General features: G+C 32.7%; 8 protein-coding genes, 1 long non-coding RNA gene and 1 other non-coding gene across 13 annotated transcripts in view; 6 read left to right on the top strand and 4 right to left on the bottom strand.

The window, feature by feature from the left end:
* Positions 1-20,227: 20,227 nt before the first annotated feature.
* On the bottom strand, positions 20,228-24,812 carry LOC108468053 (uncharacterized). Its single transcript, XM_053018122.1, has one exon. It carries the CDS (start codon positions 24,060-24,062, stop codon positions 21,723-21,725), a length of 2,340 nt encoding a protein of 779 aa, XP_052874082.1. The 5' UTR covers positions 24,063-24,812; the 3' UTR covers positions 20,228-21,722.
* A 4,437-nt stretch (positions 24,813-29,249) lies between these two features.
* Positions 29,250-30,042, top strand: LOC128296313 (uncharacterized). The gene is made up of 2 exons (XR_008286876.1): positions 29,250-29,374; positions 29,820-30,042. It is a non-coding gene; the product is annotated as an uncharacterized LOC128296313 (long non-coding RNA).
* A 20,092-nt stretch (positions 30,043-50,134) lies between these two features.
* LOC108468960 (methylsterol monooxygenase 1-1-like) lies at positions 50,135-52,691 on the bottom strand. 2 transcript variants are annotated; one of them, XM_053018326.1, is made up of 5 exons: positions 52,232-52,691; positions 51,797-52,119; positions 51,534-51,681; positions 51,419-51,451; positions 50,135-50,711 (listed from the first exon to the last, which is right to left on the bottom strand). In XM_053018326.1, the coding sequence occupies exons 1-5, from the start codon at positions 52,559-52,561 to the stop codon at positions 50,688-50,690; spliced, it is 858 nt and encodes a 285-aa protein (XP_052874286.1). In that variant the 5' UTR covers positions 52,562-52,691; the 3' UTR covers positions 50,135-50,687. The 2 variants fall into 2 exon arrangements, with proteins under 2 accessions (XP_052874286.1, XP_017625319.1); XM_017769830.2 differs by lacking the exon at positions 50,135-50,711 and adding an exon at positions 50,757-51,209.
* On the bottom strand, positions 50,192-50,264 carry TRNAK-CUU (transfer RNA lysine (anticodon CUU)). The gene has a single exon. It is a non-coding gene; the product is annotated as a tRNA-Lys (tRNA).
* Positions 52,692-54,581: 1,890 nt separating the features above from the next.
* Positions 54,582-55,991, top strand: LOC108469229 (uncharacterized protein At4g22758-like). 2 transcript variants are annotated; one of them, XM_017770125.2, is made up of 3 exons: positions 54,582-54,963; positions 55,063-55,184; positions 55,325-55,991. In XM_017770125.2, exons 1-3 carry the CDS (start codon positions 54,658-54,660, stop codon positions 55,326-55,328), a joined length of 432 nt encoding a protein of 143 aa, XP_017625614.1. In that variant the 5' UTR covers positions 54,582-54,657; the 3' UTR covers positions 55,329-55,991. The 2 variants fall into 2 exon arrangements, with proteins under 2 accessions (XP_017625614.1, XP_017625612.1); XM_017770123.2 differs by having other exon boundaries at positions 55,063-55,264; positions 55,366-55,991.
* Positions 55,992-59,505: 3,514 nt separating this feature from the next.
* LOC108468895 (protein cornichon homolog 4-like) lies at positions 59,506-61,747 on the top strand. The gene is made up of 4 exons (XM_017769763.2): positions 59,506-60,117; positions 60,407-60,588; positions 61,275-61,397; positions 61,497-61,747. Exons 1-4 carry the CDS (start codon positions 60,046-60,048, stop codon positions 61,525-61,527), a joined length of 408 nt encoding a protein of 135 aa, XP_017625252.1. The 5' UTR covers positions 59,506-60,045; the 3' UTR covers positions 61,528-61,747.
* Positions 61,748-62,999: 1,252 nt separating this feature from the next.
* LOC108468143 (pentatricopeptide repeat-containing protein At4g22760) lies at positions 63,000-65,596 on the top strand. The gene has a single exon (XM_017769008.2). The coding sequence runs from the start codon at positions 63,389-63,391 to the stop codon at positions 65,117-65,119; it is 1,731 nt and encodes a 576-aa protein (XP_017624497.1). The 5' UTR covers positions 63,000-63,388; the 3' UTR covers positions 65,120-65,596.
* Positions 65,597-66,063: 467 nt separating this feature from the next.
* On the top strand, positions 66,064-69,123 carry LOC108470066 (ATP-dependent Clp protease proteolytic subunit-related protein 2, chloroplastic-like). 2 transcript variants are annotated; one of them, XM_053018066.1, is made up of 7 exons: positions 66,064-66,292; positions 66,378-66,421; positions 66,493-66,565; positions 67,048-67,168; positions 67,375-67,511; positions 67,625-67,741; positions 68,398-69,123. In XM_053018066.1, the coding sequence occupies exons 1-5, from the start codon at positions 66,249-66,251 to the stop codon at positions 67,492-67,494; spliced, it is 402 nt and encodes a 133-aa protein (XP_052874026.1). In that variant the 5' UTR covers positions 66,064-66,248; the 3' UTR covers positions 67,495-67,511; positions 67,625-67,741; positions 68,398-69,123. The 2 variants fall into 2 exon arrangements, with proteins under 2 accessions (XP_052874026.1, XP_052874024.1); XM_053018064.1 differs by lacking the exon at positions 68,398-69,123 and having other exon boundaries at positions 66,064-66,421; positions 67,625-67,961.
* Positions 67,655-68,535, top strand: LOC128279351 (ATP-dependent Clp protease proteolytic subunit-related protein 2, chloroplastic-like). The gene is made up of 4 exons (XM_053032012.1): positions 67,655-67,746; positions 67,975-68,059; positions 68,123-68,218; positions 68,398-68,535. Exons 1-4 carry the CDS (start codon positions 67,655-67,657, stop codon positions 68,533-68,535), a joined length of 411 nt encoding a protein of 136 aa, XP_052887972.1.
* The window catches only part of LOC108470065 (AT-hook motif nuclear-localized protein 1-like), a 4,168-nt gene continuing 2,265 nt past the window's right edge, over positions 68,717-70,619 (bottom strand). Inside the window, exons 2-5 of the mRNA XM_017771256.2 lie at positions 70,600-70,619; positions 70,286-70,417; positions 69,360-69,521; positions 68,717-69,273 (exon numbers count right to left, since the gene is read on the bottom strand). The exon at positions 70,600-70,619 is cut by the window's right edge and continues 48 nt beyond it. Of these exons, the coding sequence (XP_017626745.1) occupies positions 69,049-69,273; positions 69,360-69,521; positions 70,286-70,417; positions 70,600-70,619 (539 nt within the window). The 3' untranslated portion in view covers positions 68,717-69,048. The remainder of the gene's footprint in view (positions 69,274-69,359; positions 69,522-70,285; positions 70,418-70,599) is intronic.

Here is a 70,619-nt window from a genome sequence, read left to right as displayed (position 1 = left end):
ATTCAATTTTTTCAGTTAATTTCATATTTTTTCATATTAATTAGAAGTAGTCTCAATATCTGGGTCATTTAAAATTTTTCATATTTTATTTAAATTTTTTCTCAATTTAAACATCATTCCATTATAAAATTTTAAATTTCATTTAAATTAAAAAAATTCTCATTTCCAATTTTTGGTGTTTTTTTTTGGGGGTTTTTTAAGCCTCAAATGTTGGGTCAAATCGCAGGCACTAGGCTTGCTAGTGCCGGCCACTGATATTCCAGTTCCCAGGCCTGGCCTAACATGTCCCTTTTTTTTGTTTTCATTTCATTTCATTTTATTTGTATTTCCATTTCATTTCATTTAAATTATCTTTTTTTCATTTAAATTTAATTTTTTAATTATTTTAAATTATCTTTCTTCCCATTTTAATTTAATTTTTTCTCATTTCAGTTAAATTATTTTTTCCATTTAAATTTAATTTTTTCTCATTTCATTTAAATTATCTTTCTTCCCATTTTAATTTAATTTTTTCTCATTTCAGTTAAATTATTTTTTCCATTTAAATTTAATTTTTTCTCATTTCATTTAAATTATCTTTCTTCCCATTTTAATTTAATTTTTTCTCATTTCATTTAAATTATCTTTTTTCCATTTCAATTTAATTTAATTCTCATTTCATTTAAATTATCTTTTTCCATTTTAATTTATTTTATTCTCATTTCATTTAAATTTAATTTTTTCTCATTTCATTTAAATTTAATTTTTTTCTCTTTTCATTTAAATTATCTTTCTTTCCATTTTAATTTAATTTTTTCTCATTTCATTTAAATATAATTTTTCTCTTTTCAGTTAAATTATCTTTCTTTCCATTTTAATTTACGTTTTACATATTAATTTTTCTCTCATTGTAATTTATTTCATTTAATGTGTTTTAAATTAAATATGTATATATATTGTATTATATTTAATCAATTGTATAATTTGAATAAAGTATATCACTTGTATAATTTTTCATATTTTTTATCAGAACATGCGCTTAATAATATATCATTCGTCATCTTCGAGTTTAGCATTACGAGAAGATTAACCGGAAACATAGACACGATATAGGCAAGTTGATCAATTGTGTCTGAATGTTCGACACACAATGCACAGTTTGGGTTCGCTCGTCTCCCTGACGTCCATGTCATTTCGAATTCTCGTCGATTGTGGTCAACCTTTAGGATGTCTACGAAGACTACGATCAGACACCATATCGAAAGCAGGCTGTGGAACTTCCCAGTTTGAGACATAGGGGATTATAGAAAATTCATTCCCCCACATACGCAATAAGCATTGTAACTTGTAGATCTTGTCTATGAATTGTTCAACATTTAAGTTTGCTTTCGCTCACGCTGCATGAACATGCGCACATGGACCAAAGAGTCTTAAATATCTCGCATTCGTTCCCCCACATACGCAATATGCATTGTAACTTGTAGATATTGTCTATGAATTGTTCAACATTTAAGTTTGCTTTCGCACACGCTGCATGAACATGCGCACATGGACCAAAGAGTCTTAAATATCCCGCATTCAGATCACCTATTTCGCAGATCAACTGCCTACGACCTAGGTGGAAGACCTGAACGATGGCCGATGTACTCTTGAACTCAGAAAGTCTCCAAGCGGCACGAATACAATTCAGCGTTTATTGTTTGTGCCCTTCGACTATTTATCGCCATGGCCTTTCGGATGGCCTCAACATACCCGTGTCCGGCATCGATCTGCTTAGCTTGTATCAATCTTATTCTTGGCATCAATGTGGCCAACCTATAGAATGTTACCGAGAAAACAGCAGAAATCGACAAATACGTGTACACCTCAATAAATAGTTGACCGCCTCTACCAAGTTGGTCATCATCAGCCCATACCGAAATCTCTCATCGTAACTTTAAGTCTATTGCTAGTTCTCCATGCTACCCAACCATGTCCGAAGATCTGTTGGTAAATATGACATCTAAAGTTCAAGCCTAGCGAACCTCTGCCTGAATCTTTGCGGTTCTAACTCATGAGTTGCATATGCAATTTGGAATTAGTATTTTAAAAACTTACAGGCTGAAAAAATTTGAAAAGGAATTTTTGAAATAAATACAAACAATTTTTTTTACTCATGTTCACGAGTTCTTTTTTCCAATCTTTATTCTTATAATCTCTGTGGAAGTTTTCCGCGATGTGTCGGATACAATAAACAGACCTCCACGGAACCCCTGATCGCCTTATCGCAGCAAGTAATTCTTTTAATCTATCTGATATAATGCAAATTTTGTCTTCTCTGACAAAATGCCTCCCTAGATTTCTGAGAAAAAATTCCTAAGACTCGAAGCACTTACGCTCTATAATGGCGAAAGCGATCGAAGTAAATTTTGGTTACCGTCTTGTACAACAGCAATTAGGAGTTTTTGCGTATATTTTCTATACAACTAGGTCACGTCCACCTGCACTATCGGCTTGCAGTGAGGGAAGGCTTTAACACATAGCTCGAGCGTCCAAAAAAATCAGTGAAAAACTCATTTCTCTGATTGTATCTCCCCGTTGGGGACTTTATAAGGTAATATTTGCAAATTTGTCACTATATTTGGCATATACTTCCGCATTCTGGCTATCCACCATTAAAGCTTGCTGTATGATGCAACCCAGTCACCATACAACTCTTGTATCGCCATTTGCTTTTCCCACCATACCTTTCGGTACAACACTTTATACTTGAATTGAGCTTGCATGTCCGCAATAAGGACCAACACCTGAATGGTGGGCAACTCTTTCACCAAAAAGATGAGCAATTGCATATAGTTTTTGCATCTAACTTTCGATGATCTTGCGACTTACGAGCAGACGTGCATGTATGTGGACCTTCTAGTTTCCTTATCATCCACATCTGTGTCTGCTACATTAACGTAACTCAAACATGCCAATTACAACCACTTGAGGCTTTTCAACATTCTCCTACGTGTAATGACTGCATCGACTTAGTTACTTTATAATCCATATCTAACTTCAAGCTAAGTTGTTTTATAACATGTAAACAGTCTTTTTTATTATCGAATTGTTGTCCTACGAACAACTCTTCATCGTCAAATTCGTTATCAAGTAGGTGAGCCGGCACAATATTTGTATGTTTTGGAAACTCACGTGTAAGAGCCGTATCAAGATCCACGTCGGTCATGAAAGACCCTGGATTATTTCTTATAAATATTCCAAGGCTCGTGTTCCCAACCGAATAGGGGTTTGCATTTTCACCCTCCACCGACCCTTTCTCGTCTATGTCTTCAAGAATGTCATCCAAATCGGGGTTACTGAAATCATCGTTGGGATCATGGTGGGACTGATCATCATTATCGAACCCTTTATCACCATCTTCTATGATAGCCAACACCTCTGGATGGATCTCTAGGTAAATACACGAGTTTGGGATGTTATACAAACTTTCACTAGTGTTTGGATTTTTGGGAGTTCGCATTGACCGTCCAAAACCCGACTGATCTTCCCAGGAGACATTAAGATCAATCAATTCCGGAGCGCTAGCTTGCTGGAATTACAACTTGAATGGGATCCGGTTCGGCTATCTCCGCGAACAACTCAATCGGGCTGGGATTTTCTATCTCAAGAAGGCAATAAATTGCTATAATTGTCACTAGATCATCATCATCTTCTTCAAGCTCCATTTCTGAGAACTTAAGTGGATCTATTGAAACTGAAAATTTGTAAAACAGTCTCAACATTTGCTTTGTACAACAGGTTGCTATCTTTGTATTGATTTTTTGTTTTAAATCCGCCAGCAAAACAAACTTGTTGAATCTCATTCTTAATTTTTTCTAAGTTTGAAATACACAGCCTTCTTCAGTTGTATTTATCATTTCTCTATCAAAATGAACATAGACAAACAAAATTTGGGAACTCATCTTAAAAAATTTTTGCTTCATTCTCAACAAAGAAAAAACTAACATTTTTAATATTGATTTTCAACTAATAAAGGAAATAAAAAAGCAAACAAAAACTCAAATGGAAGAAAAATCACCTATATATATATATATATATATCTGATAAATGTGGAAGACAATTTTTTTTAAATGACACTGGTGACAGCCATCAATGTCCCAAAGTAAAAAAAAAATGCATTAAGAGCCAAAAATTGTACTTGGTGCCGACCATCTACTGGTCAGCACCCAATTTTTTTTTAAATACACTGGTGCCAGCCATTAGTGTGCCAAAGTAAAAAAAAAAAATTACCTTAGGGACCGATTACATGGACGACACCCAAATTTTTTTTTAAAATATACCAATGCCAACCATCAGTGTTCCAAAATAAAAAAAATGCATTGGGAGCCAAAAATTGTACTTGGTACTAGCTATTACATGGCCAGCACCCAAAAAAAGAAGTTTTTTTTAAATACAATTGTGCCAACCATCAGTGTCCCAAAGTAAAAGAAAAATGCTTTGGGAACCGAAAATTGTAACTGGTGCTGACCATCTATTGGCCAGCACCAAATTTTTTTTAAATATTGGTATTTTTGTATAACAATATGATACGATTTTAAAAAAAATACATTAGTGCCGGCTATTGGGTTCCCAAACTAAAAAAAATTTATTTTTTTAAAGCCTGACAAAATCATCAAGAAATGATGAGGCCAAAATACTAGGTAGTGCAGGCCATTAGGTTCTCAGAACCTAAATATACTGTTTATTTTAAATTATTTTAGTAAATATTTTTAAATAAGAGTCATTTTTATAAATATTAATTTTTTTAGATTAGATGAGTAAAATAGTTGAAACCCCAAAGTGGTCCACTCATTACTCAAAACAAGATTGACATACATATGTAGTGAAATATTATTGTTTCATGTCTCCTGCTATGGCGTTGAAACTTGAAACCTCGTGTAGGCTGCTCAACCTACCCACAACACTATGTTGGCCTCATTGTTGCCTCTACATTGTAGGTTTGGATCTTGTTGGAAGAGTTCAAAAGGTAATGATTGATATATTTCTAGTTATTTTTTTATTTATGTCTCGGTTGAGCTTGAAGTAAATAGAAATTGAGTGATTGATGCTTTGTAATATGGGAAATTTATTAAAAAGACGTCGGAGTTTTACCATCGAAACACTTTTCAATCCTTAAATCAATAAGGTAGCAAAGGAAAGGTATAGGAATGAAATAAAAGTTCTAGAATAAAGTTGAGTACGAAATAAAAGTGAGTATTTATAGACTTTGTGGCATCTCTCTAGAACTGTCCTTATTTTTGTGTATTAATACTTTTTTAAAAAAATAATTTTTTACAAAATCCATTTCTACCTATAGTTCCTCACAAATTTTTAATAGAAAGAAAAATATTTATGAATCTACATTTTCTTCGTTGCTACAATAGTAATGATGTTGACTAAATTAAGATTCACCTCAAATTGAAAAAATATATATTTATTTTGAACAATGAGATGGTTTGTTGCTCATGCATGAGCTGAATTTGAATAAGAAAAAAAAGAGGAAGAATCTTGCAATCTGATATGTCTGTTTAATGAAAGACAGGACTCGCCAAAACTATATGGTATCAGAAATAAGGAAAATTACAACCCATGTATTAAAGTCAAAACATACTATTGTTAATCTTATTTAAAATTTCATTTTCAAAACACCCATTATGGTTTTTTTTTCCTTCTTAAAATTTATTTATGTTTGTGGACTTTGGCATTTCATGTTTGGTTTTAAAATAATAATAAAATATAGGGTCCCTGTGAAAAATAAAATAAAATAAAATAAATAAAATAAAGAACATACAAATTTTACGTGGAAACCCTTTCGGGAAAAAAACCACGGGCAGAGGAGAAGAAAAATTCACTATGTCGAAAATTTGAATCAAATACAAGAGGAATAGACTATGTCTATTTATAGGCTTGCAAAGTCATATTCTAGTAGGATTGAAACACCTTATCCTAATCAATATAAAATAATTGGAGTTTAATAAGGTTTAAAAACCTTATTCTAAAATAAAATAAAAGAAGTCTAGTTCTATATGGATTTTAATTTTTTTTTTATTTTCCATTGTATTTTATTTAAATAAGAATTTGGGTCACTTAATTCTAACAATCTCCACCTTGACACAAATTCTCAATGAACAAGTTCTTCATCGTGAACTTTCAATCAACAAGTTCTCCACCTCTTCCATAAAATCCCTTAAGGGTTTAACTTCAACAATGAACACCAACCAAGTCTAAGCAATGCTAAAACTTGGTTATAGGAAGTGACTTAGTCATCATATCTGCAGGATTTTCATGAGTACTAATTTTGCTCACAACAATATCACCACGAGTAATAATATCACGAACAAAATGATACCGAATATCAATGTGTTTTGTTCTCTCATGAAACATTTGATCTTTTGTAAGAAACATGGCACTCGTTGTCACAAAATCTTGCTGATTTGAAGGTCTTCATTGAGTTCACTAAATAGTCCTTCAACCAAATAGCTTCCTTACAAGCCTCAAGAATCGCCATGTACTCAACGATTGGTAGACAAAGCGATCGTAGTTTGTAAAGTGGCTTTCTAACTAATTGCACAACCTCCGATTGTAAAGACGTAACTGTGAGAGATCTTCTTCTATCAAGGTCTCCAGCAAAATCAGCATCAACATACCCTATAACTCCATCTTTAGTTCTTCCAAAGCGTAAGCAAACATCGGTAGTGCCTCGTAAGTATCTTAAAATCCATCGAATCGCTTTCCAATATTCTTTACCTTGATTTGCCATATATCGCTAATCTGACTTGATCGCATATGATAAATCGGACGTGAACAAACCATAGCATACATGAGAGATCCCATTGCACTAGAGTATGGAACATGTGACATGTACTCAATCTCATCATCGATTGAGGAGACAAGGCCGATGAAAGTCGAAATGGGTCGCTAAAGGAGTACTAACAGGCTTAGCACTCTGCATATTGAACCTGCAAAGAACTTTCTCAATGTACCCCTTTTGACTTAGGTACTTTTTACTTGCTTTTCTATCTCTGAGAATCTCCATACCACGTATCTTCTTTGTTGGTCCTAAATCTTTCATCTCAAATTCTTCAATTAGTTGGGCTTTAACCTTTCTTATCTCTCATTTATCTTTTACTGCTATCAACATGTCATCAACATAAAGAAGTAGATACATAAAAGAACCATCACTGTTTTTCTTAAAGTAAATACAACTGTCTAAACTACTTCTTTTGAAATCATGAGAAGTCATAAATGAATCAAACCTCTTGTACCACTGTCTTAGTGACTATTTCAAACCGTAAAGGGACTTTCTCAGCAAGCAAACATAGTCCTCTTTTTCTGAGACTATAAAACCCTCTGGTTATTGCATGTAAATATCTTCCTCAAGTTCTCCATGCAGAAATGCAGTTTTTACATCTAACTGCTCAAGCTCCAAATCATGCATGGCCACAATACCAAGCAAAGCTCGAATCAAACTATGCTTAACAACTGGAGAGAACACATCTGCGAAGTCAACTCTCAGAATTTGACTGTAATCCTTTGCAGCAAGCCTTGCTTTATATCTAGGTTCTTCAACTCCTAGAGTCCTTTCTTTCTTTTTAAACACCCATTTACAACGAACAGCCTTTTTACCTTTAGGAAGTTTCACAAGGTCCCATGTTCTGTTTTTGTGGAGTGATTCCATCTCTTCTTGCATAGCAAACATCCACTTTTCTGAGTCTTCACAGCTAACCGCCTCAGAATAATTAGATGGCTCTTGATTCGCATCTATATTTTCAGCCACATTTAAAGCATAAGCAACTAGATCAACCTCGGCATACTTCTTTGGATGTTTAATTTCTCTTCTAGTTCTGTTTTTGGCGATAGAGTATTGTGGTGAAGAAGCAACTCTATTCTCAATTTTTATTCTAGCTTGAGGAGTTGACTCTGTATTAATCTAATGCTCCACCTGCTTTTGATTTTCTTTATTGAAAGAGTCTTTAAGAGATAAGTTAGGTAGCATAGCAGTTTCATCAAAAACAACATCTCTGCTAATCACAACTTTTCTATTTTCAGTACACCATAACTTATACTCTTTTACACCAGCTTTATAACCAAGAAAAATGCATTTAATAGATCTCGGTTCCAATTTTTCATTATCAACATGAGCATACGCAGGACACCCAAAAATCTTTAAATTAGAATAATTAGCAGGATTACCAGACCATACCTCTTGTAGAGTCTTTTTCTCAATGGCAACGGATGAAGATCGGTTGATAAAAAAACATGCAGTAGAAGTCGCTTCTGCCTAAAATGCCTTCCGTAAGTTGCCATTTGACAACATACATCGAACCTTCTCCATGATTGTTCTGTTCATTCGTTCTGTAACGCCGTTTTGCTGTGGTGTATGACGAACTGTCAAGTGTCTCATGATCCCTTCTAACTTGCACAATCTATTAAACTCATCAGAACAAAACTTTAAGCCATTGTCTGTGCGGAGGTATTTTATCTGTTTTCCCTTCTGTTTTTCAATCATAATTTTTCAAGACTTAAATGCGGAAAACACATCGCTTTTCTGCTTCAGGAAAAATGCCCAAACTTTTCTAGAAAAATCATCAATAAAGGTTGGTATATAATTAGCTCCACCTCTCGAAGGCACTCTGGATGGCCCCCACAGATCAGAATGAATATACTCCAACGTTCCCTTCGTGTTATGGATTCCTCTAGTGAATCGAATTTTCTTTTGCTTCCCAAAAACACAGTGCTCACAGAAATTCAGTTTGCAAATTCCTTGCCCATTAAGAAGTCCTCTTTTGCTTAATTACGCCATGCCATTCTCACTCATATGCCCTAGGCGCATATGCCAAAGTTTAGTAATATCATCATCGACAAGGAAGAGAAGCGGCAATTGCATCACCGATATGAGAGAACCACAGAAAACATATAACTTGGCAATCTTTCTCTGTCCTTTCATTAGAACAAGGGACCCTTTGGAAATCTTTAAAACCCCACTTTCAGCTGTGTATCTGTACCCTTTTGAATCAAGAGTACTCAACGAAATTAAATTTCTTTTCAATTCTGGAACATGCCGCACGTCACTAAGTGTTTTGACAACTCTATCAAACATCTTAACTTTAATTGTTCCAACACCTGCGATTTTACATGAAGCATTATTTCCTATTAAAACAACACCTTCAGATACTGTTTCGTAAGTTGTAAACCAATCCCGATTGGGACTCATGTGGAAGGTGCAGCTTGAATCAAGTATTCACTCCTCGTTTACTTTAAAATCATTGACAGAAGCGACCAGAAGTTCACCATTGCTGTAATCTTCTACAACATCAGCTTCACCGGAATTTTCTGGTTGTTTTCCCTTTTGATTCGCAGCCTCCCTTTTAATCTTATTTTGTAGCTTATAGCACTCAGATTTAATGTGCCTTTTCTTCTTGCAGAAGTTACAAGTTTTACCTCTATTTGAAGACTTCTATCTACCATTAGATTTACCACGAGGATTCCATTCCTGTGTCCTACCATGATCATCATCAGCATTCCGATCTTGTCTCCTACGAACAATGAGACCCTCTCCCTGAGAGTCGGGTTTAACCACAAGATGCTTCATCTTATCATACGAGGTTAAAGAATCATAAACCTCATCAAGCTGTGAGAGACTCATGGCTATATAAAATCGTGTCTCTAAAGGTTGAATAAGGCGGGGTAACGAACAAAGTAGAATCAACCTAGATCTTCCTTATCATCTTGAACCTCCATGGCCTCCAAGTTTGAGAGAATTTCTTTAAACACTATTAAGTGTTCGTATACAGACGCACCTTCCTCTAAACGATGAACATAAAGACGCTGCTTCATATGCAACTTGCTTGTTAGAGTTTTCGACATACATATTTGTTCTAACCTCTTCCATAATGCACGCCAGCTTTTCTCTTTCATCACATCCCGCAAAATTTCGTTGGACAAATGCGATGTAATTGTGTTAATGTCTTTCGATCCTTACGCTTCTTCTCTTCATCTCGTTAATGTCGAAGGCATCTTATCTATCCCTAGTAGGGCATCCTCCAGATCCATCTGTGCAAGAACTGTTTGCATCTTAATTTGCCACAACGCAAATCTGGTGTTACGATCCAACAGCGGAATTTCATACTTCAAAGACGCCATTACCGTGATCAAGATGAATAACCCGGAAGCTCAGATACCAATTTGTGAAAAATAAAATAAAATAAAATAAATAAAATAAAGAGCACACAAATTTTACGTGGAAACCCTTTCGGGAAAAAAACTACGGGCAGAGGAGAAGAAAAATTCACTATGTCGAAAAATTTGAATCAAATACAAGAGGAATAGACTATGTCTATTTATAGGCTTGTAAAGCCATATTCTAGTAGGATTGAAACACCTTATCCTAATCAATATAAAATAGATGGAGTTTAATAGTGTTTAAAAGCCTTATTTTAAAATAAAATAAAATAAACCTTATTCTATATGGATTTTACTTTTATTTTATTTTTCATCGTATTTTATTTAAATAAGAATTTAGATCACTTAATTCTAACAATCCAAAAAAAATTTGGCATCTCTGTGTTTTTGAGGAAAGGGTCCAAGCTGAATGAGTAGTTGGGTTTTTTTAACGTGCATTGCAAGATTGGAGATTGTCTACTTCCACAACTCGTCTTCTGTTCTTAGGTTTTTGGTCTGTGGTTGGTTTTGATGCACAAATGACAAGACATGTTTGGTTGTTCTGATAGACAGACAAAGGACTGTTCTTGGCAATAAAATCTACCAATTTCTCATATGCACGAATGCCAAAGCCTTGCCAGTTTGTGGTACACGAAATGAATATCATCAATTAAGAGGCCATTTCTATTTTATGAAATAATAATAATATTATTATTAGCAGATCCTACTCTAACAAGTTGAACAAATCAGAAAGAATGTCTTCTAGTTCCAGTTTTTCCCAGAAAAATGGAAAAAGAAATGGTTGGCAGTCTTTTAGAATAGAATAATGTTCTTCAAAGCTTCTTCTTGTTTATGTCTGCTGCTTTACTTCTACCAACATAAAACTTCCTTTAATATGCTCCCTTTATTTTTAATATCATCAACTATTTATCTTTTGATTTAACAATTGAAATCTAATCTATAATATTATCAAATAATTCATCTTAAATTGCATTATATGAAATTTTTAAAATAAAAAGAAATAACTCGTGCGATCAAATATTACATGTGTCAAAAGTCAAACTAACAAATAAAATGATGAATACGAAGTTGAAAGGTTTCGATTCTAAATATAAAATTATAAGGTTCTGTAATACATTTTCAAAGAAACAATCAATACTTTATTTTTATTTTTGTTCCACACGATATAAAATTAATCCCTAAATAAATTTCTTTTATTTTAAAAATACCACATAAGTCACATGTTTGATAGATTCATGGATTGTAGTTCAATTTTAAATCAAAAGTGTAGATACAATAAATTATTAGAATTAAATGTTTAAATATGCAAATATATATATATATATATATATATACCTTGAAAAGAGAAGTCATGATTCACAATTTGTCCTTAAATTCCAAGTCATGAAACATATTTTTCCAATATCTTTTTTTAAGAAACAAAAAGAAAAGCTACTACATTTGTTAATACTCCATCCCTTTCAATGACCATTCTCATTGCTTCAACTTTAACATTTTATACAAAATGAAACCACACATTTCACTCTCCTCTTAATCATTGGAAAAAGCTTGCATTCTCATCTAAATTTCCAGTGATTGCTTGGCCACACTTGGAAATTTGCGTAATGTCTACATGTTACTATAACAAGCAAAAAAAAAAAATTAATTAAAAGTTGCTTAAACTAATTACGTGATCACCAAGAATTCAACTTTGTTTATTTTCTTGACAGCTCCTACTCTTTTTTTTCTTTTTAACCTAAACTATATTATTTACAAATGGGAACCAAACCCTAAAAGAAGGAATGAAATGACATAATAATAAATAAAGCCAGTGTGAAGGAATATCTTTTGAGATAAGCAATCCAAAGAGCTAAGAATATACGTACCCACCAAATCTTACTTTTCAGATTTTATACATCCCCTTTAGGGTGGGTAGTAATCATTATTTCTTATTTTCCCTCTTTTTGTTGTAAACTTGTCACCCCATTTTCGTATTCACAAAACTATCCATACCAAATCAATTTTAACATAAATGATAAAAAAGGGTAAAACTGGAATTTCGGGTATTTTAGTATCAAGGATATGAAGAGGTCTAAGTTGATGGGTCACTCAATTCTTTTGTTATTTTTGTAATAACTTTTTCTCATCTTTTTTTATCTTTAATTTTCAATTTTTGGTAAAATTGTTGTTGTTTTTTTTAATAGAAAAATTGATTAAGCCATTAAAATTTTATAAAGCGTTAATGTGGCAATAATCCATGTATATTTTATTGTTGGCTTGAATAGTTTATTTCATAATTTTTATGAATCGTTATATTTTTTATTAAATATATAAATTATCACATCAATATTATAATTTTTATTCATACAAAATAATTTAATTAAAATTTGAAGATATATAAATAAAGAAAAGAATTAAGATCAAAATAATAATAAAAATATACTATAATTTAAAAAGAAGAAGAGAGATGTGGGATGAAAATATTAAAATAGGAGATATGGTCCCCAGAAGAGCAACAAAAGCAAAATCCAAACACTTTTTAACCAACCCAACTAAACAATATAGTCATGGAAACCCCAGTTTGTTGGTCAAACATGAAATAAATTCACCCCCTTTTTTATTTATTTAAATATTCCCTCTTATTGTGAAATAATGAATGGAAAGAAAATATAGATTTCATACTATACCATACAGTATTAAGAAGTAGGAATGTAATAATGGAGAAAGTTAATTGCAAGTGGAAATGATGATTCCCTTGGTTGTTATTGTCTTATTGATTGCTATGCTTTAACCGAAACCAAAAATGAAAATTTCAATCCGTCATGTGATGATATGAGTATTGTCTCATTAGATTCCAGTTTTTACTCCTTCGGACCCTCGTGAACAAATCATTATGTGCCCAAATTTAAAATACATTACTTATTAATTTCCTAATTAATATGAAGTCATCTGCCTTAAGGATTAAATGATTAATAAAGTGATTGTTATGTTTTGGAATTTGATTATCGACAGTCTTAATAGCACATTCTAGATTTATTAAAACATTTACTCTCATTCCTCTTTACCTAACTAAAAAGGTTTCCACTCAATTAACGCCTTTGAATTGCTTTTATTTTCTCTCATCAAAATTTATCAATTTCATTTTAATACTTCCTATCTTCCATTTTATTTCTTATCATCATATATATAACTTAATTTTAGTACAATAGTCATTCAAACTTAAACTAATCATAATTTAAAAAGTTAAATTAATAGTCTATATATATCAATATAACTTGTATTTGAAAAGAAGGAAAGAAAACCTGTAACGTCCCAATTTTCGCGAATTCTGTGAATGTTGGCATAGTTTTAATTATGTTAGTGGGCCTCTAGAAGGCTCAAGCTTAAGATAGAACCCGGTAATTTTAGTTAATTTTTGTTCCATAAGAAAAAGGGAGTGAAATTATGAAATAGGACCTATGTGAAAATGTTTGAAAATGCTATAGGCTAATTTGTATTGGCCAAATAAATAGTAGTGCAAAATAGGAGGATTTGCATGTCAAATTCCCCACTTTTAATGTAGTGGCCGGCCAAGGTGATGGATAGTTGATAATGTATGCATTTTAGCATTTTAATAGTTAATGGATGATGGGCATTAGCATTTTAATAGTTAATGGATGATGGGCATGGTAAGCATTATGGGCATATTTTTATTGGAATTATGGCATGAGTATGGCACCAATATTAGTATATCATTTATGTGTCATAAAATGTTGAGTGATAAGAATAACAAAAGGAAGTAAAGGAAGGTTTTTGTTCATTCTTTGTTCTTCATAGCCGAATTTGAGAGAGAGCAAATAGGGGAGGAAACCCTTGAATATTCGGTCACTAGGAGGGGGAAAAATTGAAGGTAAGTTCTTGGTACTTTGCTTCTATCTTGATATTCATGAGTTCTTCTTGATTCTACCCTGACTCATGAAGCATATTTTGGTTTTTGGTTGTTGTTTCATGTTCTTTTGATGAAAAATGGAAGATAGGTGAAGTTGAGCCAAACAAATGAGCATGCATGTGCCTTAGATGCTAAGGGAAAAATCGGCTAACATGTTGTGCTTTAAAATGATGAAATGGAGATTATACTTAAGTAAAATCATAGATATGTGATGATTGATTGATGATATACATGTTTAAATAGCAAGCATGCAAGTTAGGTGTGAAAGAGTGATTTGGTAATAAATCTGCTTTGGACAGCAGCAGTAACGTGACTTTGGAAAATCACCATAAATTGTGGGAGATGAATTAGAAGTTGAATAAATTATGTAATTAAAGCTTAATGAGTCTAGTTTCAAATGAAATAAACGAGAACATATTTTGAATTCTGTACAATGAGAAATTTGATTCGTAATGAAGAGTGGTCAGATTAGTCAAACAGTGAAACATGGGAAACTTTGAGAAAAATCTGGTATTGATTGGCCAAACCAAAAATTCTGAAAATTTTATGGATATAAGATATATGAGTCTATTTTCAGGGAAAATTAACGGCACTTGATTTGGAGTTTCGCAGCTCCAGTTATAAATGATTTAGTGACTGTTGCTCAGGAAGACAGCTTGCAGTGAAATTATGATTATGTGGTAAACATTGACAAAAATTTGTTAATGAGTTGCTTATTGATTTCTTATAAGCTTACTATGATCTGTAGGTGTGGTTGGCCGAATATTGTAAGGGGTTAATACGTAGTTTGTATTTGAATAGTTAGATTAACGTGTTAGTAATCCAATTGTAGGCGGTTCGTGTGTGGATCTCGTCAGCATATCGTCGCAAACAGGTGTGTAACTAACACCCTTTTTCTTAGTCTAGATCGGCAAAAGTCAAAAAGCCGAAATGCCGAAAACCTGTATTTTGTAGATTTGCGAGTGTGCGAATGCTCGTGAGGTAAATCGATTAATGTTTTTGGTAAGTTGCAATGTTTGGACTGCAAAGTGCATGATTTCAGTGCCCTCGATATTTTTGGGCTTAATGGGCCAAAATTGGAATGATGGGTCGACGGGCCCAATTCGGTAAGAACCCTCGGTAGTGATTCTGTTAGTACGTGAAAGGTAGGAATATGCATGAAAAACCCTAAAATAGATAAATTACTGAAATACCTTTAAAAGTGGAAAATTTACAGTTTTACCCCTAGGAGATAAATTACCGAAATACCCCTAGGGTTAAATTGACCTAAATGCATGTTTGATTGTTGTTATTCTTGTATTCCATGTTGTTATTATCGATACATGGATTGGGATATTGACGGAGGAAGTCTTGAAAGTGGCTTGTTCACGCATCTTGAAGGCTTTGCCTCAATTCTTCGTTAATCGAGCAGCAAAGGTACAGAATGTGGAGTGTTAAATTTGGGTGGGTTGAGCTATTCCCACATGGAGTGTATGGCTGGTACGGGTGGAGTGTAGTGGTTGGTGGGTTGATTAGTCTCCCAAATGGGCTTGCATATGTTCTTGATGTTGCATGTATTTTAAAATGGGCCTATGGGCCATCATCATTATCTGAATAATGGGCTAAGGCCCGGTTTATTATAATCTGAAAAGGGTTACGGCCCGGTACCATTGTTACTGAATGGGCTTAGGCCCAATGGGCTTGAGTTGACTTGGGCTTTGAATGGGTTTTCCTTACACTGAGTTTCCCAAACTCACCCATTCTTTAACCTTGCGGTGAGCCTTGATGTGGGTGACTTGGAGTGAAGGGGATTGAGTGGCCATGGTGAATACTTTTGGGTTGAAAAAAGAGTGGTTTTCTTAAGTTATTTTAATTACTATTTAATTTTTGAGTTGTAATAAAGCCATTTTAACTTTATTTTCTTATTTAATTTTTCGGGATTATATTATTAAAACAACTTTAAATTGATGGATACTAATTCAAATGGGCTAGACTTAGGGCATGATTTCAAAACGATACTTTTTTTTTTTAAAAATAACACGACATCACGAATATTCGATTTACCAAAGAAATTTCAACTTGTTATAACCAAGTGTGGCAATGGATGTGGACATGTCTAGGATTGGATCCAATCGAGAGCTTGGTACTTAGCGACCTTCATGGCTCACCTCCTCTGTTATGGATACCTACGGTGCTTGACTTCCATTCACTTGGTTAGTTTGACAAAAGTCGACTTTTTAAAACACTAAAAAGGAACACAGGTTTTTGACTTCAAAGTGGCAAGTCGGATTCGGCCTTAACGTCTGGGCCGAGTTTGGGGTGTTACAAAACCCCTACAATTTAGCATATGGATATAAGGTTAATTTAAATTGAATATGAATTTAAGTCCACAACCTTAAATCATTTTGGCCACAATTACATCAATATTCATCATCTGTCTCTTCTAATACAATCAAGTATTTTCATTTCATTTCACCAAAATAATTAAAAATTATTTTCATTTCTTTAACCATTTTTTTAAATATTTTAAATTTCTTTGCTATATTCATTCAATTTTATTTCCAAAATGCCATTGGAGGTGATTTTTTTATTTATTTATTAATCTCACCCAAGTCCTAGGTACGTAAAAATAAACACCTTTGATACTTATAATTACAAGCCCAATACCGAGGCTATTGTAGATATTTTACATTTAAAATAAATGAAAATTCTCTTTTTTTAAAAAAAATATAAATAAATATTGTAGTAAAGTGACGTTAACTGATGTGTCTGAGTAAAGTGTTACGTCAACAGTACGGACATTGACCAATTAGATCCATTCTTATTCCAACACACTAGTTGTTGACCACGTGATTTCGAAGAGGAATAAATAACTGTCCAACTTAAGAAAAAAAACACATTTTCAAAATTCGAATTTTGGATTATTAAAAATAGACCTAGTTATATCACAATTGAATATAAATATAATATGCACCCAAACAATCAAATTAAATAAAATAAATCAAGTAATAAGCATTTTTTCTCTTTAGTTTGTTTGATAAAAAGGATTTGATAAATTTTGTTCATATTTATTTATAAATATCTATTCAATACACAATTATTGATTTTTTTATTCACAAACGGTCTTAATCAATTCTCACGTCTCTTTTTTTTTTTATCTTTTATTTATTTATTTTAACCTGATAAATGAGTAAATATCAAATTAGTAATGAATTACTTAAGGAATGGTGTATTTATTTCAATGTAATTAATACTGTATTGATGAATGTACTATTTCTACATGTACATCGATACGAATTTATTTTAATATATCACTTTAAATTTATCAACATTTTTAAAAATATATTTAATATATGTATATAAAATATTTATAAATATAAAATAAATTATATTAAATAAATTTCAAATATAAAATATTAATGTACCGGTTGATGTACAATATTCCATTAGATTTTTATTAATTATTATAATGATAAAAAAGTTAAAGAAATTTTATTTTTAAAATATTTTTCATGCATCCATTGATGCACTATATTCTGATCAATGCAATGATACCAACCAAAATTTATTACTGAAACCGACCAACTGATCTACTTACAACCTTGTGTAATACAATGTTATATTTTGCCGACGGTACTACAAAACAAGAAGCAAGGACTAGAGCGGAGACCCTCCAACTGGGGTCAATAATTAATATATAGTAAAACTGTGACATTGTATTCCCAAGTCTCGTACCCGAATTATGTGTGGAGCCGGGTAGGGTAAGGTAGGGATGACCCAATTTAAAATGAGCAAAGTGCCGAAAGTCTATGAGATTAATAATAGAGATGGTCCCATTGTCAAGACTTGACGGCTTTTGATGCACCCATCATGTTTCCAATCAATCTCATTACTGTGCTTTGTTTGCCCTTTCATTTTACTATATCCTCAAGTACTCTACCCGTATGTAAATGAAATAGAGTTAAGAGTCAACCTTTTACATTTTCTGCATTAATAAAAATATTGATGTTAATTGAAATAAAGAGTAAATAATAAAATAAAAATAAAAAAGATATTGAATAAATGAATGAATACGAAACAATAGAAAGAGGGGAAGAAGAACAACTTTAGGGAGTTGGTAGTAATATGAATGATTTTGAATGTAAAGAGTTGACTTTTATCTCACAACTTCCAAACTATGAGCTGTGTGACAAACTTACATCTTGTCACTCTCTTATTTTCATTGATTTTTGTGGGGTTTACTTTGTCTATTGACTTTGAATTTCCTTATTATTATTATTATTATTATTATTTTGGGTTGTTTTTAATATTTTGAATTTCGTATTTGTTTTATCTGATAAAAGATTTGAATAAATAAAACTATAGATGAAATGGCATGCATGCATGCATGTGAGAAAGAAATAAATTATATGCTAAATTCAGCGATGGATTTGTTACAATATTTTATTGGATGGATCTTCTACTTAAACTAAAATCTTAAAAAATAGATGTCACCGCTTCAAATAAATTTCTTAATTATCTACGAAATTTCACGTGTTAGAAACACAAATTATAAATGTCTTTTGCTTTAAATGACTCCCCACTGACATTTTGTTTTGAATAATGTCAATCACATTTTCTTTTGGAAATGACAGAAAGTGCTGTTTTTGGTTTTGGTTTTTCATTATTTTCCCAGTGTTGTAGGGCTTTTTATAATTGAGAAGAATATGAAGCAACAAGGACTAAATTAGGTAAAATTTTGGATATTATAAATATAATAATATATGGAAAATTATCGGTCTGTGACAAGGCAAACTGAGGGTATGATTTGAGTTATATAGAGTATAATAAAATATAAAATATAAATAAACAGGATATTTCTCTTATTTTTAATTTTTTATATTTATTCTACAATTATTTATGTTTAGAGTTTATAATAATGTGTTTTTTTTAAAGGTTTGAATCTACATTCTTCTATTAGAAATATAAGCGTGTCTTATTACTACACGCAACACTTTGTTAATATAAATTCAATAAAATTAAGCTAAAAATTCTATCACATATGTATCTATAGAAATCATGTATTTAAAAATAATATACATTAATTAATGAAAAATAAGGTTTGAAACTAATAATAATACATATATATATATATATGAAATTAAAATAAAAAATTAGTTTAAATTGTGAGTAAAACAAAATTAATACATCGGATTAAGAATATTAAGTACAATTCAATTGTTTTTTTTATTTGGTATCGAGTAAACTTATTATATCAACTTAATCATGACATTATTAATACATACAAACAATATAAGTAAAACCATTTTTGTAATAACATTGAAATATATAAAAAAACATTAAAATAAAATTTTGGTTGAAGTTGTGAGAAAAGATTTTATAGATGTTAGTGTGGCATGGGTTAGATCTTCACATATGTATATTTTATTTTGGTTTTATTAAAAATGTAAAAGGACACAAGTACTCATGTAAGTACATAATTTATTTCAAATATGTAACGATGATGTAGTAATTTTCTAACCGAGTTCATGTTCAGTTAACTTGTAAAACTAACTCAAAATAAAAGTTTAAATAATAGTATAACTAACTGTAAAATTTTTAAATTATTAATAAAAGTACTTAGAATTTTATGCTTAATAACATTTATATTATTTATTTCTTATTCTTTTCAAAATTAAAGTTTTTTTTGGAATTTAATCAATTAAATTTGTATAACTTGGTTGATGATATCAAACTTAATCAGTCATTTCGTAATAATTAGATTACGGGTGAAACAAATTTATGTAAAAAATTTATAAAAATTAATATAAAAAATTGAAGACTTTGACTTTTTTCTTAATTAAGATTAAAAAAAAAAAATCAAATCTTTGCCGTTCAAGTGACGATGACTTAAATCCTAAACCTGTGACAAAATTTTTAACCACTTATTGGGATTATTGGCAAAAACTAATTTTTTTTTTGTTAAATATCAAATTCCAAGTACAATAATACACCAACTAATAGATTTTGGTATATGATTTTATTTTAGTAATTTTTGTTAAGATTTTTTTTAAGAAAAAAGCACTAAGAAAAAGGGATGATGATGATGATGATGATGATGATAAGCATAGAAAGGGGTAAAGATTCTTGTATAAAGAGAGTGTCGTCCTATACTAATCATTATGTATATATCAAACAAAAACTTAGTGGAATCAATGAATGAATGTAACATATGATAGTATTAGTAGCTTAGCCTTTGTTTGTTGAGCAGTCACCACTACCATCACTTGCCGACAAGAATTTTTGTCTAAATTCAAACAACAGAATGAATTTGTAATAATAATAAAAACACACTGTAAATTCTAATTCTTACACACTCTCAAGTCTGAACCTTTCATGAGCTTTGGAATGTTTAAAAGTTAAAAATTGATGATTTGATGGGAAAAAAATAACACTTGAAGCTATGAAAAAGACTTAGCACTTTCTTTCATAGTGGGGCTCCACTCTCCCAATGACCCAAAAACATAACACAGGGAAATGTAGATAAGATAGGAACAGTTACGAGTGCTTCTCCACCTACAATGGCTTCGTCTCTCAATTCTTTCCCAGGTTGAGGTTGCTGGCCCATGTACTGAACTATGGCTCAGGACGGCCCCAGGAACCTATGCCAAAAAACTTCACATCCTAGGTTCCTCCACCCAAATTCTAATATAATCATGGTCCGACAATGCTAACGCCCCAACCTTCTTACCTGTCTCTCCGGTCTGACCATGTTGTTATCACATGCTTCCGCCAACAAAAAAGGACATTCAGTTTAATGATGATGTTCATTGTTCACTTCAAGTTCAACTTACAATGATGAAGCTAATTGTTTTAGAATGTTTGTCGATAAAATAATTCAAGAAATAAGTACCAACCATAGCCACATATCCTAAAGATGAATTGTGCCCTATCTAAACAATTCTGGTAAAAAAATGTACTTGAATCCACTAGCGAGCCCATAAAAGCACTTGCTTGCATCACAAGTCACAAAAATTAAGGCAGAAATCACATCTATCTAGGTACCGATACAGTCAGGCAAATTACCTGTTTCGGCGGAGAGAACATACCTAACCTTGGAATTTTAGTTCCAGCTTCAGTTTGCGGAAAGTCCCTCGAGATGGGCATAAGAAAGACCGCCTAGCATCCAAGCTTAAGTAGCTCAGACCAGAAATGCTGAAAGGGTTTTTCAGCAAAACCTTCCCAATCATTTTTCAATACATCTAAGAACAAATGATATCAAATCAAAATCGGAAGGTAGCATATATGCCAAACCAGATCATGTAAGTTACGATATTACTCGAGATAAACAGAACATAACTTCTTCATGCTGAAATGATGACTTGTAAAGGAAAAACTGTACAGTTTCCTTCATGTTCTCTAACTTGTATTCATGAAAACTTACCAGCAAATTGAAAAGGCTTCAAAAATCATGCTAAGGTAAAAGATACTGTGAGGCTGAGCAGAGTGGTAGAAATACAATATTCAATACCAATCAATGCTTTTTCTTCCCACTTAACTCTCCCAAAATCTTCTAATGAGTAAGTAAACTAATACAAAATGAAGGGAAAGGTTGTAAAAAGAATTTAAAAAATCTTACAAATTTCTAAATAAATGGAAGAAAAAGGGAAAAACGTCACACTGAGGATGTTTCAACAAGAACCTCATTTAGTACATCATCCTCAACATTTGCTGATGCAAAAAGCTCAGCATCCTTCTCTTCGTCGTTGGAAAAATCCCGCCTCTCGAGCTTCGAGTGTGCTGCTATAAATATCAACTTTTGAGCCCTGTCCATGCCTATCCTAGACTGCTCATGTGCACCTACCCATTTCAAGAAAGACCAATTGCATTTGAATCCGCATGAAGTTGCATGGAGGAAAATAAGCCTAACCGCAACTTTCCCTATGGACTTGAACTTGGTAAGATAAGTTTCCCAAACAAGTCTACTGCTTTGGGGATTAGCAATTTTCATCTTCCCTGTCACTAGATCTCTCTCCTTCATCTGTACTGCTCGTGCATATACCTCATCAAGACCTTCTGTTCTCCATTTCATAAGTTCCATAAGAGCAATATGAGCCTCTTCCCTAGATACAAGCCTAGTTATCAGCTTATCAACATCTTTCTCTTGCTCAAGTGTCAAGCATTTGAATGGGGGAAGGTACCTCCCGCTCATGTCTTTGATCAAATAAAGAGGATCAAGTACATATGCAGCAGCCCAAGCCGGATGGTAGGTCTTCTTGAACCGCTTTTCAATCACTTTCTCTACTGGACCTTCTGCAATGTGAAATCTTGAGCACCAATCCTTCACTTTGGTTCTAAGATCATCCCATAGTGGTAGGCACTGCCCAACTAGTGGTCTTTCTTTCTCAATCACTTTAGCCATTTCTTTGATCAACTTAACCAATAAATGCACCGCCTCTAACTCACTCCAAAACCCCGTATCTCGAATCATCTCTGCAATTTTCCTGGCAAATGGATCCTCCATGGATAACATCTTAAACGTTTCGTCATGCAAAAGCAACTGAAATGCCCGAGCTGAGTTTAATATATCTTCAAGCATTGTATACACTGGTCCAAAATCCAAGCTTTCAGTATCATGCAATGGCATTCGTATTAAACCAGCACTCCCAAACTCATGCAACTGATGCTTTTGAAAGCAACTTTGGATTTGACTCGTCTTATTTACGAAATTTGCAAGCTTCAAGGCATTCTCGGTCACAGTCTTGAACAAAGGAAGCTCCTTGCTAAAGTCCTTAATCAAACTATTAAAACCCTGAAACATGCAAGAAAGATTAACCATCCAATGATGCCGGTTCTCCAAATTCCTCAACGCTTTACCCTTAAACTTATCAGCAACAATCCCAGCACACTGCTGGACGGCGTTGCCGCAAATTCCTGTTACCGTCTCCCACAGCACCTCCTCGGCGTATTTTGAAGGAACGGAACCATTAAGAAAAAATGCTCTTCTATACAAACTAGTCCCGTTAGGTAAATTCACGGTCAAATTCACCAAGCTGTCTTCCCCACTAGCAAACCTCTTGACTTTCCACCCATCGGATGAAACCTGAAAGAACAGAGCATCTGTAATCCTTGCTTCGGATTCAGCTTTCACTGCTTCATATTTAGCATCCAATCTACTCCCAGCAAGCACCCTCCTGGAAACCGGTGGCAACCCAACCTGGTTAAGGAAGTCTCTGAACTTGGGATGTTCAAGGCTCGAAAATGAAACCGACCCACAACACTCGTAAACCCAATCAGCTAATAGATTAACTGCGCATTCAATCTGGGACTTGCTTAAAGTTGGTCCAGGTGATGTTTTAGGACTTTTTAGCTTCTTCACACTATCTTCCAACATAGCCAAGGCACTAAAATCCTCTTTCCCTCCAGACAAAACCAGTTGCTGCTGATGTTGTGCTACCAAATTGCCACCACTCACCGTCATAGTCGTCCCAGGAGACGGCGAGTAATCTGACTCCCCGCAATACCTTGATGGATCAACAATAGCCAACGGAGTAGCTTGATAAGAACAACCCGGAACCGAGCCAACAAGGACCCCGCCAGTGGCAGTTACAGTAACAGAAGAAGAACGTCGTTTTCTATTACTTTGAGTAGTAGTGGCGGCTGCTGCCATCGTTGTTGGAGATGGAGAAACAGATGAAATGGGTTTAGCAAGTGAGTTAAAGTTAGGACAGGTTCCCCTTTTTAGATGCTCTGATGCCGTTCTTGAAGGATTAGAAGCTGAGAAGACGGCGTCGCAAAAAGAACACCGGAGCTTTACAGCTTTGGGGAGTCCGGTATCAGTGTTATGAACGAGCATGGGCTCGAGATGAGCCCAATACCAAGCTCCTTTGCCTTTTATAGCCTTGGTTCGAACCATGACTAAACCTTCGTACCTTTTGTGGACGGCCTTTGCTGTTAACTCGTCGGCGGAGATTGAATCCACTGGAGTTGTCGTTGTATTAGTCGTGGCAGCCATTACAAAGGACCAAAATGAAGAAAAAAATGGAAATTTTGGTAACTCCTTTTGGAGCTTCACTGAAAAATTCTCCTCCTTGTTCTTGTCATCATCATTTTCTTCTTCTGCTATAGTCAACGATGATTAATGAATGGGTTTTTACATTCAGCCGGGAAAAAATCCACCGGTGCTGACCGGATCTTGATTCCCCGACGACACTTCATGCAGACTGTTTTTTTTTTTTTTCCTTTTTTTCCACTTTTTTGGGGTTCAAGTTATTGTTTTGCAGCAGAAATTTCAAAGCCAAAAAAAGAGGGCTATAGAAAAAGAAAAGAAAAGCAAGGGGGGGACATGAAAGTCGAATGGGGGTTATTATATTGAGGGCAATAACACGCGCCGTCGAGGTGAGAGTGGGGAAGGGAAAGGGGAACATGTTGATGGGAACTGGTGCAATGAGGTATAACACCAAAGCCCCACGTACGAAGACAATTACTACCTTACATTGGTTGTCACGAAGACGTAATTGGAGAGTAAGAAGCACGCGCCTTCAAAGGTTCTAGTTTTGGTATCACATTCATGTTTCCACCATTATTACTTATAAAAAAAAAATCAAACCATATTTTTTTTCTTGCTTTCCCTATCGTGGTGGTGGTGGTGTTGGGTCTTCTTTGTCCTTTCTGTTTCTTTTCCTTCCTTTTTCCTTTGAGAATTTCATTCTTTTTTAATTTAAGAAAAAAAGAAATTATTTTCAACTACAGCAGTTAATTCCATATCCATCGTACTATGGTCTCTATTCCTATAAATTTAATGAATTCTTGGACGGTGTAATTTAACCATAGAATTGCAGGAATTACATTTGGTGTAACTAATACTATATTACCATACTTGGCATATGTTATGATACATACATATATATATGTATACCTCCTTATTTTATCCAAGGTAAAGTTTACTTACTTTCCACACGAACAAAAAGGGTAAAGCATTAAAGAGAAATATATACATATATATAGGCTGTTCTTTGGTTGTGTCTCTTCCTTTCTTCTCCATTATTTTTCTCTAAACCTAAACCCTACCTTCTTCACTCCATTGTTGCCATCAAAGAAATGCTTTCTTAACAATAATATGGATTCAATGTCGATGCAGCAATTGAGTGCAAACCCAGATAAGCTTTTCAAGAATGAAGCTTAAGTTTATAAAATAAAATAAAAAGTGAGTACTATCATAATTTTTTTTCCTTGAGAAGCTTTAATTTATGTGCATGCTTTTTTTTTGAGTTTATTTCGTAAGAGGATGGTTGGACTGTAACGAAAATATAGAAAACTACAAAGGTTAAATTTCTCTTTCATTTTTTTTTTAAATGAAATATCAAAACTTTTAGGTAATTTTATACAACATATTTAATTTATTTATGTTATTAATAATTATACTTATAATTTAATAGTATTTTTGGAGTAGGGAATGGAAGAAGAAATCAAAATTGGGTTAACATATGGTTTTATATTGATTCAATGGATCTCTATAACTGAGGCATTAAAAGTTGACATTTGATTGTCTTATCATACAATATCATCGACTTTAAAAACCGAAGTTTGATGGTGGGTAAGGATGGCTATAAGGCTGGAATTAGATTGGTGCATCCATCCGATTCAACTGAAAATTGAATAATAGAAATTTATTGAATTAATTAAAAAACGAGTTAAATAATATATCTTATTTTTAAAATTTAATCTCACCAATGAATTAGTGAATAGAATAGTTTAATCATTGATACGATTTTAAAAAAATTGGAAGAAAGAGATATAGTCATGAACTGGATCTTGAAAATTAAAAACCAAATTAGTTTTTATTAATGGTCAAATAGACACACAAGTTCTATTAGGATAACTTTTTGCGCATTTTAATTAAACTCTTTATTATTGAAATTACGTTTATGTTTTAAAATTTTTATTTTTGAGCAACAGCTAATAATTAGATCAACTGTAATTACTAAGATATAGCAATTACATTTTATTTAATTAGGCTTATGAGTATAAAAATCCTAAAATTTAAAAAAATTAAACTTTTTTCACTCACTTGAGAATTTAAACTTTCAAAATGCATTAAAAGGTCTAAACTTATTAAAAAAAACAATTAAGCAACTATTTTTAACTATTTTTTTGCACTTAATTGGATATTTGAACAGTCAAATGCATAAAAAAACCCTTTGACCGTAAAATTTAACTAACCTTAAATTTTTTTCAGTTAAAGCCACCTTGTGTCATAATCACGACGTGACATGTGGCAAAAATTATAAAAATAAAAATCAATAAATTTTATAAAATTATTAAATTTTAATAAAAATATAAAAAAATAAAAATTTATAAAAAAAATTATAAAATTTTATAAAAATCGTAAAAAAAATTTATAAAATGCATCAAAAAGGCCCTTTGACCATTAACTTTAACCGCTGATCGTTAAAGTTAACGACTCTCATTTTTTTAGTAAAAGCCATCATATGTCGTAACACAGTGTGACATGTGGCGAAAAATGACAAAAATAAAAATCAATAAAAGTTATTGAAAAATTATAAACTATTTCTTTTAGTACGTACGATAATTTTATAATTTTTTTACAAATTTTATATTTCTTTATATTTTATAATTTTCTTTCTATTTTATAATTTTTACGATTTTTATAAAATTTACAATTTTATAATTTTTTTACAGTTTTATAATTTTTTCTAATTTTTAATATATTTATAGTTTTCTCATTAAAATTTAATATTTTTATAAATTTTATTAATTTTTATTTTCTATCATTTTTTGCTTATGGCCAATTCAAGTATCCAATTGAGTGCAAAAAAAAGGGTTTAAGTGCCTTTTTTTTTAAAAAATCTAAGGGCTTTTTTATACATTTTAAAAGTTTAAATATTGAAGTGAGTACAAAAAAAATCGGAAGCTTAGTTAATTCTTTTAAAAAAGGTTGACAGCTTTTTATACCATTGAGCCCTATAACTATAAGGAATTCTAATTTAGATCAACTATAAGATGATCTGAACAACGAACTAGTGGACAAAATAATTCGATGATTGATCAGGTTCTAAAAAAATAAAAAATAAAATAAAAAAGATATCCAGCTCATGAATTGGCTCTTGAAAAAAAATAATTGGAGTATGGAAAAAATTAGTTTTGATGAATTGTAAAATAGGCATAAACGATACATAAATTCTATGCCAATACATTTTATTAGGAGGATAACATTTTATGTTAAAATATGTTGTGTTGTAACTACTCTTTTTACTATTGAAATGATATTTAAATAAATATATATGTTTTTGAACAAAATCGAATAATTAGATAAATTGTAATTATTAAGTTTTATGGGTATTTGGTAAATAAAGTTTTGGGCCTTTTTTAGTTGCTTTAGGCACAAATGGAGAATTAGGTGGCTAAACTCTTTAATTGTAGTGTTTGGTGAATGAAGGTTTGTAATAGTTTGTTGAGCTAAAACCTGCAAAACAAGAAATGTTAGGATGGGCAACCTTTTTCAACAACTGATGGGGAATGAGATTTGTGGAATGATATATTTGACCATGCTTGCTCAAAAGTTATTTCTTTTGCCACATGCTTACAAACCTAATAGGAGTGCCAAAATATCAGTAGCCTCCGTTCTTCCATTTTCACTTTCACCTTCAATGTCCAAAGTAAATCTCAAAAAAAAAAAATCTACCGTGAATCTACAAAAATCAACATTGTTGTGAGAAATTTTGAACCAAGCCTATTCATTCTTGAATATTTATGTGATATTATGACACTCTAAGATAATGTCATGTCATCACCTAAAATATTAAAATAATTTAAAAGAAATTATTAAAAATTATAAAATAAAATATAAATGGAATAAAATTTTAACTTTTTTTCATGTGACGATGTGGCACAATGTTAGAGTTCCACATAATCGTACCTTAATAAAATTCAAAGAAAACTTGTCAAGTTGTCAGACTATGTGAAAAAAAAAATTCAAAGACCAAAATGTGAAAAGTTGCAAAATTTAGAGGCTTAATGTTGCTTTATCCAAAAAAAAAATATCCTCGTTAATTTTATCTAATTACTTTAAATTTCAAATTTATTTAATCTCCTTCAAATGTCAAACATATCTTTGTTATCAGGTCCTTGAAAAAATTAGTATAAGTAATTAATTGTAACTACGATGTAATTCAAAAAAATTAGTATAATAAATTATAATAAATTTTATGTAATTTAATTAATTATTTAGTAGGTTAAAATGTATAAAAAATTTATCTATTGTTAATAAAAATTTTAAATTATTTAAACGAAATTAGTAAAATAACATATAATCGTATTTTTAAACATAAATATGTATCCTAAAATTAAAATACTATTATTATTATATATAAATGTAACGACCGAACTTTAAGGTTATTAGAAAGGTGTATTTTCTGGTCACTATTTCTGAAAATGAATTAGAAAATATTTATTAAAAATATTTATGAAGTTAATCGAGTGGTTAATTAGAGTTTTAATTAAGTGAATTTAGCTTAATTAAGAGTAATTAGGAAAAATGACTAAATTGAATAAAGGATGAAAGTTGAATTGTAGATTAAAAGAAAATAAAAAGGGACCAAATAGGCAATTATGTCTAATGTATGAATTTAGGGGCAAAAGATGGAAGAGTCTAGGATTTTTTATATTAATTAATTAATTTATTATTATGGTTATTATTATTTAATTGATATTAAGTTATTATATTATGAAATAAATTGAAATAAAGACAAATGTGTGATGATAAAATTGTACAAGTGTAATATATGTATTTGAACACTTGGAATATAATTGTATATTTACTTAATTTTAGAATAAAAGATATTTATTAATTAAATAATTAAATAATGAGATTTTTTAATAAATAAATTAAATAATGACAATTGTAATGAATTTATTGGTACAAATGTGAAAATATAAGTGTGTACAATTGTAATATTAGTATTTAATATTAAATAAGATATTTATTAATTAAATAATTATATTATGAGATTTTTATGTAATAAATATATTAAATTATGACAAATGTATGGTAAAATTTGTGAAATGTGTAATAATAAAATGCATACAAGTGTTAAATAAATATTTGTTATTAAATAGATTTTTAATATAGATATTTTTTATTATATTTTATATATATATATATATATAGTAAATAAATAAAGAAAAGAGAAAGAAAACAAAGAAAAGAAACAGAATAGGCAAATGAAAAGCAGGGGAAGGAAAGAAAGAAAGGAGAAAGAAAAGAAAAAGGGAGAATTAGGGTTTGAAGGTTTGGCAATTTAATAGGTAAGTTAATTTAGCCCTTTTTACTTAATTTTGATGTTTTAAAAGCTTTAGAACAAAGTTTTAATGAAATTAAATTAATATTTTGAAAGTTATTAGATTTCTAAATATTATTCATGTTGAATAAAAAATGAATTAGGGGTTAGATTGATAGGAATTCAAGTTAGAAATGAAATAAGGATTGAATTGTAAAGTAATTCATAAGTTTTATGTTGAAGGGACTAAATTGATGAAATTTTCGAAATTAGGAAAATATGCTGAAAATTTCATAGTTAAGTATGAGTTTGGACAAAATTTGAATAGAAATGAAGTATGAATTGAGATAGAAAAAGTAAGTAAATTTAGTTAAGATTAAATTGAAATTAAAGTAGAAATTGAATCAAAATTATATTAATTAGATATAAATTAGTATTGAATTAACGAATATAAATTGTTTTAATTCCCATAGCTAATGTTGTCTCGGGAAATCTCGGCTAAGCAAGGAAAAATGGCAAAGACAACGGGAGTTAGCTCGAGAAAATACGGTTTGTATTTCTATAATCCGAACTCAGTCATTATTTGTTATATTTATATACATATGACAATTGTTAGTGTTAGAATTATGATGTTTTACAATTGAAATGGATTGATTTTGGTATGTGATGAATTTATCAAATTTATATTGATTGAAATCATTTTGATTGAATTTATATTGATTGAAATATATATTATATATATGATTTATGTAAAAATTTGAATATTGAATGATGTTATATTGAAAAATTATATTGATTGGAATATGAGGAATTGATATGAATATATGAGATTTGTGATAATTGAATATTTGATATTGAAAAGTGAATTGAGTTGTATTGAATTATGAATTAATGTGAATAATTGAAATATATTTGTTGAATTGAATGAAAATGTATGAAATTATGAAAATGTGTGAATGTATATGATTATTAGAATGGTATATTGATGAAAGATTTATTAAATTGAGAAAGTGAATCAAATACCCTATTAACAGTATCAGACCAGATTGGATACAAATGGCATGCCATTGGATTTGTGATGTGATGAGGAGATTTGTAGTTCGGCCGAGAAGATGTTTCTGTTATTATATACTTCGGTTTATTCGAAGAGGCATTTAATGCCTTATTGGTGTGTTTGGGAGGATATGATATACTGGTGTGTTATGGAGGATTTATAATATTCCGGGTGTGTTTGGGTTGGATATTCTAGTGTGTTTGGGAGGAATCCACGTATTTATCAGAGTCCGAGTCTTGTTAATAGGGGTAAATAAATGAAAAGATAAATCGAGTGAATTTGATTGATTGAGCTATTGGAATGAAATGAGAAATTGAATTGAGAATTGAAATTGAGATATAAGATTGAAAACATAAACCAAAAGGTTCATGAAATGAGTGAAGTTCAAATGGATGATGATTGATGTTAGAATGAATTAAAATGGTATATTGTTAAGAAGTAAAGTGTGAATACAAATGAATTGTGAATATATTGTAAAGAATTTATACGGTAGCCAAATGAAAAGAATTGAGCAAATATATTGTTGTGTTTGTTATATGGTTTGTATAGAATTTTTATGGTAAGTAAATGAAACTTATCTATAAAATAAATAAATGAATAGTTATATTTGTTATTGTGATTTTAAGTTTAATTGTTATATTATCAAGTGTTCGGATTATAGAAATACCACTGAGTATACCATACTTAGCGTACGGTTTGTTTCCGTGCGCAAGTTAAGTAAAGATAGAATGTTGAATCAACATCTCAGGCCGATCCCGAATTCAATGAGGTAAAGTGTGTTAATTATGGGTAATGGCATGTACCTAGGATATCTTATGTGTGTGACATTTTGAAATTGTAAATGTAAGGATAAAATAAATAAATTTAGGTTTGGTTATGGTATAAAATAGGATTTGACTAATTTGGTATGAATTTGAATTTTTGTGAGACAATGTCAGATTGATTTTAGAATTCCCTATTCTGAATTGGGAAAATCATTAAAAATTGTATAAAAATAATTATGGGCTATAATTTATATTTTTAGAATCCTTAATGAATCTATTTTCAAGAGAAATAAACGGGAACATCATCCGAGTCCTATGCTATGAGATAATTAAATTTTAGTAAAGAAAGATCGAAACTGTCAAACAGCAGACCAGGGGTAACTTTGAGGAATAAACTGTACTAATTGCCTAAATCAAAAATTCTAAAAATTTTATGGTAGAAAGACATATGAGTCTAGTTTTAAGGAAAATTAACAGAACTTAATTTGGAGTTTCTTAGCTCCAGTTATAAATATTTTAGTGACTGCTGCTCAAGAAGACAGCTTTAACATGAACATAAGAAAATAATGGAATTGTTTGTAATTATTCTGTAAACTCTAGTAATGCTCCATAACCCTTTTCCAGTAACGGTTTGGGGTTAGGGGGTGTTACATAAACAACCTTTTAAACTTAAATAATATACGGTCATATTTGAAAAGCGGTATAAGATAATGAGATTTGAGCATAAATGCTTTTATTTAAGAAATAAAGAGTGTAATTATGGTACTCTAATTACATTCAATTTAGTGAGACAGTAATTATCCAAATATATAGTTACAAACAATTACACTTAAATACAATTGCTAGCTAATTTTTAAATAAGACATTTAAAACAATAATTAAACTACTCCCATTAACAATTATTAATAATTAAACTACTCTTGATAAAAAATACTAATAATTTAATTTCTTAACATTTAGTTATTTCTTTTAATAAGTAACATCATACAATTTATAAATATAAATATAAATATTAATTTTATTATTCTTATATTTTTATATTACTTAGATTTTAATAATAAAAAGCTCATTTGGAATTTTTTTATACTAGATTTGTTATATATATATATTTATATTTATAAAACACCTGATTAAAATTAAAAATTAAAGTTTTGGAGATCATGTTGTCTTAAGATTAAATCTGATCGCGTGAGAATAATTTTGTGGATTTAATCTAGGTTAATTTTAATTTTTATTGATTTTATATAAGTAAAAAACACCCTCATAATAATATTTTCTATTTCTAAATGGAAAAAGCAACATATAATCTTTGAATTTGGCAATTATTTCTAACTTAAATCATCACTTAATTTTTTATTAAAAATATTAAAATATACACCTAAAATGAATATGTACTAATAGACGTCCAAACTCATTTGAATCTTGCATCCACTTATCCATTTTCATTTTGAATATGGTTTTTTAATAATTATATGAATTTATATAATTCTAAAATAAATTCGTGAGAAGTACCTGAATGTACATTTGTTTAAAGTTTATTTGTCACTTCAACCCCTCATAACAATGCTAAAAACAATTAAGAGGGATTAATATGAGTCAAAGAAAAATATAATGATGAAATTGAAAAGAAAAGGTTAACTTTAAGGACCAAATATCACCTTATCCTTTGAAAAAGAATCTAACTTTCAGCTAAATTAATATGAATATGAATTCATAGTATATTCAACAAAGAAAAAATCTAGAAAGCTTTTGATCTAAAACAGTAAAGATTTTGGAAGGAAACTTATGTTTAGCAATGCTACCATAGTCCAAATGTGAAGCTGACCAAATTGATTAAAAATGGGCCTATCACTACTCAAGGCCCATCATTAAGCTTGTGGTCATGCCCATCACCCCAACCACTAGGTTTGAGAAAAATTGGCTATTTTCCTCTCCTTTATTTAACCCCAAAAAGAGTCAATAAAAGGGAAGGAGGAGGCCTATTAATTTTTTAATATTGGGATCAAAACTCCCTGGAAAAGATATTGTAATAGGTTTTGACCTCTACAAAAAAGCCCTGCATCTTAGAATACTCCCTGAAGGAGTAAGATTCAAAAAAAATTTCCAACCCTTTGTCAGAATCCCAAAACTTTTTGTTATCCAATCTGAAAAAATCCTTCACACTATCCAGGAATTAAAAGCCCAATCTTGTGCGGAATATCATTCTGAATTCCTGAATAAATGCTCAAACCCTTTGTGGAAAAACCCAAATTTCTTCATTAGATTACCTTTCAAGAAAAATGAAGACATCAACCCAACAAAGGCCAGCCACCAGGGAATGAATCCAGATCACCTGATGCTAGCATCAAAGGAATGTAAAGAATTACAGCATCAAGAACTGATTGAACCTTCAAATTCTCAATGAGCATGTGAAGCTTTTTATGTAAATAAAAGATCTGAACAGATTAGAGGAAAGTTAAGATTGGTAATTAATTACCAGCCTCTTAATCATTTCCTTCAAAATGACAAATTTCCTCTTCCAAAGAAAGACTTACTCTTTTCAAGCCTAGCCAAAGCAAGAGTCTTCTCTAAGTTTGACCTCAAGGCAGGTTTTTGGCAATTAGGAATTCATTCTGATGACAGACCAAAAACAGGATTTTGCATTCCTAATGGACATTTTCAATGGAAGGTCATGCCATTTGATTTAAAGGCTGCTCCTTCTCTATTCCAGAAAGCAATGATAAAGATTTTTTATCCTTTGATGGAAAATGCTTTAGTATATATTGATGACATCCTACTCTACAGCAAAGATGAAGATTCCCATACACAACTTCTTGAAGAATTTAAATCCCTTATTTTTAAATATGGGATAATGCTGTTAGAAAAGAAAATGCAGATCAACAAATCAGAAATTCAGTTTCTGGGAATAGATATCAAAGAAGAAAAATACTCTCTAGGACCACACATTGCTCAAGAACTTCTCAAATTCCCTTCAAAAGATTTGTCTTTCAAACAGGTCCAACAATTCATTGGGATTGTTAATTATCTTAGAGATTTTATTCCTAAAGTTTCTAAGTGTATTAACCCCCTGCAAAAGATGCTTAAAAAAGACCCTCCTCCATGGTATTCATCTCAGACAAAAGCCCTTCAAAGACTGAATGAAATTACTCAGGATTTGCCTCCACTTCAAATCCCCTCAGATGGAGAAAGAATTCTACAAACAGATGCCAGTGACAAATACTAGGGAGCAATCTTACTTGAAAAAAGAAATGGCAAAAGACAACTCTGTGGATACAAGAGTGGAAGATTTTCAGAAGCAGAAATTCATTACGACTCCACATTCAAAGAAATCCTTGCAGTCAAGAAAGGTATGGCAAAATTCAAATTCCATCTTTTAGGTTATCATTTTCTGGTAGAAATGGATATGTCCTCATTTCCACAAATGCTCAAGTTTAAACAGAAAACTGTCCCTCACTCACAACTCTTAAGATGGACAGAATGGTTTTCTGAGTTTAAATTTGATGTCAGACATATATCAGGAAAGCAAAATGTTCTTACTGATCTACTTTCCACACCCAAAGAAAATCTAAAAGTTTTCACCTACAAAAGAGTTTTTTGGCCTAGACCCATCATGATGTATCGACCTTATTCCTCATCATCCACCTCTCCTACTCCTTACACTGTTACTCCTAATCTCCACCCTAAATATCCACCAGAAGTTTTTACTCTCATAGAAAAGAACTGTTTTCACCAGAAAGCTAGGGATATGATGTTCAAATATCAGATTCAAGTTTTCAAGAATTTTGGAGGACTTATTCTTAAACCTTGAGGTATCCATCCAGATTATCCTTTCATACACCCAATAAGGTTTAAATTTGTTAAACAACCAAATGAATTAAAATGGTTTTTATGGTACTTTACTCATCTCTACCATATTGCTATGCAGTTCGAACCCCTGATCACCTTTATTACTTGAAAAAAGCCATCAGAGGAAATATTAAACCAGAACAACAAAATTTCTTTACTTTCCTTAGTTGGTTTCATCCTCTCCTACAATGGCTTCAGATAATTGAGTAATATTGCAATCATACAAGAGGTAACTATGGAAGTTATATGATTATAATCTTCTATAAGCCTCAATATTTTGTCAAATGTGGAAAAGCAAGTCAGCTCAATTCCTTCCCTACCTCCTGGATCCATAAATCTCTTGAAAATGAAGTCTTCAAAGATGATATTCAATATAGAGAGTTATAAAAGTTTCTCTGCCAACTCAATAGGATTATTCCATTTGAGATATGGCGACCTCCAGATATTGATGCACCATGGGACACTTGGCTAAGGACATAGACACCTTATCATGAAGAGGTCCTAAAAGCTCTCCGTGAATATCATGAAGGAATTCCTGACCCTACAGAATGGTCTCAAGATTACCTGTGGTAATACAGTCAAATTAGTCTTGCTAAGATAGAACTATATAATGAAAAAGAAAAAGATGAAGAAATGACTACTGCAGTGAAGATTCCATGGATAGTGCTCAGCTACCCCATTCAAATGCAAACAGCTGAAAATCACTTGTCAGGAATCTTACTTTAAATAATTAAAGTGTTTTACTTTTTGTCAAATAATGTCTAATATCAGTACTATCTTTACTTGATGTACTATTTACTTTATGCTTTAATGTCTGATGCTTATCCTGTGTACTGTTTACTATTTTGTTTTATTACATCTCCTTCAGCTATAAAAGGGTGATGTATTCTCATTGTAAAAATCAGAGAAAAATTTCCTAAATAAAATCCTAGTGTGTTTCTTTACCTATGCCTTTCTAAAAACTCTTTCCTTTTCTCTAAATCATATTCTTCCTAGAAAACTTTAGATGAGTTTATAAGGAATTAACAATATAGTGTGCTCTGTGCTTGCCATATAATGGATCCTGCACATCAGAAATATTGAAATTCTGACCAAAAGATAACAATATTATTGTAGATATCATATGTCTCTTGAATTAAGGCTTTGTTGCTAAAAGGCAGTGCCTATTGAATAACCCGTGTGGAAAAAGGGTTTAAGTTTCACATAGCATACCTGTAACAATTCCTTCTTTCTTGCAATCCCTGTGTTTGCAGGAGATTGAGTGGATGAATTTGGAGGAGGAGGAGAAGAAGGAGGTTTACAAGGTTCTGGTGGAACTTGTATGTTTGGTAAAGTCTTGTGAGATGAATAATCAACAAGGTAAGCATATTTACCATTATCTTCTCCAAGTGGTCCAATGTCTGGATCTCCATCCATCTATCTTTTGTAAAACTCATTCTGGGTAGAGTTTTTTTTCTTCTTCTTTCTTGGCTTTAATGCAGATATGTCCATGTTATCAATCCAGGCGGCCATTCTGTCATCTGTACATAGCTCACATGAATAGTTTAAAGCCCAAAGCCAATGTCCAATTACGGGGTCTTTAAACATGTATAAAGGTTTTCTATCTGCAGAAAAACTTTTTATTAGGCTTCTTTCTAGGTCAGATTCACACAACGGGCAACAACAGTCTGGATCTTCTTGATCATGGAGTTGTGTCGGCTTTTCGTTTGGTTGCATCATCAATTGGGTCGGGAAAATGTTGGGATTTTAGGAACTGTAAAATGGCTATGATCAAACTTGATCTCAGTCGTTCCATCTCCCTTTGACGTAATCTGACTTGAGGTTGACTGGATCAGTTGGCTATGCTCATGAAGTTTTTCATAGCTAGTGATCCATTTCTCTGGGAGGAGTTTAATTAGTTCCCTTTTTGGAATTTGTCTCGGAACATGGACACAGTGAGGCTGGTCATTTGTGTTTACCGAGATGAGTAGAGAATCATCTGTTCCATGCCTTGATAGATTAAAGGCATGATCCTGAATCCTGTAGACAATCTGATAATGGAGAGTAGCAGTAATAGCTGAAGCCACTTGTGGTGCCCCTGCTATTTGAATCTGAACTTTTAAAGCTTTGGTCAGATTGGGATCTGCTAATGCCATCGTGAAATTTGGGAAAAGAGTGACCATAACAAGTCCAGAATTTAACGTAGCTTCAATTGTAGCAATACACGCATTTTGATATTCTAAAGTGCAATTCTTGCAACTACAGGCTTTCCAACTGTGCCATGGTAGTTTAAAGCAAGACGTATAGCTCCAAAGTGGATATGTGTATATCCTGCATATTTCCATTCTGCTAGAAACTCTACTGGAATTTCGAGAGTAACAAACTGCTCTGGTGAAGCTGCATATATGGGAAAACTATCAAACCGTAAGGCTTGAATATATTCCTTGACTTGTTTAGTGGAACCTTTGATCAAAGTTCTGATGGATTTTACAAGAGAAAAGACGGACTTTCTATAGGTGGCATAAGGATTTACAGTAAGAAGATCTGTGGGCTGTACCTTATCTTCTTCACTTAGATATTCTATTTCATATAAAGAGGAAATCTTTTTTGCAGAATGGGATCTCATAGGAAAATCAGGTAAAGAGATAGGTGTAGAAGAAGTAAATGATGTACTAACTTATTTTCTGCCATGATTGAGAAAGTTTTCTCCAAATCTATCTATCACCTAGATTACTAAAGATGAGTTTTTGTTGAACCTGATGGCTCTGATACCAATACAGGTGTGGATAAACATGGGGATTGCAAGAAAGAAGGAATTGTTGCAGGTATATTATGCCAAACTTAAACCCTTCTTCTACACGGGTTATTCAACAGGCACTGCCTTTTAACAACAAAGCATTAATTCAAGAAACATATGATATCCACAATAATATTGTTATCTTTTGGTCAGAATTTCAATATTTCTGATGTGCAGGATCCATTATATGGCAAGCACAGAGCATACTATATTGTTAATTCCTTGTAAACTCATCTAAAGTTTTCTAGGAAGAAGATGATTTAGAGAAAAGGAAAGAGTTTTTAGAAAGCCATAGGTAAAGAAACACACTAGAATTTTATTTAGGAAATTTTTCTCTGATTTTTTTAATGAGAATACATCACCCTTTTATAGCTGAAGGAGATGTAATACAACAAAATAGTAAATAGTACACAGGATAAGCATCAGACATTAAAGCATAAAGTAAACAGTACATAAAGTAAAGATAGTACTGATATTAGACATTATTTGACATAAAGTAAAACACTTTAATTATTTAAAGCAAGATTCCCGACAAGTGATTTTCAGCTGTTTGCATTTGAATGGGGTAGCTGAGCACTATCCATGGAATCTTCACTGTAGCAGATCATTTCTTCATCTTTTTATTTTTCATTATATAGTTCTATCTTAGCAAGACTGATTTGACTGTACCGTCACAGGTAATCTTGAGACCATTCTGTAAGGTCAGGAATTTCTTCATGATATTCACGGAGAGCTTTTAGGACCTCTTCATGATAATGTGTGTATGCCCTTGGCCAGGTGTTCCATGGTGCATCAATATCTGGAGGTAGCTATATCTCAAATGGAATAATCCTATTGAGCTGGCAGAGAAACTTTTGTAACTCTCTATATTGAACATCATCTTTGAAGACTTCATTTTCAAGAGATTTATGGATCCAGGAGGTAGGGAACGAATTGAACTGAGTTGCTTTTCCATATTTGACAATATATTGAGGCTTATAGAAGATTATAATCATATAACTTCCATAGTTACCTCTTGTCTGATTGCAATATTGCTCAATTATTTGAAGCCATTGCGGGAGAGGATGAAACCAAGTAAGGAAAGTAAAGAAATTTTGTTGTTCTAGTTCAATATTTCCTCTGATAGCTTTTTTCAAGTAATAAAGGAGATCAGGGGTGTCGAACTGTATAGCAATATGGTAGAGATGGATAAAGTACCATAAAAACCATTTTAATTCATTTGGTTGTTCAACAAATTTAAACCTTATTGGGTGTATGAAAGGATAATCTGGATGAATACCCCAAGGTTTAAGAGTAAGTCCCCCAAAATTCTTGAAAACTTGAATCTGATTTTCGAACATCATATCCCTAGCTTTCTGGTGAAAACAGTTCTTTTCTACGAGAGTAAAAACTTCTGGTGGATATTCAGGGTGGAGATTAGGAGTAATAGTGTAAGGAGTAGGAGAAGTGGATAATGAGGAATAAGGTCGATACATCATGACGGGTCTAGGCCAAAAACCTCTTTTGTAGGTGAAAACTTCTGGATTTTCTTTGGGTCTGGAAAGTAGATCAGCAAGAACATTTTGCTTTGCTGATATATGTCTGACATCAAATTTAAACTCAGAAAACCATTCTGCCCATCTTAAGAGTTGTGGGTGAAGGACAGTTTTCTGTTTAAACTTGAGCATTTGTGGAAATGAGGATATATCCATTTCTACCAGAAAATGATAACCTAGAAAATGGAATTTTAATTTTTCTATACCTTTCTTGACTGCAAGAATTTCTTTGAATGTGGAATGGTAATGAATTTCTACTTCTGAAAATCTTCCACTCTTGTATCCATAGAGTTGTCTTTTGCAATTTCTTTTTTCAAGTAAGATTGCTCCTCAGTATTTGTAACTGGCATCTATTTGCAGAATTCTTTCTCCATCTGAGGAGATTTGAAGTGGAGGCAAATCTTGAGTAATTTCCTTTAGTCTTTAAAGGGCTTTTGTCTGAGATGAAGACCATAGAGGAGGGTATTTTTTAAGCATCTTTTGCAGGGGGTTAATATACTTAGAAACTTTAAGAATAAAATCTCTAAGATAATTAACAATCCCAATGAATTGTTGGACCTGTTTGAAAGACAAATCTTTCGAAGGGAATTTGAGAAGTTCTTGAGCAATGTGTGGTCCTGGAGAGTATTTTCCTTCTTTGATATCTATTCCCAGAAACTGAATTTCTGATTTGTTGATCTGCATTTTCCTTTCTGACAGCATTATCCCATATTTGAAAATAAGGGATTTAAATTCTTCAAGAAGTTGTGCATGGGAATCTTCATCTTTGCTGTAAAGTAGGATGTCATCAATCTATACTAAAGCATTTTCCATCAAAGGATGAAAAATCTTTATCATTGCTTTCTGGAATAGAGAAGGAGCAGTCTTTAATCCAAATGGCATGACCTTCCATTGAAAATGTCCATTAGGAATGCAAAATCCTGTTTTTGGTCTGTCATCAGAATGAATTCCTAATTGCCAAAAACCTGCCTTGAGGTTAAACTTAAAGAAGACTCCTACTTTGGCTAGGCTTGAAAAGAGTAAGTCTTTCTTTGGAAGAGGAAATTTGTCATCTTGAAGGAAATGGTTAAAAGGCTGGTAATTAATTACCAATCTTAACTTTCCTCTAATCTGTTCAGATCTTTTATTTACATAAAAAGCTTCACATGCCAATTGAGAATCTGAAGGTTCAATCAGATCTTGATGCTGTAATTCTTTACACTCTTTTGATGCTAGCATCAGGTGATCTGGATTTATTCCTTGGTGGCTGACCTTTGTTAGGTTGATGTCTTCATTTTTCTTGAAAGGTAATCTAATGAAGAAATTTGAGTTTTTTCACAAAGGGTTTGGGCATTTATTCAGGAATCCAGAATGAGATTCTGCACAAGATTGGGCTTTTAATTCCTGGATAGTGTGAAGGATTTTTTCAAATTGGATGACAAAAAGTTTTGGGATTCTGACAAAGGGTTGGAAAAGATTTTTGAATCTTACTCCTTCAGGGAGTATTCTAAGATGCTGGGCTTTTTTGTAGAGGTCAAAACCTACTACAATATCTTTTCCAGGGAGTTTTGATCCCAATACTATGGTTTTTACAGAATAGCCTGGGAAGAATTGAATTGTAATTGGTTTGCTAATCAAATGAGTAGCAAAAGGAACATCAGCAGCAGAATCAAAATACATTATATGAGGTTTCCACCATTCTAAGGGCAGAACATCTGGGTTCATGATGGTTTCTGCTGCACCGGTGTCTATGAAGGCAATTATAGTAATGGGTTTACTATACTTGTCTAAATAGACCTTAACAGGTATATAAGGAACTGGGACTGTGTTAACGGTTCTGGCAGGAGTCTGAGCTTTAGTTTGTATCATTTGTATGTCGGAATAATTCGATTCAGGTTCTGAAAAATCACAAGCAGGGATAGCACAAATTGTTCTGTCTGATGGTTCTTCTTCAATGGAGCAAACAGATTCAATATCATCATCTTCTTGAATCTTTACTCCTGATTGTTTTACTATCTGTGCAATCTTCTTGGCTTGTTTCTTGTTCTTTGGATAATTTTTTAAAAAGTGTCCCTTTTGATTACAAATGTAACAGCGATTAGATTTTGTTGACTTCCTTTTCTTTTTAAGATATCTCCATCGAGGTCTGACTTTCTTCCTTCTTCTTGTAGTTGGAAAAGAAGAATATTTTTTGAAGTGTTTCTTCTTTTTGGTGCAGCAATCATACAAATGATCTTTTAGGCATTTGTACTTCAAGTATGAGTCATCACAGGCTCTGTCAATTCTTTTGTCACCATGGAGATAATCTTTGAATATCATTCTTCTGTTGCAAATATCTTCTAGAGCAACAAAGTCTTATTATTGAAGTTCTCCAACAGTGATTTGAAGAATGTCTTTGTTCTATGTTTGAAGAGCTTGATTAACTGCAACCTGAATTGGGTTTGGGAGAGATGAGAGGATTGCTGGCTTGAGATTTGGATTTAGACCTAAGGCACAAAACAACTTGGTCATCACTTTGAAATGTTTTTTCAAATCTTTTTTAACATACGAACAATATTTTCTTTTGTAGAATTCCCTTCTTTTTAATGTCAGCAAGTCTTCAGGGTTTTCTACAAAATGTTAATGTATGATTCTGATTGGTTGAGCCAGATCTTGAAGAACTAGAAACTGCATTTGATTATGTTGATCAATGGAATTCCACTAATCTCTCAACATTCCTGTAAATCTGGAGACAAATTCCATAAGAATATTGTAATTGCTCTCTTCATTAAGCTTGCGAGTTTCTAACCAAGAATGAAATTCTTGGATTTTGTCTAGCCATTTTGCTGGTGGCAAGTCATCTAGAGTGAAAGTGGTTAGTACGTCCTTCTACTTCTTCTACACCTATCTCTTTACCTGATTTTCCTATGACATATCATTCTGTAAAAAAGATTTCCTCTTTATATGAAATAGAATATCTAAGTGAAGAAGATAAGGTCTAGCCCACAGATCTTCCTACAGTAAATCCTTATGTCGCCTACAGAAAGTCCGTCTTTTCTCCTGTAAAATCCATCAAAACTTTGATCAAAGGTTCTACTAAACAAGTCAGGAATATATTCAAGCCTCACGGTTTGATAGTTTTCCCATGTATGCAGTTCACCAGAGCAGTTTGTTACTCTCGAAATTCTAGCAGAGTTTTCAGCAGAATAGAAACGTGTAGGATATACACATATCCATTTTGGAGCTATACGTCTTGCTTTAAACTACCATGGCACAGCTGGAAAGCCTGTAGTTGCAAGAATTGCACTTTTGGATTCTAGATATTTAGAATACCAAAATGCATGTATTGCTACAATTGAAGCTACGTTAAATTCTAGACTTGTTATAGTCACTCTTTTCCCAAATTTCACAATGGCATTAGCAGATCCCAATCTGACCAAAGCTTTGAAAGTTCAGATCCAAATAGCAGGGGCACCACAAGTGGCTTCAGCTATTACTGCTACTCTCCATTATCAGATTGTCTACAGGATTCAAGATCATACCTTTAATCTATCAAGGCATGGAACAGATGATTCTCTACTCATCTCGGTAAACACAAATGACCAGCCTCACTGTGTCCATTTTTCGAGACAAATTCTAAAAAGGGAACTAATTAAATTCTTCTCAGAGAAATGGATCACTAGCTATGAAAAACTTTATGAGCATAGCCAACTGATCCAGTCAACCTCAAGTCAGATTACGTCAAAGGAAGATGGAACAACTGAGATCAAGTTTGATCATAGTCATCTTCACAGCTCTCAAAATCCTAACATTTTCTCGACCCAGTTGATGATGCAACCAAATGAAAAGCTGACACAACTCCATGATCAAGAAGATCTAGACTGTTGTTGCCCGTTGTGTGAATCTGGCCCAGAAAGAAGCCTAATAGAAAGTTTTTCTGCAGATGGAAAACCTTTATACATGTTTAAAGACCCTGTAACTGGACACTGTCCTTGGGCTTTAAACTGTTCATGTGAGCTATGTATAGATGACAGAATGGCCGCCTAGATTGATAGCATGGACATATCTACATCAAAGCCAGGAAAGAAGAAGAAGAAAAACTCTACCCAGAATGAGTTTTAAAAAAGGTGGATGGATGGAGATCCAGACATTGGACCACTTGGAGAAGACAATAGTAAATATGTTTACCTTGTTGATTATTCATCTCACAAGACTTTACCAAACATACAAGTTCCACCAGAACCTTGTAAACCTCCTTCTTCTCCTCCTCCTCCAAAATCATCCACTCAATCTCCTGCAAACATTTCCAAAAAACCAAAACCTTTCCCCCAGCCCTGTTACAAAAAAATAAACAAATGGGCTAAAAAGAACCCAGATTTCCTTGCTCCACAAAAACCAATCTCTACTATATGTATGATGTAACCTACAGCATCATATGACAAAGATTTCCCACCTCTTGAAGAATACTCTGAAAAGAGTTATACTTACGCACCAAAAATTCTTTCAAAAATTCAGACTGATATTTCTGGTGCACCGTAGAAAATAAGTGCTGCAGAAGTTACTCTCAATTGGCAAACAGAAAATGCTATTGCACAAAATCATGTTCTGAAAAGAATTGATTCAAAGATCTCAACCGTTGAAACCAAAATAGATGGCAACACCAAAATGGTCAGAGATCTAATCCAACTTTTACAAAAAAGATTAGATGCAGTAGTAAAGCAACCAGCAGCACCGGGACAAGATTTCTTCTCTCATCTTGCACAAAGAGAGAAAGAAATCCAAAAATTGAAAGATCAAATCAAGACTCTTCAAGAAACATGAAAAATCCCTGAACCCACTCATAGAGCAGAAGCAATTGAGTTGTTTCCCTCTATTAGACAAAAGAATCCACTCCCAGCAGAAGGAGCACGAATAACCTTTCCAGAAGTTTCAAAACGTACCAAACCAAGTACGTATGAAATTTTTCTGGAAATCAAAAAACAAGAAGCAGAGAAAAAGAAAAAAAATTCATTGAAGAAGCCAAAACAGAAAGTGAAAATGAAGCTTATCAAATGGAGAAAAAATTAGAAAAAAGACCAGTTTCAGAGGAATCTCCACCAAGATCTCCTCCTCCAAAACAAGTCTCGAAATCTTTGATGATCCAGGAAGAAAATCAAAATCCTTTGACAAAATTTTTAAAGGATTATACAAAATCTACGATTCCTAAGATCTCAATTGTACAAAATCCAGAATCAAGCACTGAAGCTGATTTAGGAGAAAGTTCAAAATCATCAAAAGAGTCTGAATTCTCATCAGATGAACAGACAGAATCAGAAGATAAAGAATTGCAGAAAGTATTTCAAACAACTAAAGTTAAAGAACCAAGTGATGATGAAATGCAAGATATACCAGAATCATCTTCTGCACATCAGAGACAGATGCCAAAATCTTTCATAGGAAGAACCACTTCTTCCAAAAAAAGACTTACTCTTCTCAAGCCTAACCAAAGTAGGAGTCTTCTCTAAGTTTGACCTCAATGCAGGTCTTTGGCAATTAGGAATTCATCCTGATGATAGACCAAAAACAAGATTTTGCATTCCTAATGGACATTTTCAATGGAAGGTCATGCCATTTGGATTAAAGACTGCTCCTTCTCTATTCCAGAAGACAATGATAAAGATTTTTCATCCTTTGATGGAAAATGCTTTAGTATATATTGATGACATCCTACTCTACAGCAAAGATGAAGATTCCCATGCACAACTTCTTGAAGAATTTAAATCCCTTATTTTCAAATATGGGATAATGCTGTCAGAAAGGAAAATGCAGATCAACAAATCAGAAATTCAGTTTCTGGGAATGTATATTAAAGAAGGAAAATACTCTCTAGGACCACACATTGCTCAAGAACTTCTCAAATTCCCTTCAAAAGATTTGTCTTTCAAACAGGTCCAACAATTCATTGGGATTGTTAATTATCTTAGAGATTTTATTCCTAAAGTTTCTAAGTATATTAACCCCCTACAAAAGATACTTAAAAAAGACCCTCCTCCATGGTCTTCATCTCAGACAAAAGCCCTTCAAAGACTGAAGGAAATTACTCAGGATTTGCCTCCACTTCAAATCCCCTTAGATGGAGAAAGAATTTTGCAAACAGATGCCAGTGACAAATACTGGGGAACACTCTTACTTGAAAAAAGAAATGGTAAAAGACAACTCTGTGGATACAAGAGTGGAAGATTTTCAGAAGCAGAAATTCATTACCACTCCACATTCAAAGAAATCCTTACAGTCAAGAAAGGTATAGTAAAATTCAAATTCCATATTCTAGGTTATCATTTTTTGGTAGAAATGGATATGTCCTCGTTTCCACAAATGCTCAAGTTTAAACAGAAAACTGTCCCTTACCCACAACTCTTAAGATGGGCAGAATGGTTTTCTGAGTTTAAATTTGATGTCAGACATATATCAGGAAAGCAAAATGTTCTTGCTGATCTACTTTCCAGACCCAAAGAAAATCCAGAAGTTTTTACCTATAAAAGAGTTTTTTGGCCTAGACCCATCATGATGTATCGACCTTATTCCTTATCATCCACCTCTCCTACTCCTTACACTGTTACTCCTAATCTCCACCCTGAATATCCACCAGAAGTTTTTACTCTCGTAGAAAAGAACTGTTTTCACCAGAAAGCTATGGATATGATGTTCGAATATCAGATTCAAGTTTTCAAGATTTTTTGAGGACTTATTCTTAAACCTTGGGGTATCCATCCAGATTATCCTTTCATACACCCAATAAGGTTTAAATTTGTTGAACAACCAAATGAATTAAAATGGTTTTTATGGTACTTTACCCATCTCTACCATATTGCTATACAGTTCGACACCCTTGATCTCCTTTATTACTTGAAAAAAGTCATCAGAGGAAATATTGAACCAGAACAACAAAATTTCTTTACTTTCCTTAGTTGGTTTCATCCTCTCCTACAATGGCTTCAGATAATTGAGCAATATTGCAATCAGACAAGAGGTAACCATGGAAGTTATATGATTATAATCTTCTATAAGCCTCAATATTTTATCAAATGTGGAAAAGCAACTCAGCTCAATTCCTTCCCTACCTCTTGGATCCATAAATCTCTTGAAAATGAAGTCTTCAAAGATGATGTTCAATATAGAGAGTTACAAAAGTTTCTCTGCCAGCTTAATAGGATTATTCCATTTGAGATATGGCTACCTCCAGATATTGATGCACCATGAGACACCTGGCCAAGGACATACACACCTTATCATAAAGAGGTCCTAAAAGCTCTCCGTGAATATCATGAAGGAATTCCTGACCCTACAGAATGGTCTCAAGATTACCCGTGGCAGTACAGTTAAATCAGTCTTGCTAAGATAGAACTATATAATGAAAAAGAAAAAGATGAAAAAATGACCTGCTGCAGTGAAGATTCCATAGATAGTGCTCAGCTACCCTATTCAAATGCAAACAGCTGAAAATCACTTGTCGAGAATCTTGCTTTAAATAATTAAAGTGTTTTACTTTATGTCAAATAATGTCTAATATCAGTACTATCTTTACTTTATGTACTGTTTACTTTATGCTTTAATGTCTGATGCTTATCCTGTATACTGTTTACTATTTTGTTGTATTACATCTCCTTCAGCTATAAAAGGGTGATGTATTCTCATTGTAAAAATCAGAGAAAAATTTCTTAAATAAAATCCTAGTGTGTTTCGTTACCTATGTCTTTCTAAAAACTCTTTCCTTTTCTCTAAATCATCTTCTTCCTAAAAAACTTTAGATGAGTTTACAAGGAATTAATAATATAGTATACTCTGTGCTTGCCATATAATGGATCCTGCACATCAGAAATATTGAAATTCTGATCAAAAGATAACAATATTATTGTGGGTATCATATTTCTCTTGAATTAAGGCTTTATTGCTAAAAGGCAGTGTCTGTTGAATAACCCGTGTAGAAGAATGGTTTAAGTTTGGTATAGCATACCTGCAACAATTTCTTCTTTCTTGCAATCCCTGTGTTTATCCACACCTGTATTGGTATCAGAGCCATCAGGTTCAACAAAACTCATCTTTAGAAATCTAGGTGATAAATAGATTTGAAGAAAATAGCTATGAAAAACTTCATGAGCATAGCCAACCAATCCAGTCAACCTCAAGTCAGATTACGTCAAAGGGAGATGGAACGACTGAGATCAAGTTTGATCATAGTCATCTTCGCAGTTCCCAAAATCCCAACATTTTCCTGACCCAGTTGATGATGCAACCAAACAAAAAGCCGGCACAACTCCATGATCAAGAAGATCCAAACTGTTGTTGCCCGTTGTGTGAATCCGGCCCAGGAAGAAGCCTAATAGAAAGTTTTTCTGCAGATGGAAAACTTTTATACATGTTTAAAGACCCCGTAATTGGACACTGTCCTTGGGCTTTAAACTGTTCATATGAGCTATGTACTTCTTCAACTTTAGTTGTTTGAAATGCTTTCTGCAATTCTTCATCTTCTAACTCTGTCTGTTCATCTGATGAGAATTCAGACTCTTTTGATGATTTTGAACTTTCTCCTGAATCAGCTTCAGTGCTTGATTCTGGATCTTGTATAGTTGAGATCTTAGGAATCGTAGATTTTGTATAATCCTTTAAAAATTTTGTCAAAGGATTTTGATCTTCTTCCCGGATCATCAGAGATTTCGAGGCTTGTTTTGGAGGAGGAGATCTTGGTGGAGATTCCTCTGAAATTGGTCTTTTTCCCAATTTTTTCTCCATTTGATAAGCTTTACTTTCACTTTCTGTTTTGGCTTCTTCAGTGAATTTTTTCTTATTTTTCTCTGCTTCTTGTTTTTTGATTTCCAGAAAAATTTCATACATACTTGGTTTGGTACGTTTTGCAACTTCTGGAAAGGTTATTCGTACTCTTTTTGCTGGGAGTGGATTCTTTTGTCTAATAGAGGGAAACAACTCAATTGTTTCTACTCTATGAGTGGGTTCAGGGATTTTCCCTGTTTCCTGAAGAGTCTTGATTTGATCTTTCAATTTTTGGATTTCTTTCTCTCTTTGTGCAAGATGAGAGAAGAAATCTTGTCCTGGTGCCGCTGGTTGCTTTGCTACTGCATCTAATCTTTTTTGTAAAAGTTGATCAGATCTCTGACTATTTTGGTGTAGGACCCAATAATAACCACTCAATTTCAATTTTAACCTCTCTTTTTTTTTTGTATTTTTTAACTTTTAGGTTAAAATCTTTATAAGTTGTTATATTTTTTTTCAAAAATTTGAAATTTCAGATTTTAAATCTAACAATTAATATTGTTAAATTTGTTGGTGTGACATTTTAGAATAAGAAAAATACTCATTTGATAGTTATGTAATTAAAAGAGACATTGTAATTAACTTGTATTTAAAAAAAAACAAAATTAATGATTGGACCTAAATTTTAATTTTTTTAAAAATGACTGAATTCTTAAAAATAAAAATACCATGATTAAATTACAAAGTTTTGAAAAGAACATACACTTAAACACATATTTTAACCAAAAATTTATTATAGCTACTGAGTTTGAAGTATAATTAAAAGAAGATAACAAAAATAAAATTGATCTATAATTATAAATTACATATATTTAAACTATTGATTGGGGCATAAAATCAAAAAGAAATTATATTAGGAATTTAGTTTTAACTTCTTTTTGTAATTTATAATTATAGATAAATATTATTTTAGGATGAATTCAACGTTCTTAATACGTAAATACATAAAATTTGGATTAAAAAATGGAAAACCCCATGCTGACAGTTGTGAAATACTTTTACTTGTAGAAACCATAAACAACTATTCTATCAAAAATTAAATCTGAAAATCCAAATTTATAAAATATATTCCAATTTCACATATAACAACTATAAACAAATTTTCAGACGGCGACTAACGAATTTAAAATGTCATCACAATTATCGCAATAAGCATTGAACATGTGAAGAATATTTTAAATTCAGAAATTTATACCTGCAAACATTCCTTCTCTTCACACCTGTCCAAAAACGCTTTTCTTTTTCCTTTAAATAATGATATAATTTCAGTTTGTCTTTGCTGGTATACACCATCCATGCTCTTTTTCTTTTTTAATTTTGGTCGTTTTAAGATTTAATTTTTATATTTTAATTTTTAATATATTTTTATAATGTCATTAATTAAATTTTTAATTAAATATTACGTGAATATATATAATTTGAAAATAGATTTTTAAATTCAAAAAGTAGATAGATTAAATTCTTGAAAATAAAAATAGAATGATTAAATTCTAAATACACAAAATGCAGAGACTTAGAATCACGATTGTTTGAATCGAATTGGTTGAAACCAATCATAGTATCGATTCGAAGAGAAGTATCAAATTAATTGATCTACGAATCGATACGGATTGATTGAACTAGGTAAAAAAATTGATTGAATTGATCTTTTAAATATTTTTTACTTCTATGATTTCTTTAATTCATCCATATGAAACAATGGCCGGATCAATTCGGTTGCCAATCTAAATTTGAAATTTTTGATTAGATTATATTTTAATTTTCAAAAGGAGTTAGAATTTTGTCCGTTTAATAACAAATTACGTGGGGTAACTTTTACTCAATTTCTTAAAAAAATAAAAAAAAAATTACAGTTTTAAATCATAAATCATTATCATTTAGAATGAAGAACAAATAAAATGGATCAACGCTATATATATTTTTTCATAACGTGAATGTGGCAGTTAGTTATTCATGAAATTAAAATTAGAAATAGATAATACTAAACTGAAGTGAAGAACAAATAGTTATCATGGGCCAATTATGGTATATCATGAGGCCCAAAATGTAAAAGGGATTTAGGTTGTGAACGAAATAATACAGCATTTGTAAAAAAGAACCAACACGCCCACCGTGGGGCTCGAACCCACGACCACAAGGTTAAGAGCCTTGCGCTCTACCGACTGAGCTAGACGGGCCAGGTTTGCAAATTTTTTTCTATTTATTAAAAATAATTACATAAAAGTAATATGACAAATAAAGTTGCAACCCACCGTACGACCACAAAGTTAATAACCTTGCGCTCTACCGACTGAGTTAGACAGGCTTGTTTGTATAAATGACATGTATTCATTTGTAGCAACTAAGATTAATTCTTTGTCAAATCAACAGAACCAGCTGCGCCATCGAGATTAAATCAGTGGAGATCTCTTAAAAAAAGGGCCTTGGGCTGGATTGCTTAAAACTAAAGACCTGGAAATTAGTTCTTGTTGACTCTGCAATTTAATCTCAAAACACAGTTTATATGCAGTTGCACAATTCAGCATTAGTGACAAACAATAATGAACCAGTGATGGGATCATCGCTGAAATGGAACTACCCCCACCCCCAAGACTCACTGTTTACTCACTTCTACAAAGCGACACCTGCAACGATGGATTTTCGAATCAATGAAACAAGAAAGAACCTACTTTGCCTGTCAACACCAAGTTCCATTTCAAACTCATATCAAATGTGAATGAAGAATACACATGCAAAGTTTACCTACTCTGTTCCTTGATATGAGAGGATACAAGATATCAACGCTTGCAGATTCTATAGCTCACTATTAAACTTATTGTGGGACAAACACATCATGCTTCTCATCCATAGTTTCTTAAGCTTAAACAAAAGGTTATAAACACAGGGCAGAAATCAAGCCTAACTAGTAATAGATGATATCTCCCTCGAACTACATAAGATCACATCACATAAAAAGGTTTGTCATGCTTGAAAATCGGATTTCCATGAGATGCACACACCATTAGAGAGGTTGCTAGAGAGACTTGACTCGATTGACATTGCTATTGTGATTTAAGATCTTGAGTAGAAGCATAGTATGAGCCTCCATTCTGTGTACCATAAATTCTTGATTGCACATTCAACTGATTCACATCATGAAAATGAATTAATTTACAGAAGCAAAACAAACATAAGTGAAGCTAGAAAACATGATATGTAATTGCTATACGATAACTAATGAACATAATGCAAGTCCATAAGTTCATAGCCTTTTGTCTTAGATTCTTAGTGAAGCATATAATAACCATGTCCATAAAATGAAAGATGCACAACAAAAGATGAAGCAGCTTACCTTCCTTAGGACCTTCTTATGGTAGCGGTAGCCCTAACCATTATAGTACAGAAATTATCAGCTGATAGTGTTAAAATCAAATTTAAGAAAAGAGTAATCTCACATTGTTAATTACCTTGTCAGTGCCATAGATATAATCGCAATAAGTAAACACCGAAGCAAAATTGCTCTGGCTTTGTTGTCCAACATAATGGTGGTAATCATGGTAATCTGCACCACCGTAAAATGGGATATATTTTGTGGGAGTCCAGGGGAAATCATATCTGCATTATTCAACTAATACTATAAACTGTGACTTATGCAGCGGAAAGCACTTCAATACAAAAGCTACCACTTTCAAGCAGGCAGTTCAGAGATATAATAAAAGAAATGGCATACCCACTGTGTGTCTCTATAGCTTCAATTTGCCTTAAAGCAATCCACAACCAAAAGGTGATCATATGCCCTGGAACAATAGCTGGTCCAAGAAAAGTTGGAATCCCAAGGATCAAAACTTCAAGCCAATGTGCGTAGGGTGCAGCAAACCCAATGGGAGCAGAGTATTCATGGTGAACCCGGTGAATATTCTCATACCCCCATTTCCCATGCAGGAACCTGTGAATCCAGTAATTGGTGTAATCTTCTATCATGAAATATACCGTCAATTGCGCCAGTATCTCCCACATTGATGGCAATGGCAGCCCTGTTCGAATCCCAATCATCTGTCAAACAAAACACATGCACTTTTAGATAAACCGATTACATGATTCAGCAAAACCAAATCTAATTTCCCAGAAAACTTATCAACAACATCAAAATATCAATGATTTTGACCTTAATTGAAGGATAAGATGATAACTGCAAAGGACCCACAAGAAGAACAAACATCCGCATAACATCTTTATAACACCTGAACATCTCAGATAAGGACGTCTTAACTTTGGGCTGAATATTGTACTTAAGGAAACCCAGAGATCTCATCGTCTCAACGAAAACAAGCGGCAAAGGCACAAAAGTAAATATGAGGAATAAAAACAAAATGTTGTGGCAGTAAAGATAGTAATCTGATTTTTGAGCCGAGTAATTAAACCATAGTGTCTCGGCCACCGTCAAGTTCCGTCCGAGGAATGTAGTAGCCTCCTCGATTGTATTAAGGGGTAACATCTTCAGTGTTGCCTCGGCGGTATCGGTGAGTGTGGCGGCAGTCTGTTGGTAGATTGATTGCAATCAAGAGATGCAAGCGAGAATTTAAATGAAGAAATTGAGAGTGTAATGTTACGTGTATCAATCAAATAGTGGTAATATTATATATATATATATATATATATATATATATGTTGGGAGTTGTTAGATCGTCGTCGTTTCCTGTTTGTCTGCATGGGGACCTGGGAAAGTAGGATCTAGTTAGTGGTTCCAAAGCTAGAAAGGTCTTTCGATGTTGTCCAAAGGCTAATAATGTTCATCTTCTTCAGTGAAATACTGTCGAAATTTTTAGCTCCATCAATGGCGAATGGCGGTGATAAGGTAAGCACATATATGTTATTATATGACTATTTCATCTGCCACATTATGAAGTAAATAAGTTACTTAAAAGAAGTTTAATGATAGCAGTAGTTAGTGAAATCTAATTCAAGCTTTTTATAATTAATAAAATTTTAAATTAGTTATAGTAAAATTGTTACTGTAAATTATAAAATAGTCATTTTGTTTGCCTCATGTTACATTTTAGTCACTTATGTTATTATTTTGTTACGAAGTGATCACTCTTCCGTTAAGTTCTGTTATCTCCCTAACGGTAATCTTACGTAGCAGTCCAACTAGATATTACTGAATCTGCTAATACGTACTTCATCCGGATGAAGTATGTATTAGCAAATTACTAATATGATTATATATATATATATATATACGCATGTATCACGTTACAAAAACAAAATTTTAAATACTTATAACTAATAAAACATGTATCTCATTACAATAATAGTTATTTTCCAAATAACATATTGTTTTATAATTTTATTTCCTATTTAATATTTTAATTTAATTTTAATAATGCATACTTTATCCGGATGAAGTATGTATTAGCAGATTCAGTAATATCTAGTTGGACTGCCACGTAGGATTACCGTTAAGGAGATAACAGAACTTAACGGAAGAGCGATCACTTCGTAACAAAATAAAAACATAAGTGACTAAAACGTAACATTTCAAACATAAGTGACTAAAATGTAACATGAGGCAAACAAAAGTGACTATTTTTGTAGTTTACCCTAAAATTTTAATTTAACTCTTTAAAAATATAAAGATATAAACTATTAAAATGATAAAATTATATTTTTAATATTATAAAATATATAATTTAATTCTGCTCTCCTAAATAATTTTGAGTTCGGTAGTACCACCAACAAAAATAATATATATTTTAATCTAAGGAAAATAAAATTAATTAAAAATATTAGAAAAATAGAACAAAATTAGATACAAGAAATTCACATTAATAAAGAGTTTAATGATATAATACTACAACAAAATTAACATATATGTTAATCTAATAAAAATAAATTAATAGCTACTTGAATAGTTTTTAAATTAAAAAAATGATAAAAAAAACACTTTATAAATAGATAAATAGATAGATGGAGATGTAATTGTTTTAGAATTAATTTCAATTATTGAAAAGAGTAATCAGTATTTTCTCTCAGCTATAAAAATTAGCTTATTTATTAATTTTAATTATGTTTACACTCTACAACTAAACTAATATATAATGAAAAAGCATAACAAATACCATATTAACTTAACTCTGAACTGCTTTTCCTTTTATAAAATTACAACTTTAATTATATAATCAAAATCAAACATTACAATTATTAAATTAAATAAGGAAAGTACTTAATAAATTACTGTTGGGTTTATGTACAATATAATTAATAATATTTATTTGTATTTAATAATTAAATATTTTTATATAAATTTTCAAGTCATGTTCATTATTTTAAAATAATATATTTATTTTTATATTCTCAAAATTAAATTAAATAAAAAAATAGAATTTAATGTATGGTGGTGGAGTTAGGAAACAACTTGACCTCTTACGCACACGCAAACTGCCAACAACCTCTTTCCAACGGCCATTCCCATTTTACATTCTCACTACCATTTGACCTAGCCATTTTAACTCCATATCTTTAAAAACCAACACCACCCAAACACACGGTAACTCATTTATTGTTGTCCTTTTCGTGTTTTTTCTTTAAATTATGTCCCAAAAGAATCTTCCACGAAGGTTTCCAAGCTTCCGGCGACGACGGCTACTTTACCCATCATCGACCTCAATACTACAGACGCCTCCTCCACATCGGAGATCACTGAAAAGGTCGTCGAAGCATGGTAGGATTCTGAAGCGATGTGCTTCAGAGCCATGTCTGTGGAGCTCTACGCGCACTTTCATGGGGTCTAAAGGGGAAGAGTCGCCTTTGTTTGGACCTCAAACTAGCATCGACGCCTTAGCTTCTTCTCCTTCTTTTTCTTTGTCGGATTTCGCTTCTCCAAAACAGAGTTTTGAGGTAAACTCTCATTGATCATCAAACTTTGCATTAATACACGTCCATAAACCATAATGGAGATTTTAATGGTGTTCCCTCTCCTTGTTGATGTCATGCAAGGGTTACAACAAAGAAGCTAAAGTTGTGATCAACGTATGGGTTGAAAGAAGTCCAGGACCAGTCCGAACCATGGTGAAATTAGGGGCCAGTGTCGAAGACGCTATAAAGCTTGTTCTGCACAAGTATGCTGATGAAAGGAGAACTCCTAAGCTTGATTACAGTTTGGGATTTGAATTACATCATTCTTATTTTAGCCTTCAAAGTAAGTGGCCACTCATCTCATGTTGATCTTTTTCTTACATTCTACCCCATCTGGTTGCAGATAACTGATCCTGTTCTTGATCCTGTCCTGTCACCTATAAGGTTTGGATAAGTTACAGTTAATCGGGGATGCTAGTTGCAGAACCTTCTATCTTAGAAAAAGGAGCAGTCTGGACCATTGCAGCAATGGAGGATCCGGTTCTTATGTTTCAGAAATTGGTCCAGCAAAAGCCAAATCCCCGGCCTATTTTGTTCCGGCTTTCATGGCTCGAACAGTAGCCGAAATCGTAAGAGGAATACGCAGGCTGTGGAAGGTCTTCCTTTGCTTCAGATAATGGGGGATTTCATGACCACCTATGTTCATGCTGCTCTAACAAGTGACAATTGTAACATATAATTTTCTCTTGAAATAATGTTAAATTGCTAAATAGTGATACATAAAATAATTTAAATATAAGTTTTTTGAAGATGGAGTCACGGTAGGGGAAAATAAAACAGAAATTAAAGTTGGCAGAAGCTGTAGCCCAGGGGTGAAATTTCCAGTGCTATTGATCATTGAAATGTATAACTTCTTTTCACAATTTAATTCAGTGGGTATGATAAAATTAAGGCCCCTCAGTTGGAGTGTAGGAGAGGTTAAACATTATTCTCTTAGAGAAAAAATTACATGAAACATGAAACTGTAATTTCACGTTGTAAGAATGTTAAATTAAATTTTTTTCTTTTAATTTTTAGTATTTTTAGTTGGATTTAAATTTTTTCAAGAGAAAAAAAGCTGAAAATCAAAAGAAAAAAATTAATTTATCATTCTCTCATTGAAAGGGGTAATGATGATATGAAATCATAGTTTGATACAATTTTTCTCTACTTTCCTATCTATAAAGAATACCTTTCTTGCTTTTCTCTTATGATGACTTGGGTAATTAAAACTAATTAAGATAAATTACATTAGTAGTTACTAAGTTATAGGTAATTTTTGTTTTAGTCACTTAATTAAAAAAAAAGGGTTACAATTTGGTCATTGAATTATTCGAAAGATTTCATTTAAGTCATTAAACTATTTAAAAATTTTTATTTAAGTCGCTCGTTAAGTGATTTTTTTTTTAAGTTTTGCTATTGTGTAACACCCCTAACCCGTCTCTGTCACCGGGTTAAGGTTATGGAGCATTACCGTACAATTGGAAACATTTAACCTTAATACATCTCAATAGAATAATTAAACGTTACTTAAGTAAATCACATTAAATACAATCAAACATATGCATTTGGTCCCTAAAACGAGCCTTTGAGACCCTAAAAATAGCTTAGAAGCAATTCGAGACTAATTTGAAACAAAGCAGAAGATTTAAGAGAAAGTTACAAAAATGTGAAAACAAGGGTCACACAGTCGTGTAGCCAGACCGTGTGACATAGCCTAGGCCGTGTAACATTCGAACAAAGGGACACACGACTGTGTCCCAACCTATGTCCTCACCCGTGTAACTCACTAAGTAGGGTCACATGGCCGTGTCGCAAGCTGTGTGACTCTCTGAGTAGCCACACACAGCCATGTGCTAGGCCATGTAACTCACTGACTTGAAACACTAAGAAATTTCAAATGACACACATCCATGTCACTAGGCCATGTGATCCATATTTTAACCCTAAATTCATGCCATTTCAAGGCCAAATCATACCTAGCCATCCATACCATTCGGACATACATACAAAGGATTTAAAACATCATTCACACACACCTAACATACCACCTCAAACGTCCTTATTCATCTAACCAATATGCCATTCAAAGGCACCACAATTATAACAAAACATCATTTACCGAAACAAGTTAATATTGCCATATTCCAAGCATACAAACCTAGTTCATTTAACCACTACATGATATCACAAATGACCATTTCCAAACCACCACATACATACCAAAAGAGCCTTATTTACAGGCACTTAAGAATGACCAAAATGATCTAACTTAAACAAGCATTAAAAGTTCATCAAATTCAAACATAAGCTTTACAAGCATTAACCTACCAAATCACCATTAACACATTCATAAACTAACATTACAAAATATTCTATACATGTCATTATTAACCTTGGCCAAAATACTCAAAAACTACCGAAATGGTTGTTGGATAGTGTGATAGGTCTCCGATGAGCTTCCAACCGATTGAGCTTCCGATTATCTATAAAACAAAGGAAAAAAACTACGTAAGCAATGAGTGCTTAGTAAACTCGTATAAATTCAAACATAACTTGCCATTTCATTAGCACAAACTATAAAATATGCATAATGTCATTACCAAGACCATAAGCTTAATATAGCCTATACGAGCACCATCACTCACAAGTTAGCATGCTTATCCATGATACAAATGAATTCAATCATATAGTAAATAAGTTTCATATACACATTATTTAACTCATCAACCTTTTCATATGATCATGAATCTTTTTATTTGTATACTTATTGTGCCATTTCCTTTACTTACCCATTGAACCATCTAGAATTACATCGGATACTCGAGAATGCTCACACACACAGTGTGCCTTTCTATATAACCGTAACCTTTTCTTTACAATAGTGCTTACATAAACTGTAGGTCGGAATGTTAGTTACACGATACTGCTCACACGAGCTGTGGAGAATCGCAACAAATGCAGGATCTCAACCATCGGTAGGACATTTAAGACCAGCATTCCGAAATATGAAATCCCTAATAACACTTTATATCATTAAAGTATTAATAAGTTTATGTTTTGGTCACTCAACTTCAAAAAGTTACAAAATTATCACTAAACTATGCGAAAGTTTTCATTTAAGTTATTCGGCTATTAAAATTGTTGTTGTATAGCCTTTGCTATTCACATCGCTTGCATAAATCAGAAGCTCCATTTCCCCTTTTCTTCTATAATTCAATTTTTTCATGAAACAACTTTAAGTCTCACGAATATGTGAACCAAAATTAAATAGCTTTCTTCTTCAATCCCTAACAGTGAACCTCAAATCAACTCAAATCTAATCAAGTTTACCGTATTGATCGTCAAATTGTTATTTGGAGCTCACTAACCAAATTTTTTTTTAAAATAAAACCCTTAATAATACAGTGACTTAATTACAAACTTTTGAATAGTTTAATAATTTACTCAAATCAAAACTTTCGAATATTCAATAATGACATTTTATAACTTTTTGAAGTTGAATAATTAAAATATAAACTATGAGGGGTTTTTACCCTAATAATATATATATAAACAAAAAACAAAATACCAAAATGGTATGTTGCTAAGATTAAGTACCAAAATGGTACATTTAGATGGGTGGAGGGTGTCAGATAGGCAGCACTGGTGGTGCTTATCTGATAGGCTGCACACCCAGTGTATTCCCCCTCCACTCCCCCATCCGGCTCATATCAATTTATGTTTTTAAATTTCTTTTTAAGGTTATAATGTTTTTTCTTTTATTATTATTAATTTATTAGTTAGTTAGGTTGGTTTTAGTTGGTGTTATCTGAAATTCGAAGTTAATACGATTAATACGGAAATAGGACTTCTTTTGCCTCTGATTGTTAATTCAATGCAATAACAATTTTTTTTTGTTACAACAAGCCAGCTCGCAGAATCATAGAAAAAATAAGTTGTTTGAGTTGAAAACAAAAAAATTGAGTGTTTGAGTTGAAAATAAAAAATTGAGTCTAGTCGGGTACTGACCAGGCCTGCCTGTGGAAATTAGAAATTAATAATAATAAAAGAGAAAGACATTGTAATCAACTAACTATTTCTTCGAAGAGTGTGGGACCAAACCAAAAGCCCACCCCCTTTTATACTAGAACCGTAGGAGGGGAGGCTCCAAAAGTTTAATTTTTCTTTAAAATTGCAATAGACTGAAAACTTGTCACATCATTGACGCAATTGATGTAGCTGACGTGATGTGACCGGTCAATAAGATCTCCCATATTTAATTTTTGGTCCTTAATTTTTCAATCTTTTCAAAGAATAGCTCAGCAATTTTTATTTATTTGCGTAAATGACATTTTTTTTTCTTTCTTCCACCTCACTCCCTCTCTCACCTTCTTTTAAAAATCATTAAAACCCCTAATTCTTAACCTTAAATCTTGATTTATTTTTAAAAATACTAAAACCCTCAATCTTAAATTATTTTAACAAAAAATTAAATTATTTTAACAAAACCCTAACCTTAAAAATCCTAAAAAAATTTAAAAATATAAACTGATACGAGCCGGATGAGGGAGTGGGGGAATACACTTATTGTGCCGCCTATCAGATAGGCACAACCAGTGCCGCCTACCTGACACCCTCCACCGATCTAAATGTATCATTTTGGTACTTAATTTTAGCAATATATCATTTTGGTATTTTGTTTTTTTTATTTATATTATTAGAGTAAAAAACCCAAACTATGAACTTGGGAGAAATTTATCCTAAAAATTATTTTTTTCCTAGAAATTGAGTATACTAGTCGCCGTCGGAGTCCTCGAAGAAGGAAGAAGAAAATCAAGAAGAAAATCAAAAAGAAATCCTAAAAAAGGTTAAAAGCAGAAAGTGTTGCAAGCCTTAAAACTCAAAAACTGAGATATATAGGCTACTTTTGGTCGGGTATTTTCTGCGTTTCCGGTGCAATAAGTCAATCCAATAATAATAACCTTCCTCAGGGAAAGGGGACACCCGAGGGCATTAGTCACCCGGCTATTGTCGGAGCTTCATCCTCTTATCATCCAAGCAATAATTCCCAACAAGAGGGGGCAGAGAAAGAGAAAGAGAGGCATGGTAGATCTCTTCGTATGGCTTTTTTCTTTCTTCATCCTCGTTGCCCTCCTCATTATCCTCGTTTATCAGGTCAATCCCTTCATCTAATCTAGTATATGATGTATTAAATTGACTTGGTGGGTAATGATTGTTTAGCTTATTCTTCAATTTATTTGCAACTAAATTCATTATTAAGTGCTAAAAAAAGAGAATACTAATTCTGGGTATTTTGGATTTTGTTATAAGAATCTGTGTTTGAAGTTTTGATTTCTGGAATATTATCTCACTGCCCTTTGATTTGAGTAACTAGGTTATTGTTCTGTTTATTTATATTGAAAACTGGAAAGGGAAATTTAACAGCTTGATAATTTTGCTGCAGCTCATATGCTTGGCTGATTTAGAGTTTGATTACATCAATCCTTATGATTCTTCATCACGGATAAACAAAGTGGTGTTGCTGGAATTTATCCTGGAAGGATTTTTATGTTTTTTCTATCTACTAACAGGGCATTGGGTTATGTCACTGTTATGTGCTCCATACCTGTACAACAATGTCAGACTGTAAGTTTTTTTCTCCCTCTTTTATCTACATTTTATTGTTAGTGTAGTCTGTTTTGAGGAGAACCAGCTTTGGTTCAATGTTAATTTCAAATTTCTTCATTGCATCTCCCTTTAATATTGAGCTTGCAACTCTATGTCCAATAGGATGTAAACCCCTCTCTGGTCGATCAATTCTATCTAGTTCCAACTCGGAGAGCTTGTTCTATAATGTGAATGATGAGATGACATACATCAATGCATAGTTAATACTTGAATAATTTAATATAGGTAGCATTGGAACTGTATGGAAAATGGTTATACGCCTTGTAGTTAATATGAATATCAACAAATAGATAACCGTTTGCTTTGTTTACCTTTAGCCCTCTCTTAGTTTAGAGACTCTTGCTATGAAACACTAATTGCAAAGAAAATCTTATATGTATCAATAGATGGAAATAATAGAAGGCTTTAGATCTTCATCAAGGAGAAAATAGCAAAAGAGTGAAAGAGGGGATTGATTAGCTGCCATAGTAACAACTTTCTGCTTCGTTTTGCAAGTCCCGAACAATATAAGCTATCTCTTCTGCAAAGTTAGATACACTAGCTATTGAAGATTGAATGCGAGACTCTTCTTTTACAGTATGTTGAGTGCTTTCAAAATAGTGTATGCTTCGGGGTTGTTTTTCCTAACTTTGACTTGTTATCAGTTACACTCGGAAACAGCACCTGGTAGATGTTACAGAGATATTTAACTTGCTTCATTGGGAGAAGAAGAAACGCCTTTTTAAACTTGCCTACGTCGTCGTTCTCCTCTTTTTCGCTGTATTCTGGTATTTTTCTAACAGTAGACAAAAATTCTCCCTCTAAATATGTTGCTTTTTATTGAGTAGTAGCCTGCTAACTTGGAAACTTTGATACGTGTTTGGTAGGATGATCTACTCTGCATTAGAGGATGATTAATGGAAGATATAAAGGAAGTGTTTGTGGATTTAAATTGCTGCCGTGCATTGGCATTCGGCTCTTCATACACTTTTTTTTTTTGGGGTTTACAAGTTATTTATTTAAGCCTTGTTTTTGTTGTAACTGATATATAGCATCAATTTCAAAGTTGTATAATTGTGAGAATTTCTAGTTGATTTTAGTGTTATATTATTTTATCTGTAATTCAGTTTGCTAGAAAGAGGTTTTTCACTTTATAATTAACAAGAAAAGTAGAAAAGGAGGAAGTGACAACAGATGGGGTCTCTTACTCTTAAGTAAATAACTTAAATAATGTTGTATAAGCCCTCAAATAATTTACTCTTCAATTTAAATTTATTCTTTTAAAATTATATCATCATAGTAAGAGTATATGCCAATGACATAAAAGAATCCATTATTTAAGGGTATTTTAATTTATTATTATTTAAAAAATCAATAAAAATTAGCATATTGAGGGTCTACCTAACTAAAATTTTATTTTGATATTTTTACACATTTTAATATTATACATATTTTATGTATTTTTTTAATTAATTTCAAATTAAATGTTATATTATTTGTTGTATGTTATTTTTAAGCACAACTCTGCATTGTAAATACGTTTTCTACGACTTAGAATTTTGGTAGTGTTTAAACTTTTTGTTGGCACAAATGTCATTGTTCAAATCATATTCTTATCCTCTTCTTCTATTTAAATTAATAGTTGTTGCCAATTAAAAGTTTAAGCGTAAACTATACAATTGGTGATTAAATTATGAATAAGTTTTATTTTGGTCATTTAACTAATAAAAATTACAATTTGGTCACTAAAATTTTTGAAATTGGTTTTTTTTGTGTCACTCAATTGTTAAGTAGCACTTTTCTACCTGGTATAATAACAATTTTAGTTCTTAGTTTTCATTCTTTTTGTCAATTTGACATGTTTATTTATAAAATGATAAAACACTCAAAATTATTAAAATTTTTTTTTCTTATAACGAAAAAATTATGTCAAGAAATAGAAGGTGCAAAAATAGAGAATCAATAATCTTGCTTAATGTTTTGGTTTTTCTTCTATATTTTCCTGAAAAAAATGGGTATTGAATATTTCTATATAAATAATATAAAGAGAAATTTGGAGGGTTTAAAATAATTTCCTATTTTCTCTCACTTTATCAATTTTATTCATATACTCTTTTTCAATTTTATTTTTAGAATTTTCTAAATTAAAAAATTTATTTTATCATTTTATATATAATCAGGGTCAAATTGACTAAAAATATAAAAGACCAGAACTTAAATTATTATTATATCAATTAAATATAGTGACTTAAAAATTTGAAAACTTTAAAGATTAAATTGTAATTTTTTTAATTAAGTGATCAAAATAAAATTTATTTATAGTTTAGGGGTAATGGTGTAGTTACCGAGGTTAAAAAGGGGTTAACAGGACCCGACGGAAGATAAAATCGTCGGTATTTATAAGGATGAGTTTTGAAAGGAAGGTGTTAAACGCAACGAACTTCCGTTGTGTCGTATGTCTTTCTTACATAAACTCAATTTAAGAGTACAATGTTCTTTCTCTTTACTGATTCCAGTTTGTTGGCTGTTATAGAAGGGTTTATCACTTCATAAGGTGTGAAAGCCAAAAAAGAAATCCTTTACTTGGATTGTAAAGTTTGATATTTTATTATGATTATATCGACAATTGATTGAACAAACTCTGCAGAAGAGTTGGATTGAACTGAAGCTTAGAAACAATAGGGTATTTCTCTGTTTTTGGTTTGATTGATTTGGAACTCAAGATTCCAAATCCTAATGGTTCAAATTATGCCATTTTAATCAGCCTCTTGTATATTAGATGTTGCTTCATAGGGTAAAGAGCTTCTTAAATAACCAGCTAACTATCAAACAGGCGAAACAAATTCATGCTCAAATCCTTATTACCAGCCTTAACCACCTCCAGCCTTCCTTGGTTCATCAGTTCCTTCTATCCACAACCAACTATTCGGCTAGTGTTTTTGTTTATGTGCGAGAAATCCTCTACCATTTGCAAAAGCCGGATGCTTTTTCATGGGGTTGCACCGTAAGGTTTTTATCACGGCACGGGCAATTCGAAGAGGCTTTTTCTCTTTATGTTGAAATGCAGAAGCTTGGGTTGTACCCAAGCACACATGCCGTATCGTCTGCTTTAAGAGCATGCGCTAGGACTGGGAGTAAAACCGGTGGGATTTCGATCCATGCTCAGGTTCATAGATATGGGGTTTGCAACTGTGTTTTTGTGCAAACAACTCTTGTGGATTTCTATACGAAGCTGGGTGATATGGATACTGCAAAAAGGGTTTTCAATGAGATGCTTGAAAAGAATGTGGTCTCGTGGAATTCGATTTTATCTGGGTATTTGAAAGCTGGAAACTTAGGAGAGGCTCAGAGGGTGTTTGATGAAATGCCAAAGAAAGATGTCATATCTTGGAATGCAATTCTATCAGGGTATGCGAAAATGGGAAATATGGATAAGACCCTTTCATTTTTTCAGCAGATGCCAGAGAAAAGTTTCGCTTCTTGGAATACTTTGATTAGTGGTTATATGGAACGTGGAGAAATTGAATCAGCTCGGAGATTTTTTGACATGATGCATCGAAGAAATAATATTACCTGGATCACAATGATCGGCGGTTACTCTAAATGTGGGGATGCCGAATCTGCCCGCGAACTCTTTGATGAAATGCCTGAGAAAGATCATTTAGCCTTTAATGCCATGATTTCTTGCTATGCCCAAAACAGTGAACCAAAGGAAGCCCTAAAGTTGTTCGACGACATGCTTAAATCAGGTGTCAATATCCAGCCCGATGGAGTAACTTTGGCAAGTGTTATATCTGCTTGTTCACAACTAGGAGAATTGAGATTTGGTTCATGGATTGAATCATACATAAATAAGCATGGAATCCAAATGGATGACCATATGGCTACTGCTTTAGTCGATTTGCATTCGAAGTGTGGAAATGTTGATAAGGCCTATAAGCTTTTTAATGGTCTGAGAAAAAGGGATGTTGTTGCTTACAGTGCAATGATAGCTGGATGTGCTATCAATGGCAAGGCTATTGATGCCATCAAGTTATTCCAAGAAATGGTGGAAGCGCAAATTCAACCAAATTTAGCTACCTTCTCCGGGTTATTAACCGCCTATAATCATGCTGGCCTGGTTGAAGAAGGCTACCGGTGCTTTAATTTAATGAAGGACAATGGACTTGTACCTTCAACTGATCACCATGCTATCATGGTTGATCTTTTGGGCAGGGCAGGAAAATTAGAAGAAGCATATAAACTAATAAAGAGTATGCCTGTGAAGCCCCATACTGGTGTTTGGGGAGCTTTGCTTCAAGCCTGTAGTGTACATAAAAATGTTGAGTTCGGAGAGATTGCAGCTAAGCATTGCTTTGAGTTGGAGCCTAGTACAGGTGGTTATTATTCTCTCCTTGCCAATATTTATGCCTCTGTTGGGAGGTGGCAGGATGCGAGACGAATGAGAAGGAATATGGACAGGAAGAAGCTGGACAAGATACCTGGTTGTAGTTGGACAGAATCGACTTAGAGTCTTCCACCATTGACAGACTTAAGTGACCATCTAACTCAGGATGTGGTCCAGGAGTGATGGCGAGTTGACATTGAATGGGCCAGCTTGTCCTCAATAAAATGCTTGGAGTACTACATAATTTTGGTAGAAGAACATTGATAATCCTCAACTCCTTCTCTTCTCTACTCATAGAGTGCTATCCCCCTGGCTCCTGTGTTGCTTAAAGTTTTATGTCTAACAGGAGATTCAGGTTCTTCTTGTTCCTCGACTGCATAGGAAGATGGAGGATACCTCCATTTTCGCCTAATTTTTTCTTCTTTCTTTTTCTTTTGTGAGTGGCAGCTGAATGCACCTCTTTTTTTTGTTCTTGGTTTCTTTTAATTAGAAAAGGAAGTTGAGTTGTAGTTCCCAATAACTCCATAATGAAATTGGTAGTGTATGATGCATCTAAGTACATAGACTAAATTTAATTTTAAAGTTAGGAAGAATATAAAATTTATGGCATATTTTAATTTTAAAATTTATTAAAAATATTAAAATTTTAATTAAAAAACGAAATTGATTTCAAATTTAAGCTAAACCATAAAAATTATTTTTGATTGAATTTTAATTAGTTTAAAAGTTAATAGAAAATCAATAAAAATCAAACAAAATATATGCATATATTGAAATTAGACTCAATAGAACCGGTACCAAAAATCTAAGCCTTAATCAACAATGTTAAAACTTGGTTAGCTGAAAATTCTATACTTAATCATCTAATATCTTCTAAAGATTAATTAAAAAATTATTATTGGGTAATTTTCATGAAAATTTTTATATTAAAAACATTATATTTTACCTTTATATTAAAAAATAATAAATTAATTACTGTATGTTAAATTAAATAATAAATTAAATTTTAATAATAAATAATTTCATTATAAACACTAGTTTCTCACAATTATTGAGAAAAGCGAACAAAATGAAATCTAATATTCCCTTTATTATATCTAAAACTAATCAAGCGGCAGAGATTTCTTCATGAATATGTCTACGACAGTAGCGCATTCATCAGGTCAGATCCTCGATAAGTCATGGAACCTTCTCTCAGTCTATTAATTTTCCGAATAAAACTCTGTCGTAGTCTTCAAGGCCCCCCAAAACAATGGCAATCTCTCTTAATACAAATCTTCATCACCCTTCTCTCAGGTTCTCTTTCTACTCTGTATAATACATATCCTGTGTATTTTTATACGTACATGACATGGTATTTTTCTATTTTCTTGTTTTGCAGTTGTGGGACTAAGCTTTATTCTGGTTTGAAGCTTCAATCTCCCTGTATGCTCCTTCCCTCCACTCTATGATCTTACCCCCATTTTTTATATCCCCTAAATTCCCATCTTTCAAAGGTTTGTTTGCAACTGGCAGACCAAACTTGACTGCAGACTTCTTTAGCAGAATTAGTGAAAGCGTCCAATGCGGGTAATTGTTTGTTTATAGTCTTACTCTGTAATTTGGTTTATAATCATTTATCTCTTACTATTAGCTTAATCTTCTCATTGGCTTGATATTGGAGATTTGGAATTGTTCCTATTCAATTTGACTATGGGTTTGTCAATCCACAGCAACTTTACAGTTTATAAATTGGAATTTTTGTTTGTATTTTCTTGAGTTTTATTTTGGTAACAAGGAAAAGAAAAAAGGGCATCTTTTTAATTGTTGCTTGCTCCTTTAAGCATGTTATTTAATCAGTTTATCATGTTTGATGACTATTGTGTATCTGCTACACCTACCTGTTTGTGTTTACGCCATGATTGTTGTTGTATCTTATTTATTTCTTGTTCATGAAAATGGGGAGCTTTATCTCATGTAGTCTCAATGGATAATACACGAAATCTCTAAATTCAAGTTTTCAATTATTTCTTTGAAATCCTGTTGATGACTGTGAATTTTGTTCTCTGCAGAACTCGAAATTCTAAACCAACAAGGTCGCGAGTTGGAATGATGCCTATAGGAACTCCAAGAGTTCCCTATAGAGTTCCTTGTGAAGAAACTTGGCAATGGGTTGATTTATGGAATGCACTGGTGAGTAAATCTTAAACGAATTTTATCATCCTGCTGTTATATTAATCACTTTCGGGTTTCAAAGTGGTTCGGCAATCTGTTATGGATATGTACTTGAAGTCTGTACTAGATTTTGAATATTGCATGAATACTTTGTTTTCTTTCCCAAGCCTACTAAAAATTCTTTCATGGTGCTTCTAGAGGCTAATGACTTTCTCTGGATGCAGTACCAAGAGCGATTTATATTATTAGACAACATATCGATGAGGAATTTAGCAACCAAATATTGGCAACAATGTTATACCTTGATAGCATCGATGATAATAAAAGGCTTTATTTTTATATAAATGGTCCTGGAGGAGATGTAAGTTTTTTTTTTTTTTTTTTCTTGTTAAAGCTTTTGCTGATGTATATATGTTTCTATTTCTAGTTTGTTATTGCTGGTCACTATCTGATGTGGACTGGCCCTATTTACAGCTTACTCCAAGCTTAGCTATCTATGACACCATGGAAAGCTTGAAAAGCCCTGTAGGCACCCACTGTGTAGGCTATGCCTACAATCTAGCCGGTTTCCTTCTTGCAGCTGGGGAAAAGGTAATGTTGTTGCTGCAAGTGAATATAAGTAATACCTCAGAATTGGAGAGTTTTACCAACTTAATTTTTTATGATACGTTGACTATTCTTTAAATTTTCTTTTATTCTGGTTTGAATGTAATTCTGGCAACCAGAAAATGCTATCGCCAATGACTTGATTGTACAATCTTATTTTATGCTTCATGTGATGCATTTGTTATTTAAAGCCGATGTTTGAAAACATTCTCTTCCAGTTTCTTCCATGTGAACGGTAATCGCTTTGCAATGCCTCTTTCAAGAGTTGCTCTGCAGTCTCCAGCCAGAGCAGCTCGTGGTCTGGTATGACCGCATGGTATCTTGTGTTATGAATTTGATGATCATGAAATTATTAAATCCTGACAGGCTGATGATATCCGAAATGAAGCAAATGAGCTTCTTAGAATTATAGATTACCTTTTTAATGAGCTAGCTATTAACACAGGCCAGTCTGTTGAGAAGGTATATTAACAGCTCAAAGCTCAATAGTGAATCACAATCCTCCCTTTCTGTTTGATTCATTTGTGTATTTCCAATATCCGATCTTGCATTTCCGTTGGGCACTAGATAAACTGGAAATACTCACATGAAATCTCCATTTTATTTATCGAAACAGAATAACAATGAATGTGTACATGCAGATTAACAAGGACTTAAGTAGGATGAAACGTTTCAATGCTCAACAAGCTCTTGAATATGGACTCATTGATCGTATTGTCAGACCTCCACGTATCAAGGCAGACGCACCTCGCAAAGATGCAGGAGCAGGCCTCGGTTAGTGTTCATTATTATTTCCCTATCAAATGAATGATAACTGTAATAAAATTTTTGTATCGAATTAGGTTTATTTGCACAGATTTAGAATTAGTCATCTGATTTACAGTTTTTTCATAATAGCAGATTCATGGTTTTTCTGCTGATATTGTTGTCTAAAATGCATTTGAAGCTGAGTCACTTGAATGGGTCAGAAATAGAACTGAGTTGAAGCTACATAAACAAGCAATAAACAAATCCATCATCCCACTCTCTCAGTAAACATTACATTCAAAACATTCTACTTGACACAACAGCTGGATAAGGCTATCTAATCACCTGACTAGACTAAACTAATGGTGAAAAATAAATAGGGTAAATAAACCCCAAGGAACATGAACATGCTGGTACTGGTGAGAAGCTAAATAAGCTTACACGTAGAACAAGAAGAAGAAGGTGAGAATGGGATTCATCAATTATACTTTGATTGCCTGTGGTGTCAGTATTGGAACCTTATACTTAAGGTTGGGAAATTTAGATTAGCTTCCAGGCAAAGATACATTTATGTCGGCTGGTTTATTCCTTGAATCAGAAGGCAACGGTGACCAACTATCGCTGCGGAATGATGAAGTGATGTTTGATTTTGGATCTGCACTGGAAACGGGAATGGCAGCCACTGGTGTGGCAACTGAAAAGGGCTCGTCCTTCTGTTTCTTAGGCTTCTGCTCATGTTGGTTCCCTGCTAGAAAGCTACCCACCACAACCTGGTTCAGAAACAACCAAAAGCACGAAATTTAGAGCTTCTGTCTTCACCAGGGTTTCAGTGGTACTGACAAAACAGAAGTCAAACCTGCACAGGGCCAGCAGCTACTAGGAGACCAGCAACTCCACCACCTACAACACGTCCATCTGGACTTGCTAATGAAACACTCATCCCACCCGATCTGCTTCTTGTTCCTCCAGTGTCATTAGGCATGAACGAACCAGACAAGGACAGTATCTCAAAACGACCCTGCAAGAAATTTGAGAAGAAATAAGATGTTTGCTGATGAATGATAAAAGAAACAAGGTAAACTGCAGATATATGCAGATTAAGCAAGTGGATTAAGGCAGATCAATGACATATTCCAGCCAAAATGCATGATCTTCAGGCAGCCACTAATTCCAATCACCGGATTTAGCAAATTAGCGCATGAGTAAAGATGCTCACGGCAAATCCACGTCAACTAGTAAAGTGTCAGCAGAAAGCGAATAAGCCTGATGACTCATACTAAAACATAGCCCAATGTCTACCATAAAAGAAAGACTTTATCCTTTGATTGTAACTCTTGAAGCAATTATTCTGAGAAATTGGGATAGCATTATATTTGCCCCCAAAGCAAATATTGGTTATTGTGACAAACACGGCTTAGCTCAAAAGTTTTCTTAAATAGAAATAACAAGTATAGGTAATGTCAAGCATAAATCGACACTGAAAGCTTAGACCATCACGTAACTCTGGAAGAAAAAGACGTAACCCGCTACAAATTGCTTATGTACTCACTTGTGCACATCACATGTAATATTTGACAGCTGTTTATCAAGAAAATTTCTAGAAAGCCAACAATTTAAGTTTATCCTTCATTAAAGCATAAATCAATAAACCATAAGCAAATTATATGTCCACCGAGTATTCAACTTTCAAAGCAACAATTATATGAACCGTTCCATTAGAGCTAGACAACTCAAAAAGTGACATTGTAACCAATCTAGGATCGAAGAGAAACAGAGTATTACCTCATATGTCAATGTACCTCCGGAAGAATCAGGTTGACGAAGAGTGACACTTGAGATCACCCCATTTGCAGAAAGAATGCATATAGCTCGAGGCCCTTGTTGGGAAAATGATATAATCTTCATCGTGACATCCTAAAGCAACAGAAAAGAATCACCATTGTACTATATTAACAAGTTTTTTCCCCTTGATATTGGCCAAACATCATGATGACAAAACAGTATTCTCAAACCATATATTTTCTAAATAGAAGTTCACCCAACCTTTATGCAGAATGTAAGTTAACTTCAAGATAACAGCTATGTTAACAACATACCTCACCAGCATTAACAGTGA

Source organism: Gossypium arboreum, chromosome 8 (genome assembly GCF_025698485.1).
Source record: "Gossypium arboreum isolate Shixiya-1 chromosome 8, ASM2569848v2, whole genome shotgun sequence".
Lineage (NCBI taxonomy): Eukaryota > Viridiplantae > Streptophyta > Magnoliopsida > Malvales > Malvaceae > Gossypium > Gossypium arboreum.
The sequence above is the reverse complement of the archived record's forward strand: the minus strand, read 5'-3'. Positions and strand labels throughout refer to the sequence as shown.

Excerpts from the sequence above, each read along its gene's own strand:
- LOC108468053 (XM_053018122.1), bottom strand. The coding sequence starts at position 24,062 with ATGGCTGCCACGACTAATACAACGACAACTCCAGTGGATTCAATCTCC.
- LOC108468960 (XM_017769830.2), bottom strand. The coding sequence starts at position 52,561 with ATGTTACCCCTTAATACAATCGAGGAGGCTACTACATTCCTCGGACGG. Across the intron at positions 51,682-51,796 it reads GCTATAGAGACACACAGTGG|ATATGATTTCCCCTGGACTC; the intron begins GTATGCCATTTC and ends TGAATAATGCAG. Across the intron at positions 51,210-51,418 it reads ATAAGAAGGTCCTAAGGAAG|TTGAATGTGCAATCAAGAAT; the intron begins GTAAGCTGCTTC and ends GATGTGAATCAG.
- LOC108469229 (XM_017770123.2), top strand. The coding sequence starts at position 54,658 with ATGTCCCAAAAGAATCTTCCACGAAGGTTTCCAAGCTTCCGGCGACGA. Across the intron at positions 54,964-55,062 it reads CTCCAAAACAGAGTTTTGAG|GGTTACAACAAAGAAGCTAA; the intron begins GTAAACTCTCAT and ends ATGTCATGCAAG. Across the intron at positions 55,265-55,365 it reads TTCTTATTTTAGCCTTCAAA|GTTTGGATAAGTTACAGTTA; the intron begins GTAAGTGGCCAC and ends GTCACCTATAAG.
- LOC108468895 (XM_017769763.2), top strand. The coding sequence starts at position 60,046 with ATGGTAGATCTCTTCGTATGGCTTTTTTCTTTCTTCATCCTCGTTGCC. Across the intron at positions 60,118-60,406 it reads TCATTATCCTCGTTTATCAG|CTCATATGCTTGGCTGATTT; the intron begins GTCAATCCCTTC and ends ATTTTGCTGCAG. Across the intron at positions 60,589-61,274 it reads CTGTACAACAATGTCAGACT|TTACACTCGGAAACAGCACC; the intron begins GTAAGTTTTTTT and ends ACTTGTTATCAG.
- LOC108468143 (XM_017769008.2), top strand. The coding sequence starts at position 63,389 with ATGTTGCTTCATAGGGTAAAGAGCTTCTTAAATAACCAGCTAACTATC.
- LOC108470066 (XM_053018064.1), top strand. The coding sequence starts at position 66,178 with ATGGAACCTTCTCTCAGTCTATTAATTTTCCGAATAAAACTCTGTCGT. Across the intron at positions 66,422-66,492 it reads TTTGAAGCTTCAATCTCCCT|GTTTGTTTGCAACTGGCAGA; the intron begins GTATGCTCCTTC and ends CATCTTTCAAAG. Across the intron at positions 67,169-67,374 it reads TTGATTTATGGAATGCACTG|TACCAAGAGCGATTTATATT; the intron begins GTGAGTAAATCT and ends CTCTGGATGCAG.
- LOC128279351 (XM_053032012.1), top strand. The coding sequence starts at position 67,655 with ATGGAAAGCTTGAAAAGCCCTGTAGGCACCCACTGTGTAGGCTATGCC. Across the intron at positions 67,747-67,974 it reads GCAGCTGGGGAAAAGGTAAT|TTTCTTCCATGTGAACGGTA; the intron begins GTTGTTGCTGCA and ends ATTCTCTTCCAG. Across the intron at positions 68,219-68,397 it reads CAGGCCAGTCTGTTGAGAAG|ATTAACAAGGACTTAAGTAG; the intron begins GTATATTAACAG and ends GTGTACATGCAG.